General features: G+C 42.3%; 1 protein-coding gene across 2 annotated transcripts; it reads left to right on the top strand.

Moving 5' to 3' along the window:
- The first annotated feature begins 17,092 nt into the window (after nt 1–17,092).
- pkdcc (protein kinase domain containing, cytoplasmic) lies at nt 17,093–70,704 on the top strand. 2 transcript variants are annotated; one of them, XM_033025570.1, is made up of 7 exons: nt 17,097–18,034; nt 39,861–39,983; nt 41,698–41,969; nt 43,290–43,369; nt 45,948–46,055; nt 68,091–68,264; nt 70,134–70,704. In XM_033025570.1, the coding sequence occupies exons 1-7, from the start codon at nt 17,162–17,164 to the stop codon at nt 70,217–70,219; spliced, it is 1,716 nt and encodes a 571-aa protein (XP_032881461.1). In that variant the 5' UTR covers nt 17,097–17,161; the 3' UTR covers nt 70,220–70,704. The 2 variants fall into 2 exon arrangements, with proteins under 2 accessions (XP_032881462.1, XP_032881461.1); XM_033025571.1 differs by lacking the exons at nt 68,091–68,264; nt 70,134–70,704 and adding an exon at nt 59,168–59,210 and having other exon boundaries at nt 17,093–18,034.
- Nucleotides 70,705–72,089: the final 1,385 nt, after the last annotated feature.

Below are 72,089 nucleotides of genomic sequence, written 5' to 3'. Positions count from 1 at the left end.
ACATTTTATATGCTCACTGACTGCATACCTCAATCTATGATGTTTTTGTTTATTTATTCATTTTTTAGGATCTGGGTGCTGGTGGCACGACCAACGTTTATTGTCTATCACTAATTGCCCTTGAGAAGGTAACACTGAGTCATCTTCTTCAACTGCTGGTGAAGATAATCCCACAATACCTTTGGGAAGGTAGCCCTGGGATTTGCAGCCAGTGATATTAAGGGACCAGCAATATATTCCCAAATCAGGATGCCATATGAACTGATGGGGCCTCTGCAGATGGTGTTGTTCCCATGCAGCTCAGACATTATCCTTCTAGGATGTGCAGATTATGAATTTGAGAGGTGCAGTGGAGATCGTCAGAGTGAGTAGCTGGTTGAAGGGCCTGTTTCTATGCTGTATCTCTCTAAAGTGATATTCCAAGAGAAACAAAGTGAACTAGATGGGAATTTTTGCAAACATCCAGCAGTTCTTTGTGTTCTTCACCAAATATATTTTTTTATGTTTTTGAATTCCAAATTATTAACTGAACCTATGTTCCAGTGCTGCCAAAGTGGGATTTGGTTTGAGTCTCTGGAGTATTTGTCCAATAATTGACCTGCACTGGCCATTGATTTCTATAGTAACTTATGTTTATGTTGCTTTCATGATTAACAGCTTTGGCAATCAGTAAATAGAGCAATCTCCATGATGTTGGGATATTATAGATTCTTACTAAGTTTAACTATGGATATTTGGGATGTAAGATGGGAATCATGGTTGCTAACAGGAAAGTTATTATACTGAGCAGACATTTATGTCCTCTTATCTAATATTTAATTTCCAAATTACAATAAAATGATGAATTATATTTTTATGATAGATGACTTTTACTGCTGTAGGGAATGTTGGAATCAATTAAAGTCAAATCTTTATTTGTCTTTCTGAAAAGAAAAATATAAGATGAAGGAATTATGAAAACTATAAAAGTACTATTACTGAGCAGACTTGCCCCACAGCACAAGTCTGGGCATGTTCTCTTGATGCATTTACGTTTCACCTACAAAACACACCAGGTCCAGGATATGGGGCCACATTGAAGGCCATTGAGGCCTGATCTTCCGTTCCTTTCCAGCCGGCATCCTAGTTGCAACCCCATCCAATTCTTCTGAACAAGGCTGCACATTCCACAGGCAACATGTTCCTTGCAAGAGAACACTGTGGTGGTATATTTTTCTTCATCAAACCTCTCACTAAGGTTGCAATTAATGCATGTTAGAAAAAGGGCAGTACAGATCAGATCACCATAGGGGCATTGATACTTACTTTTGGGATAGGGCTTAAGACTCCACTAGTTGTCCTGTGGCATCTCAGCCATGTAGCATTGGCATCTGAGTATTAATGGCCAAAGAATATTGCAAGCTATATCTGTAATAGAGATAGGCCAAGGAAATGAAATCTGTAATAGACACATCTTTGCCTGACTCAACAAACAAGAATTGTTTACTGGTAAACAGGAGCCAAAAGTGTGGCCTTTCTTTATTTCTAAACTGTGTGGGCACCAACGTGAAATAATGCAAATCTTTTAATGCAGTCATGAATATTTCCATTGTTGGGTTACTTGGCGAATGGGGAGTCACTGACACTGTGCCAATGAAATCAACAAGGCACACACAAACAATGGATCTAACTTACGATACAACTCGGCTTAATGCCAAGGCAACTCTTCCAAAGAAATAAAACAGCTGAGCTATCGAAATAGTAATGTTATATCTTCGGATTATTTCTGTTCAGGATTTTGTTTCTTGAAATATAAAACTGTTCGTGCTGTGCTCTGCTGTAGCTGTGACTGGAGCAAGTACGAGTGTGTGAGAGATACCGTCTCAGAATTGGACCATGACTTCGGCCTGCATGGACTTGACCTTCACATGAAATTATAAAATGAAAACAGCTGCAAATAGTCATAATTTCTTTTTTTTCATTCAGCCACCTAGTGAATCTATTAAAGTAATGGAATTTAAAAAAAAAACAGGCATGTATATAACTGGAATTCCAATGAAGATGGCTTGATAAATAAGCCACTCTTGATAATAAGCTGCACCGTTACGTCTTCCAAGTGCTAAAAAACATTTAATTTGTTGCATTTACAATTGTATTCTAGTTTTCTATACTTCCTTCTCCCATCTCTGTGCCAAGGACAGATTTGCAGGTACTTCTGTGAAGGGAAATGAAATTGTGATTAGAATTTGGGGAGAATTTTGTAAATACAAATTATGTTTAGTATAAAGCATTTGCTTAGAGTTGCATTCTTCGTGTTTGTCACAAATAACTTGATCTTTCTCAAGGTTAAAGGGTGGCATGGTAGCGGAATTTGTACATTCTCCACATGGGCTTTCCTGGGTGCACCAGTTTCCTCCCACACTCCAAAGACGTACAGGTTTGTAGGTTAATTTGGATTGGTAAAATCTGTAAATTGTCCCTAGTGTATAGTATAGTACTAGTTTATGGGGATCGCTGGTCGGCAGGGACTCGATGGGCTGAAGTTCCCGTTTCCATGCTATTTGTCTAAACTAAACTAAAATAAACAGAATGACATAAAATATAGGAGCAGAATTAGGCCATTCAGTTCATCGAGTCTGCTCCTCCATTCAATCATGGCTATTCTATTTTTCCCTCTCAATCCCATTCTTCCTCCTTTTCCCAGTAATCTTTGATGTCCATATAAATCAAGAACCTATTAATTTCTGTTATAAAAATACCCAATGAATTGCCCACCACAGTCATCTGTGGCAAGGAATTCTGAGATTTTATTCTGAGATTACATCACTGATGATGTGTACAGGAGCATCTATCGATGTATTTGTATCAATCACTGTGCTGGCGAAACCAGTGGCGACCAGGAATAGACTGGTTGACAACCAAGAAAAGAGTGGTGACGACTGGAGAGACAGTGGACAGCTTGGAAAGACGGCAACCGGTGGGGGGCGGGTTGGCAGCCCAAGCCGCATCCTCTGAGAGGAGGAGACCCAAATCAACCTACAGAAAAACACATGGAAAAATACCCCCTGGGTTGCCCGTGAGGGGGGGAGGATGAACACCAATTTGACGGATCAAAGGCTAATGGCAATGGACAACTGACTATGAGTATCAAATGCAGATGTGGAAAGGTCTGCAAGAATGGTCGAGGCCTGAAGATTCACCAGACCTGGATGAAGTGTTTGGAGGGGGAGGGTGTGTCACATGGCACAGGTAATTTACCTGGTGAGAAGCAGGAGGAGCCGGGCCCGGAAGCACCCCGTAGAGCCCGAAGCATCCAAGTGGCTCAACTAGTCCCTCGGAACATCTGGAGAAAGTTTGAGTCAAAAGGCCACAGGCCTGCAAGACGGTTCTGGCATCAGTTAGACGAGGATGTCGACAAGATGCTAGAAGCAACGCGAAGGGAGGCGTAGATCGTAGCCTGCGGACGATGACGACAATCATCATCAGCCTAGCAGTGGAAAGGTTTGGAGAAGTGGAGAAGAAGCCGGCCAGAACATCTTTCACCATGAACCAACGAGCAACAAAGATCCACAAGATCCAGCAGGAGCTGAAGTCTCTCAAGGAGCAGTATAAAGAGGCCAACAAAGAGAAACGCCCCTCCTTGGCTGAGCTACGAACCATCCTGAGGAAGAAGCTGATGACCCTCCATAGAGCTGAGTGGCACCGAAGACGCCGGAAGGAAAGAGCCAGGAAGCGAGCATCCTTCATAGCCAACCCCTTCGGCTTCACCAAACAACTGCTAGGGCAGAAGCGCAGTGGGAGTTTGGCTTGCTCTAAGGAGGAGATCGACCGGCACATCCAGACGACCTACAGTGACCTCGTCAGGCAGCAGGAGCTGGGCCAGTGCAACATCCTGATAAAACCACCTCCACCATTCAAGGAGTTTGATAGTAGAGAGCACCTCCTGAAAGAGGTCCAGGACGTTGTGAAGAGAACAAGATCTGGCTCAGCCCCTGTCCCGAGCAGAGTCCCCTACAGGGTCTACAAGAACTGCCCCTTGTTACTGAAACGGCTGTGGAAGATCCTGAAAGTCATCTGGAGGAGAGGAAAAGTGACGCAGCAGTGGCGATTCACTGAAGGAGTCTGGATCACTAAGGAAGAAGATTAATCAGTTCAGGATCATCTCATGTTAAGCGTTGAAGGCAAATCTTCTTCAGCATAGTGACGAGGCGGCTGACGAACTTCCTCACCAGCAATGGCTACATCGACAGCTCAGTGCAAAAGGGAGGCTTATCTGGAGTGCCCGGTGGTCTAGAGCACACAGATATGCCACAGTTCCTGGTGACAGTGAATCAAGGAAGAGCTGGTCTGGGAATCTTCCCAACTCCCCAGTTTGACAAGGCCAAGGGGAAGGAGAGGCGCAGGCTGGTCCAGGAGGAAGTGATGGCAGCAGTGGAGGAGGAGAGGTGTACCAGAGTGGTTGGCTTGAGGCAGCGGGGAGCCTGGACAAGGTGGGAGCAGGCCATGGATCGAAAAGTCATATGGACTGAGCTCTGGTAGGCTGAACCACAGGTGCAGGATTTCTTCCTTTGCTTTTCTGGAACTCTCATTCCTGCCAAAAATAAAGACTGCAGATCTTGTCTATAACTATATACCGTAACCATTTTAACAATAAATTCTGACTTAATTCATAGCCATCTCATAATTCAAGGCCCATGTCCAAATAGCATCAAGAAATTAATTGAGATTTCATCTACCTTTTTTTAAGGTGAGCGGGGAAATGGTTAATAGGAAGCTGAGGGATAACTTTTTTACACAAAGGGTGATGGGTGTATGGAACGAGCTGCTGGAGGAGATAGTTGAGGCAGGTATCATAGCACCATTTAAGAAACATTTAGACAGGTACATGGATAAGATAGGTTCAGAGGAATATGGGGCAAATGCAGGCAGATGGGAATAGAGTAGATGAGACATGTTGGTCAGTTGATACAAGTTTGGCCGAAGGGCCTGTTTGCATGCTGTATGACTCTATGACTATGACTGCAGTATGACTCTATGACTCTCTATGACATCCTGTTGCCAAATATACTCAGAGATTTCCATTACCAACTGCGGCACCAGAAAGGGAGTACCACCAAGTGGATGTATTTGTTTTCCCCTTGCAGGAATTAATGACAAGATTCATGATAAGATTCTGCTGGATTATTTTGATGACGGGAGTGAAGGGATACCAACTTCTAATATCAGAATGAATTTGCTAATTTTTAGACTTGTAACTCAATAACCATTTATAGTAGAAGACAATCTGGGTGTGTGGTGTGCATGTGCACGTTCACTTGAAGTAATGGGGTGATTTCACATTCCATTGCCCCTCAACCTCTTGATGCAAACCTTTTAAGAACACAATATCAGCAAGTCATCAGTCAGCACTAAAATGAATTTCCTTTATTTAATTGATTTTTCTTCCAACATCACAGTTTATAAACATCAATACTTGTTAACCAGGATTGCTATTTCAAACCTTTTAGAGGTTCAACTAGGGGGGTCTGCATGGTGGCAGCCTTGCCAACAGTCTGTTTGTCTTTTCGACTTTTTTATTTTTATTTTTAGTGTGTTTTAAAAGTATGTGTCAATGTTCTCTGGTTTGTTTTATGTGGGGGGTGGGGGAGAGGGTCAGGGGAGACTTTTTAAAAATCTCTTACCTTGCCGGAGATGCGATTGTTTTCCGGATCGTATCTCCGGTCGCTCTGCGGCCTAACAGCATGGAGCTGGCTGCCTTGCTCGGACTGACTTTAAGCCCCACCACGGGAACATGGACTTGCCATCGGAGCCTGGGATCGACACTCCAACCGCGGCCTGTGCGGATTTCACCATCAAGGAGCTCACAGTCTCGGGTAGAGACCGATGTTGGGAAACTCCAAATAACACAGAAGGTTTTGACCAGCCCCGACCTGGGGTCAGATCGTCCGGTGCGGGGGAGCTGAGATTCCCCCCGATGCAGGAGCTTGATCGCCCCGACGCGGGAGGCCCGATTACCGGCTACGGGAGCCAAGATCGCCCCATCGATGATAGGCTCGAGGCCCCCGACCGATGGAGAACAAAGAAGGGAAGAGATTGAACTTTTTTTCGCCTTCCATCACAGTGAGGAATGTGGAGGTGACACTGTGGTGGATGTTTATGTTAAAATGTATTTTGTGTGTTTTGTTGCTTTTTATTGGTATGACTGTATGGCAAATCAAATTCCTCATATGTTGCAAAACATACTTGACTAATAAAGTATGATTATGATTATGATTATGACTAGAACAAAGTCAAATACATTATGATACAATAAAATTACCTCAACAAATGCCTGCAAGTATGCTTTTAGGGTGTTTAAAAAGGAGGAGCATGTTGTCTTGAGGTCCTTGCTAGGAATCAAAATATGTCATAATTTACCAGTACAATGTTCCCATACTTGAAATGGTCACAATTGAAGTTTATGGGGCATCTGCAAGACCACCGACTGTAGCATTTGCTAACTATGTAACTTTTGTTAAAGAGGTGGTGCCTTCACTTCATCAACTGTAAGAATTTGGCATTAACACTAGACTTCCTAATGTGCTGTTTACTTATAACCTTAAAGCACTTTCCTCTGCATTTGTTTTATCTTTAAATATGGCTCAATTTTCATGCTGCACATGCTCCACTTTGCTGACATTAACTTTTTCTCGAAATGCTAACTCCGTCTAGAATTTAAGCCAACAGCCGGTGGTGTTTTATTTTCCACATTTGCACAAAGACTGGGTTTTGTTTTTTAATTGTTTTTATAAAGTGTGAATGTATGTATAAATGACCCTCCCTGCATTGTGAAATCTGAGAGTGCACCACCATTCTTTCATTCACTCTGGGTGAGTTTTCTGAAAGATCTCACATAACACCACGCTGCATCTACTGTCGAGTCACAACTGTAGTTTAAAGAAAGTGACCTCCAACACCATTCCATAGTGTTTGTGAGGTCCAATAAATGTGGTCTGGTTAGTGGTATTCACTTTTCAGAAATAAGTAAAACCACACCATCAAGGATTACAGTTCCCATTGAGACACATGGACCCTACTCATTTACTGTAATGACACTAATAATGATAATGGCAAACTTTAATCTTTTAAAAGGCTACAAATTTTACCTGTAATTCTCCATGGTCTAATTGTATTTATTGTCCTGTATTTTATCCCTGTTTCATTTCCTATGGACACTCAGCCAAACCACATTGAATTCTTAGCTTCTTTAGCCAGAACAAATTTTTGTGGGTTATTTTGTTATCCCATCTGGCACATTCACAGCAAGCTTTACTCTGAGCATAAAGCTGTCTTCATACTACTTTCCTGAAGTTTTCTACGTGTTATTCAACTTCATACATTGGTCCCAGTTTCTCCTGCATCCTTTACTGGGTTACACCGAAGGTGGTGAGTGCCTGGAACCCACTGACAGGAGGTGGTGGTGGAGGCAGATACTACAGTGGCATTTTAGAGGCTTTTAGTTGAGCACATGCATATGCAGAGAATAGAGGAAAATGAATCATGTGCAAGCAAATGGGATTAGTTTATCTTGGTATCATGTTCAGCCAGAAATCGTGGGCCAAAGGGTATATTCCTGTGCTGTTTCTATTTCTCTGTTCTATTTACTGTCTAAACCTTTGAAGAGGTTGTAAATACCTCTGATTGCCTGCTGGAGATCCTGGATGCTAACTGTTTTAACTCATCCTCCCATTCCCTTATCAACAGGTGGTGGGGTCCCTTCAAGGTGGTGGAAATGTTGAAGAATGATGGATGCGGAAGCTGGGTGAAAGATAAGGACCAAGTTATTGCTGAACAGCATGACGTGAGTAAACAATTGGCACCACAGCAGAAATCCACTACATTGTGAATACCCCTACCTTTGAGCAGGGTATCTCCGATGTGCCCATGCAGACAGCTACGTGATATTTAACTATCAGTTTTCATGCCTTCAACCATAGGTGATGGAGAGAAGCAAATACAACAACAAGAAATCTGTAAATCGGGTTTAAATTCCTTTATTCTCTCTGCTGCTTTATTGTTCGATCACTATAGGTAGGATTTTCTCGCAAAGGGAAAGATTATATAAATCACAAGCTTCTTACCAGTTTCATGAAACATCCTTCTGTATTTGCATGACAGATAAAGCTCCTAAAGGTCTGACGTTTTGCAATGATCTCTTTAAAGAAGTGAGTGAAGACTGATTTGCTTGTGTACAATGGGATAAACCACTTTGTGACTACCCCAGTTCATTGGTAAACTATTACCTTAGGATTTGTTTCATGCCAGTCTAAACCTGAGCCTCAGTTTGACATAGTCCCTCCACTGCATGATCAATCTACATGGATAAAACCTTTAAGTCTCTCAAAAGATTTGGGAAAGACTTATCCCTTTGCTGTCGTCCTATCCTTATCATTCCCCTTGGCATGAGCTTCACCTTTGTCATTACATAAACGCTTGTTGTTGTGAAAAGAGCATGAAATGTAAGAGTCCCGAAACATTACCTATTTCCTTCGCTCCATAGATGCTGCTGCACCCGCTGAGTTTCTCCAGCATTTTTGTGTACCTTCGATTTTCCAGCATCTGCAGTTCCTTCTTGAACAACATGAAATGTAAGAGGATGGATGAGCCAACTAGCCAGCTGCCTAAGGTTGAATATGTAAACTATCCTATGGAAAGATCCCTTGCAAGCTTGTCCATACTGCCAGATCTACTTAATAGCCGATCTTTTCATTGAAATGGCCTTCTGTTTCCGGTTCTCTGCCCAAATATCTGCATATAACATATGCCTGCTCAGATTTACAACACTTGTGTTTAACAGTTGAGGCCTGTATAGAGTGGATGTGGAGAGGATGTTTCCGCTAGTGGGCGAGTCTAAGATCAGTCGTCATTGCCTCAGAATTAAAGGACGTTCTTTGGGAAGATGAGGAGAAATGTCTTTAGTTAGAGGGTGGTGAATGTGCGGAATTCATTGCCACAGCAGGCTGTGGAAGCCAAGTCACTGTGCCACCCCTGGACAATTTTAAACATAAATAATTTGGAAAATAAATGGTTCCAGGGCACTGTACTGTAGAAGGCTCCACATGTGAATGCTTTATTCTTGGGCAGGGTCCAAAGAGAAAGATTGGATGAGAGTAAGTCCTAAGCTTGGTGAAAGACAACTGTCTGTTCATTTCATATTAAACACATAAGGAAAATGATGTGAAAATAAATGTTGATGGAAAAATAATATTGGCAATAAAACCATGAACCATGCTGGAATCACTTTAAGTGCCTTGAGACTGTGGATGGCTTGCTTCCATTCTACACTGTGGGCTGTGATGTGACTGATGAGGCTAATAAAGGACTGATAGACTGCCTGCGGCAGGAGATGCTTTATTAGGGTCCCAGGAACCCACGGCTCTTGCGTGGTCGAACTCAAGACCCGGACCGGTGGGTTGCGGCTTCATTTGGAGCCCGCCGAACTAACCCTTGCTTGACGGGACACCGGCCTGGAAAGGGAGATCCCACCACACCGATCCCCAACTTGTTGGACCTGGTAGAACTGGGGATCGGGGCCTGGAACGGGGGATCCCTGCTTGTCCCACGAAGACCAGAAACCGGGAAGAGGGAACTGGTGATGACAGCGGCAGGTGAGGAGCGAGGCCGGTAGAAGAGGAGAGGGAACTGGCATCTGGTCAACCTACACTAATGGTCGGTTGCATGAGACACACCTGGGGAACAAAGGACGGATGAGGAGAGGGACATGGCATCCAAGAAAGCAAATGGCAGGAGGCCCACAACAGCCTGGGACTTGCCTGGACCAGGCACTGTTCTTACAAACTGGAGAGTGGACATTGAAAATGGTGCCAAATCATGGCGCCTCTTGCAAGCAGGCTCTATTTCTGTACACTTGCTACTTGAGGATCGGGGGTAGGGAAATACTCTACTTGACTGTTTGTAAGCAAAAGTATTTCACTGTGTTAGCACTTTGCACAAGTGACAATAAAAGCACCATTGAACCATTGAGATGGATAGTTTGGGAGGTGACGTGTCCCCTCCTTTCACCATGAATGTAGAACAGATGATGAGCATTTGAATACTCTGGGCCTGTACTCGCTCGAGTAAAGAAGGATGAGGGATGGCCTCACTGAAACACACGCACGCACGCACGCACGCACACACGCACACACGCACACACGCACACACACACACGCACACACTCACACACACACACACACACACACACACACACACACACACACACACACACACACACACATGCACACACACACATACATACACATGCACTCACACACACACACACACTCACACAGACACACACACTCACTCACACACACAGGCACTCACACACACACACTCACACACACATACACTCACAAACACATACACACACACTCTTTCTTGAATACTCACACGGTTGAGTGCGGTGTCTCCATTTTGGGGCTTCCGCAGTCAGCGGTACTTCCGCAATCAGCGTGACCTCTGCACTTACTGGAAATTACGCAATTAGCATGACCTCTGCACTCAGCGGAAATTAAGCAATCAGCGCGACCTGTCCACTAAGCGGAAGTCACGAAATGAGCGGGACTTTGAACCAAACACAGTCGGACCTAATAAAGCATTTATTCCTTCCAAACAAAGTCGGACCTAATAAAGCATTGTAGTTTCAAGCACAGGCAGGGCAGCAGGCAGGGCAGCAGGTCAAACAACTCATGGCATTGTCATTAAGGGCTAACAAATCATTTATTGCAAGTACATTGTTGACTCACAGTTCAGTTGATTCACAGCTTAGAATGAGAGTCGTGGCCTCTCCCTCGCGATCTTGCAGAGTGACTGAGTCACGTCCAGGCATCTGGGGTTTTATAGTACTGCCCCCCCCCCCCTTGGAAGGGGTGTTACCTTCATCGCAGTGATTGGCAGGCGAGAGGATCTCAAGGTTTTTTAAACACTCAGAACTTTTTTATTTTTCATCAATGGGAAAAATCATCAGGGTATGCACAGCTCGAGGAGGACTGTGAGTAAGATGGCCAAAAATCATAGCGATATATGGAAGCACTTTTTCTAAAATCAATATACAGCGCAGCCAGGAAGTGGTCAAGATGAGACTTTTAATTATATAGATAATAAGGGAATAACGTTTAGTACAAGGAAAAGCCCACAAGGTTCGATCAAGGAAAATCCAAGGGTCACCAGAGAGGTAGACAGTAGTTCAGCACTGCTCTCTGGTTGTGGTAGGATGATTCAGTTGCCCAATAATAGCTGGGAAGAAACTGTCCCTGAATCTGGTGGCGTGCGTTTCCACACTTGTATACCTTTTTGCCTGCTGGGAGAGGGGAGAAGAGGGATTAGCCAGGTTGCAACTCAGCTGTGATTATGCTGCTGGCCTTGCCGAGGCAGCATGTGGTGTAAATGGAGTCAATAGAAGGAAGGTTGGTTTATGTGATGATCTGTGATGATCTGTGCTACATCCACAATTCACTGCAATTTCTTGCGGTCTTGGATAGTGCTGTTCCCAAACCAAGCTGTGATGCATCCTGATAAAATGCTTTCTATGGTGCATCTGTAGAAGTTAGTGAGAGTTGTATGGGGCATGCCAAACTTCTTAAGTCTTTTAAGGAAGTAAAGGCGTTGATATGCTTTCTAGATCATTGCTTCAATATGGGTGGTCCTATGGGTGGTCCAGGAGAAGTTGTTGGTGATATTGACTCCTAGGAATTTGAAGTGTTCAACCATCTCTAGTTCGGCACCTTCAATGCAAACTGGAGTGTGTGTATCACTTTGCTTCCTGAAGTCGATCACTATCTCCTTTGTCTTGCTGACATTGAGAGAAAGGTTGTTCTCGACACCAGGAGACAAGGCTCTCGATCTCCTTCCTATACTCCATCTCATCATTATTTGATATCCGGCCCACAATAGTTGTGTCGTCTGCAAATTTTAAAATTGAATTAGATTTGTATGTGGCTGCACAGTCATGGGTGCACAAGGAGTAAAGAAGGGGGCTGAGAACACATTCTTGGAGAGCATCTGTGTTGAGGATTATGGTAGTGGATGATTTGTCCCCTATCCTCACTGATTGGGGTCTGGGAATAGGTAGGGCAATCAGGGTTGGAGAGGATGGGAGGAGGGGGGGGGGGGGGGGGGGGGGGGGGGGGGAGCGATGGTGGAGAGGGAATGAAGGAGTTACTCAATATTACAACCTCCCAGCTGAGGATTTTGGCCTGGGAGAGAATGCTAAAGGCTCACTTATTGTGGATTTGGAGGATGTTGGAAAGGCAGCATTGGTGGTACATCTCCAGTGCTCCAGAGGCACCTACTGTATGTGGTCTGCATCTGACAGACATAAACGAGGGAGGGGTTCACTGCTGCCATGTAGACCATGAGCTTCGTGCCGGGTTGAAGGCAAATCCTATTTGGCAGCTGGTTAATCAGACTGTCTAGGGATTACGACGCTGGGAGACAGTACAGTATTTGCATTTCAACTTGAAATAGCTGTTTAGACGAAGAATTGGAACTGAAATACTGAGACAGGAATTCTGAGTCCAGCTCTCGTGTTCAACGCCGCTGCTGCAACTTAACAAGTGCCACGTCGTTTATTACATTCATTTGACAAGCAGCGAACTTGTCTACGACTATTTTTATATAAAGATATATATATTTTAAAAATATTAACATCATCTCTTCCCTCGCACCAAGATTTTTACAGCTTCCTAGTAGATTCGGTACAATTGCGAAATTTGTTCTTAAAACAGAGAACTTTGTTCCGACTCAATGGTTTAACTGACTAAACAGTGAGCAGCACATCGTCAGGAGCTTTAACCTCCGTTTTATCCATGCTACGTAGCCTCGTTTCTTAATTTAATGGACGTTTTAATAAGAAATTGTGTGAAGGATAAACAGATGAACGGACACGAAAGTAAAGCGTTCTTGCAACCGATTCGCTGATATCCGATTGCAATATTATATCGAGCATAACCGCCTGATATGTAGAGTGGGACAAGCTACATACCATCCCAACACCGATTCATAGATGGATTTACTTCCAAAACCCAAATTATGAAATAAAGCCATTTTTGAAGTAATAAATCAAAATTTGAATGTGTCTGTAATCTCAAATGATCAGTGTTGACATGTTGAAACACGTAACATGTATTTGATAGTTTACGCTCAGTGTAAGATTGTACCGGCTCAATTACTCCAGCACTTTGCGACTTTCTTTTTAAAGTCACGAACCATTTATACAACTAACTTTACTTGCAGGAAGTCAAGGGCTGTGATGATTAGTAAATAGTACAATACGATAGGATGCAATCTGGATGCGTTTAGTGCGCAAGGTGATAGGTGTTGTAACGCGTGATGCTGCATTGTGAAAATGTTGTTCCCAATCTCATTCTTGTTTAGTTTAGTTTAACCCGCTCCGCTTCACTTTTGATTGCTATAAGTGTACGTTTCCCGTATATTTCATGTGGTGAGTTATAAATGCCTGGAATGGATCTACTCGGCGAAAATGCCAACCAAAAGCATTGATATTTAACACTAATTAACACCAACATCATCCGGTTTATTTGGTTTCGATATGATGACATTTGATGAGTTAAGATTCTGTAACCGCTTCTAGTTGCAAACCGACTCTCGGTACAAGTGGTTTGTACAGATTGTACAAAATGGTTAATGTACGAAAATTACCCACCTGAAAGCACTCACGGTATCCATTGGATGATCATTTTTTAATCGACTATGTCTAACCAGATTGTCCTTACAAATAATACATCAGAATGAAAAACTAAAACACTGGAGGACTGCCTATTGTATAACACACCATGTGATGACATATAGCTGTTAATATGCTGCTACTTTTATGAATTTGATGCACATCACTGTTTTGATCTAATAATATATATTTAAGAGTAGCAGCAAATTAAATATTAAATTTAGTGCACAAGTTCACATCTTTTCTAACGCCTTTGTTATAACGGGCAATATACGGGAGCAACTTCAGCTACGTGCAAGAAGCAACTGGAAAGGATCAATATGTTGAACGGTCATTATTGCTAAATGCTTCTTGAGTCTGTTAATTAAGGTCCGCACTGATGGCCGGAATTCACAATCTCCGTCCATCGTCCAGAGGCCAATGTCTGCAAAACGACATTTTTTAACGGAATCGCTAGGAACATGACATTGATGAAACACAAGCACATCGACCGACGACATTTAAGGATACTATATAAACTGTCTGCCTTCGCTCACTGAATGATTGTTATAGCCCTCCAGTTGAATGGTCTCCGTTGTGAACGTGTGCCGAGCTCAGTAAATGTCCCTGGAAATAGCATCCAGAATGACAATTCTCTTGCTTGTAAACTAACAAGATAAAACCTGAATATGCTGATTCGAGGCTTCAAGGCACATTAGGTTTGATTGATTACAAAGTAAAGACGCGGCCGTTCATTTAGCACCATGATGTCACCTCATCCAATACGAGTTTAAAAAAAAACGAATATAACATTAAAATCCGGTTATTCATTTTTCAACAAATTCCGGTTGGGTAAACAATGTCCCTTTCGTTTTAAAGCAATTTACAACGTTTTTAACGTGACTAACTCAACACATTTCCAAAACACAAAGTGCTGGAGTAACCTTTCGCGTGAAGAAGAATTCCGACCCGAAACGTCACTTATACTTTATCTCCAGAGATGCTGCCTGTCCTGCTGAGTTGCTCCAGCGTTTTGTGTCTTTCTTCGGTAGAAACCGGCATTTACAGTTCCTTCCTACACATTTACTCATTTGTAAAACGTTTGTACAAACAGATCGCCGAATATTTATGTTTACGAAAGAACTAGAGGTGCTGGAAATATCGGTAGACAAAAAAAGCTGCTTTTTTGTGCTTCACCCGTTGAATATTTCCGATTCGTTAATTTTGCATTTTTGAAAATAAGTTAATGATCCACCTGATGGTTAAATAAACCCTTAAACGTTAGATTCGCCTATAACAAATTTGTCTTAACGTGTTCAAGAAGGAACTGCAGATGCTGGAAGATCGAAGGTACACAAAAATGCTGGAGAAACTCAGCGGGTGCAGCAGCATCTAACGTGTTTACGTGATATGGTTTGACATCATTTTATGTGTGCGGAAAAAAACCCCTTAAATCATGTTGCCCTGAGAGGAGCTCTTGATGACATTTTTTTAAATCCAGTTGGCATGGTCGTTTATATCACGGGGAAATACGTGTGGTGGATATATTTATTGAGATGTTCTCTGTTAGTGAGCAGTGGGAACGGTGTCTCTAAAACGAGTTGGATTTATTACTAGGAGCTCGTTTGGTCACCTAGTACCGGAATGCTGGCCTCTCGGGTTTCAGCAACGTGAAACAGTAGATGGCGTATTTCTTAATTGCGAGAACATTTCTCGACTTTTAGTCTCCGAAAACGTATTGCTTGTGCTGACAGCGCACTCCGCCCCGCACCACCAAACCTAGACCACGGTGATGATACATTTCCATCAAGCTAAGCCTAAACTTGGTCAAATGTAGCAGCGTTCTTTTTATGTATCACAACGAAGTAGGGTTCCTCATAAAGATGTATATTAAAAAGTAAAGAGCACATTAAATGTATGAACAGGACGGGGTTCAAACCATCCCACAGAATAAGCCACTGCAGTAAATATGTTGCGCCAGGAGTTTATAAATAAATCGCCGATTGTATGAATTTTCTGAGACAAGACTCGTAGCGCAATTAACAGGCATAACATCGACAGACCGACCGACACACACACTTCCATCAAACACAGACAGTACTAGCAACTCTCGGTTAGCAGCCAGGTTCTGTCAAAATGGGGGGGGGGGGGGGGGGGGGGGGGGGGGTATGGGGGGGGGGGGGGGGGGGGGCGGGTTAGAACAGCAACAACTAGTTTGTGTGTGTGTTTCTGTAGTTTCAGCCTCAAAAGAAGGACTGGGTGGGAATGGGGGTGGGGTTGGGAGATGAGTAACTAATTCAAACAATTTACACTTTGTACTTTAACCTCTGCAATTTTCATTGTTTAAACAACGTTCGTGAGATCAATGTGACAGGCAAGGGGGATAAGGAAAGAGCATGTTTACAATCATTCTGTCTGATATTTTGAGAATGCAAAACTTGCTTCTTGAAGAATTCTTGATGATCTACAAGTAATTTACATTATGTGTATAAATGTCAAAAATAGTACACAGTTTAATCGTCTGTGAAGTTTTACTCTAGTTATAATTTATATTATGTTCTTAGCAGCCTTAATAAAAAATGAAAGAACATGATCACAGACGATCTTAATTTAAAAATATCCGGGTGATGTGTGCGGTCAACCAAAAGTCCCACTCACGGTGTTTTATGTCAAAGCACGAATAGACCTGATATCAGTCAACGCTTTCTTATGAGAATATGAGCAGGCAGAATTTAACAGAGGTTACAGGTCAAACTACTGTTTAATCTTATTAATAAAAACACTCCATCACCGTAAGGTACGTTTCAAATGTTGACCTGTTGGTGATTGGATAAGGCTTGTAAGAATTGCCCAAATTGACCCATTGACTTTAAGTACATATTTCAGCAAGTCTACTGTAACATTTGTTGACAACTTTAATGAATAAGCTGCGTAAAAAGCTGCCCTAAAGATGCTCGGGTTACGCGCCCTTCATTTATTACCATTCATCAATTATCGCACTAATCAAAACATTTTTTCGTTGCCTCTTTCCTGCTCCTCCAGAATTTGAGGCATGATTGCATCTGTTAATTAGTCGCTAATAGCAAGGTAATACGCGCTTGATGGATAAGCGTGTCGTTGTCAATCACACCACTCATTCATATCTACGGCGGTGGCGCGCTGCGGTCTTTGAGCCTCCACTGGTCACGTGCACAGGATCTGGGCGGGGCAGGAATGAATCCGTCCGGGCAACGTTCTCAATGATTGACATCTGGTCTGGTCAATAGATTTGCCGAGCACCACCCATCGCCGCTCCGATTGCCGCGGTGCCCACCGGGATGTGTAGTTGTTTTGCTTGAGACACCGCCAACTACGGGCAGGAGAGACTACAACCCCCACGCTGCTCTGCGGCGCCCACCGCTCGGCTGCTGCACAGGCTGTCAGTCACCTCGCGTCACGGTGCTTTGCTTATCAAGGTCTGGGAGGAGGGCGCAGTCAATGTGTAGAATACATAAAGAGGGGGGAAATAGCCAGCGTTATCTTCCCTGCAGGGTAAAGATTTTTACTGTACCATGTAAAAACTTCAGTTGCAATCAGCCACCCTCTCTCCTGTTTCACTGCACCCCTCGTATATCGCAGGTTAACAACGAAATGAAACGCAGAAAGATTGCCATCGCAGCTGGGTTTTGCTTCTCATTCTTCCTGGGCACTTTACTGAATTTGTTATTTATCCCCGGTTTTGATCATCACCATCAGCAGCAGCAGCAGCGACAGCGTTTGGAGCACACTGCCCAGGACCAGCACAGCGTCGAGCCGCCTGTGTTTTATAACCGGCTGACTGACCAAGACCTGTTGAAGCAAATTAAAGAGAGGTACGAGGAGGTTGTCCGCTATCGGCAGCAGTCAGCCCCTGCAGCGGCTGCGGTGAGACTGGCCAGACCGCTGGAAAGGCGCTTGATGGACCTCAGGCAGAACAGCTCTCCGGATCAGCCCCAACCCCAGCAGCAGCATCCGCAGAGTCGCCAGGGTTTACACGGGAGCCAACCATTAACTGTTCAAGGAGAAAGCACCTTCGCTTCCAGTAGCCCGCAGACTGACTTTCAATTCCGTTCGCTTTCTTTAAGCTGTCCAGATATTAATAACGCGAGCAGTGTCCATTACTTGGGTTCTGGATACACAAAAGCAGTATACAAAGCGGTTCTTAATCAGACCCTGGCGGTTGCCTTAAAATCGGTGGACTTCGCAGGCCACGACATGGAGAACTGCGTTAAACAATTTGGAACATTGAAAGATTGCTACCGATTGGCGTCGTACAAACTTGTCAAAGAGATGACACTTTTACAGCGGCTACAGCATTCAAATATTCTTAAGGTAGGGACCTGCCAAGCTCATCGGCAACTTATTATTAAACTGTTGCAAACGGGAAGGGAGAAGTATTCGGTTTGTTGGGCTCTTTAATTATTAGTGCAGGGACTCCTGTTCAAAACCCACCCGTCTGATTGATCTACGTGTCAAATAGACGAATGGAAAACAAGTCCTTTACCGGGTGTTTAATGAATACTTTGCTAAAATCTGTTTCTTAATCAGTCACGGCTTCCCCCAAGTGCTCTGGGTAAAAAGCTGAAGGAGCTATGCATAAAACAAACGTTTTCAATTTATGGAAGATATCAATTTTCATTTAGTTTCACAATAAATTAATTGGCCGTGAAGTTGCGCCACTAAATATATATTAAAAATAAATGATTCAGCAACAAGTCTGGCCAATTATTCAGCAATATTTCGGCTCATAATTAACAGCAGAGTTGGATCATGATATTAACGCGCAACAGTCAAAATCCTCACTGACAACTCACTGTAAAAAGTCAGGTAAACAGAATGCTGCGCTGTGGTTTCTAAGATATTTTTTCTAGACGAATCAGCACTTTGATTAAAAGGGTATCCCCCTTTCTCCGCCACTTGTTTGTTGTTTTGTGCAGTTATGTTGATTGCAATAACTGAAGTCCCACATTATCTGTGGCTCCCTTCGGATTTTCTAGTCGCTGAAAGGGGTAGATTTCTGGGATACTGGAGCAAATAAATTGGAGAGGTGCCCAGTTCAGTTCCAAACCTCAGCTGCCTGCTTTACTTTTGATGCAACGATTCTCGACTAGGTACAGTGCTCTCTATAATGTTTGGGACAAAGACCCATCATTTATGTATTTGCCTCTACTCCACAATTTGAGATTTGTAATATAAAAAAATCACATGTGGTTAAAGTGCACAACATGTACATCACCAGTTGCTGGGTGTCTTCTCTAGTGATGCCCTGCCAGGCCCTGCCAGGCCTGTATTGCAGCCACCTTTAGCTTATGCATATTTTGGGGGCTAGTACCCTTCACTTTTCTCTTCTGCATATAAAAGGCATGCTCAATTGGATTTAGATCGGGTGATTGACTTGGCCATTCAAGAAGTGACCATTTTTAGCTTTGAAAAACTCCTTTGTTGCTTTAGCAGTATGTTTGGGATCATTGGTTTGCTGTAGAATGAACCGCCGGCCAATGAGTTTTGAGGCATTTGTTTGAACTTGAGCAGATAGGATGTGTCTATACACTTCAGAATTCATTATGCTACTACCATCAGCAGTTGCATCTTCAATGAAGATAAGTGAGCTAGTACCTTCAGCAGCCATACATGCACAGGCCATAACCCCCCCCCCCCCCCCCCTCCCCCCTCCCTCCACTGTGTTTCACAGATGAGGTGGTATGCTTTAGATCTTGGGCAGTTCCTTCTCTCCTCCATACTTTGCTCTTGCCATCACTCTGATATAAGTTAATTTTCATCTCATATGTCCAAAAGACCTTTTTCCCCCAGAACTGTGGTTGCTCTTTTAAGTACTTGGCAAACTGTAACCTGGCCATCCTATTTCCGTAGCTAACCAGTGGTTTGCATCTTGGTGTGTCACCTCTGTATTTTTGTTCATGAAGACTTCTGCGCACAGTGGTCATTGATAAATCCACACCTGGCTCCTGAAGAGTGTTTCTGATCTGTCGGACAGGTGTTTAGGGATTTTACTTTATTATAGAGAGAATTCTTCTGTCATCAGCTGTGGAGGTCTTCCTTGGCCTGCCATTCCCTTTGTGATTTGTAAGCTCACCAGTGCTGTCTTTCTTCTTAATGATGTTCCAAACAGTTGATTTTGGTAAGCCTCTCGATTGGTTGATGTCTCTAACAGTTTTATTCTTGTTTCTCATTCTCATAATGGCTTATTTGTCTTTCATTGGTACAACTTTGGTCCTCATGTTGATAAACAGCAATAAAGGTTTCCAAAGGTGATGGAAAGACTGGAGGAAAGACTAGGTGCTGAGAGCTCTCTTACACCTGCATTAAGGAGGCAATTAAACACACCTGAACAATTACAAACGCCTGTGAAGCCATGTGTCCCAAACATTACGGTGCCCTGAAATGGGGGGACTATGTATAAACACAGCTGTAATTTCTACATGGTGAAACCAAAATGTATAAAAATGGCCTTTGATAAAATCTGACAATGTGCACTTTAACCACATGTGATGTTTTCTATTACAAATCTCAAATTGTGGAGTACAGAGGCAAATAAATAAATGATGGGTCTGTCCCAAACATTATGGAGGGCACTGTAGTTGGAAGATGCAATCGCACCTTATAGAAGACACGGGCTGAGAAGCTAACACCGCGGCTGACTTTCTGAAGGGTTTTGAAACGACTGTTTCACGGTAGATTTCATCGCCACGGCATGGGGCATCGACTTTTTCCACGAATATTGTTACCGTTTAAAATGGAAATCAGTAAATCTCAGCCCGGATTGGGACACCGGCGAGCAACACACTGGTTGAGGCTAAAAGGCTGTGTTTCCCCAGTGTTTTAAAGCGAAGGTCCTTGCTCGTGTGCAACAACAGTCTGGTACATTATATACGGAATATGTTACAAAGCCAATCACTCAACTTATCACCTTGTGGCTCTTGGCATTTTTAAAAGATTTAGATGTAGTTGTACGTGTTCTATTTTTGCTTGTTTAGTGAATCCACCACGGTTCAATCCTTGTAGAAACAAGACTTGTCATTTTGGTTGTCAGGTCGCCTGTTAATGTGCTAATTCCCCCCGGTCAACCATAATGAGCCCGTTACCAACCCGGGGGGATCCTTCCTGCTGTGACTACCTCGGGCTTTGTTCACGATTAATGATTTGGTTTTAATTTAGAAGAAAAAAAAACTATTGAGGAATCGGCCCTTCAATTAGTCGATTGTGAGGAGCTGCTTTGGACAGCCAGAACGTGTTTGTTCGGTATGATTTTCTTTCAGAATCCAATTGAATAGATCCCTTTCTCCAGAGCTTTTGTGCTTAAATCAACCCCAGAATAAACGAGAACAGATTAACTGTATAATAACATGACAAAGGGAAAAGAAAAACACCAATGTACTTTTGGAGAATTCTGTCGCTTGTACAGTCAGGAATGTCGCAGTTCGTGGAAAAGTGAATGAATTTGTGTTGCTTTCGGCTCGTCAATTTTCTTTGGTTGTCTCCTTTCGAGGTTTATAGATTTAATAATAATAAAAAAAGATTCCAGGGCAGATGGCAGGTTTACGCATAATCTGCATAGGCAATTTGCAAGGTGAAGACTCATTGAGTGTTACAAAGATCAGATCAAACCGATCTCTCCCTTATAACTTGTTCAATCTGAGCTACCTTTTGCCGATTGTACATCTAAATAGTTCCGAGGGCGAAAAATGTAATCCATGAGATAGAGCAGTGCGTTTTTAAGCAAACGGCAGCTTTTTTTTATCATACTGAGACTTGGGTTAATAATTTCCACTATATATAAAAGGACTATATTTTCGGAGAGAGGCATCATATTCTAAGATGTCAAAGAAACAGAACTCGGTAATTTTGTTTTCAGTTTTCATTACTCGGTGGTCCCGCCACTGATGACAAGTCATCGACCTGAAACATCACTTCATATTCACTCTCAGCAGATTCTCTACATATCCTGCTTGACCTGCAGAGCATCTCCAGTATTTGTTTTATTGTTGTTAGTTCCAATATTGTACTTTTGTATAATATGTAAAGGCATTGTATATAACGGTCAGATGTTGGGCTCCATAATATATTGTCATCCAATCGCTCAGCTGTGCAAACCTTTCTCAGCCCATTTGGGTGAAATAGATACTGTCAGATAGGAGTAAATTTCTTTTAGTATGTTTAAGGAACATGAATTTTTAAAATATTAATGTTAATTTGTATATTCCTTCGCGTATAATCAAACCCCTGTTTGGGCTAACATTTGTTCTTAAACGGCTCAATATCAAAATGTATTACGTGTAGCGTAACAGATTTACTCGAGGAAAGTTTGCGTGTCTTACCGGGCAATACTGAGCGCAAAAAGGTCCAAGAATAATGAGGAGGATGTTTTGGAACAGCGGTAAATGAAGGACCCTATAACATTCATTACGTGATGAGTGAATTTTTTTTGCGTGATTTAAAATAAACTGCAAATTTTAAGCTCTATAACTAATGTTCACGTGTACTGATGGCGTGAAACTATTTAAATTTGTATTTTAGACAGTGTTGTTTAAGGAATACATAAACCTCCGGCCTTACTGTTGATAATTGGAAATATCATACGGAGGTTTTGATGGTTGGCGCGGGTGGATGTGCCGAAGAGCTTGTTAGTGTTGTGTACCACTCGACATTCGACCGATAATCAGGGCCGTTTAAATTGTTCGATGCCGAGTTTAAAAGGTACAAAGTGGTTGAATTGGAAAATCCACCTCTAAAAGGCTCGAATAGGCCTGTAAAAGTGTATTGCCTATCTTGGGACAGATAACCAGTAACACAACCTAAACTATATTAATTCTTTGCTTGGGGAAACTGTTCATAGGTCACTTTTCAGTTTCCCCACTCGCTCATTAAACTCAATTAAGTTCTTTGAGACGAATTTTGCATATGCAGATACGGTTATCTTGCTACGAAATCCCATTTTCTCGTCTCTCCGGGAGCAGGTGTCTTGGGGCAGGGAGCAACGATGTGTCTTTCAGCAAGCGTGGTTTAATTAGTTAGGATTGGGTTGGAGGGTCGCCAGGGCAAAATCGATACGGATCACTGATTTACTGTATGACCAGACATTTAGTTAGTACAAATTGCACTCGCTTTGTCACGGAAGCGGGAAAGTCCCCTTTCCTTCATTGCCCCACCCACCGCACTCGGAACTTTCCATTTCTATGCTAATATTTTAACAATTCCGTCAACCATTTAAAAAGACCCAAGAAGAAGTGCAGAAGTCTCACGGCTAAAAACAATGCTTATAAATATAACCAACAATGTACACTGTCACTAAATAACCCTGAGCCGTCATTTATTGAAGGATATTTGCAGGGATGTCAGAGATTTTCTCCACGCACGTTGCAAGCTAGGAGGGCATTGAATTGTAAAAATGCATTTTAAAAACACACTATAATCAGCTCCGCGGTCGATCACCGGTGGGTCGCAGTAGTAGAGACGCCCTTCTTCCTGAAATCAATGGATTTTCGTCCTGGTGGCATTCTTTCTAATTAAAGGAGCTGCTAATCCGCTCCTGATATACTAATCTTATTGGGGCTTTTTTTTAAATCTATCACCCACTGGGAAAACAGTATTTGCATCTGTGCGCATTGAGTTAACAAAGTACAGCCAAGCCTCGAGTTAACAAAATACAACAGACTAACTGCCTCATTCTATGAGTTCACGAACATATTTAGTGTGAAAGGTGCACATTGCTTTCACAATCTACACTGTCGTGTGTTGCTGAAATGTGTAGATATTAAGTGGATGATTTAAAGAGAGCTTTCTGAAAAACTACCTGCCGCCAGATTGGAAGTGTTACTGGCTCACTTGTGTCCAGTGTAGCCGTTTCAAACAGGGAGTTCATACACCTATTCCTTTTCTCCAGAGATGCTGCCTGACGCGCTGAGTTACTCCGACACTTTAGATCCAGCCTTTTCTTTTATTGGACGTGGCAGCATTGTGCATTTGAATGAATGTAGAAATAAGGAACTGCAAATGTTGGTTCGCAACAAAAAAAAAGACACAAAGTGTTGAAGTAACTACAGACAGCATGAACAGGGAGAGGTGACGTTTTGGCTGAATGTTGTTTTGAAGAGTACTATGTGCCCTCCCATTCTAGAGATTCCTTTGCGAAGTTTAGGATTAGCATTTGCTCTACAGTAAGCACATTATTAGATGCAGAAATACTGGACACTGAAGCTGTCAGGTTCGCTGTGGCGGGAGAAGGGAACGATGACAGATGCCCTTTAACCTGGTTGCTTTCCGCTTGGTATATTACCATTGATCGATTGCCTGTCATTTTCCACTCCGCATTTCACCAGCAGCTGAGGGCGTTCTTTGTTCCCCCGACTCTAGGAGAGGGAGGATGGGAGCGCGGTAGAGGTGCGCTCGCCACTCTACCCAGAGCCTCGGGTGTCCCGGCCCCACGGCGGGAGCCGGCGGCAGACTGAAGCGTGTCCCGTGTCACCGCTCAGCCCGCCCATCCACCCAGCGAACCTCCTACTGTCAACTCTTCCTTTGCAAAGATATGCCGTGCCAGTTGCTTCCATTCACCGCGACACAAACGCGATCCCTTGAGTCCCGCCTGTTGACTGTTACTAAGACCATTGCCACCCCTCGACATGTAAACCCCGGCCCACGGCGGCAGGACTCGCCGATCACCGCCATGCGATGGGGAGGAGGGGGGAATGCTGAATGCAAGCGCTGTGCAATGCATCGGGTCCGTCCCGCTGCAATCACCCGTAATCGTTAACCCCTGATCGTCCACCAACTCCCGCGAATGAAAACGCGAACTGGAGTTTAAAGCGCCCCGAGTTAACATTTCCCGTATATTCTCTACGTATATATTTTTTTTTAAACAGAAGAGTGATTCATTCATAGTTGCTGACCTACGGAATGTAATCATCTAATATATAAATATCAATAAAAGAAGCCGCAAAGTGCTGGAGTAACCCAGCAGGTCAGGCAGCATCTCTGGAGAACATGGGTGGGTGGGTGACATTTCGGGCTTGTGGCGCTTCTTCACTCAAATATTAATTCCCATCAAATACCCGAAGAGCCATTTCAATCAATTCCGTTTAGTTGTATAATGTAGGAACAAGGGATTAAAATTAGTAATCTGAGATGAAAGCGGCACCACGGTGTTATAAATTGAACTGTTTTCATTTATTGTGAGATAACCACAGAAAAAATGGAAATGAAAGTTACTACTTAAGACGCAATATTAAATAATTAAGTATTAAGTATGTGAAATATTAAATATTAAATATTAAATATTAAATATTAAGTATGTGAAAGCAAAATTTGCACCATCAGGTACAGTTAAATCCCGAGGTGTTAGATTCTCTCAAGCAATTATCACTTTGACTTCCCACAAGCAAAGCTCTCACTATAGGATCTTTGACCACAAGTGTCATTTATACGAGGGTTGTTTCGAATATTGGAGTTCTGCATCCTTAAACTAGGTCACAATATTTACATTACTGCATCCTGCTGTACTTTCTCACTGCACTTTCTAAGCAGCATTAAAAAGGTCCACCCAGATTTAGCGACATAATTGCAAATTGATGGCTCGTAAACCTCGTCTCCTGGAACCAAACTGTAATTTTTAATGAAATTGTAATTCTAACCTTGGGTTTGTTTCAATTCACTTCACTTTTCTAAGGACTTTCTCAAGGTTTGTCATGCCTTTCATAATTTTAATGAAAAAATATTCAAGTATAGAAAATGTTGTTGCGAAAAAAAGGGGGAGAGTATTCGGCCCATCAGTATTAAATTTGCATTTGGGGAATCAGTCTGAAGAAACGGCCCTGACTCCCTTCTTGGGAGTGGCAACGGCTGCCTTTCCCTCCACAGAGTTTGCCTGATTCTCTGAGTTACTCCAGCATTTTGTGTTAAGCATAATTGTCGCACCATTTGGTATTCTAAAGCAATGTGAAAAGGATTAATGAAGTATTGTTTTTGCTTACTTAGGACCTGATAAATAAATCATCAATGAATGCAGTATTCTAAAGCTAGAAGATCAAATCAATTATCAAGAATATAATTCAAGGGTGGATCTAGATTTTACTCACATTTACATAGATGAATGATAAGGAATAGGGTATTTCACCTGGAGCAGGAATGAAGTAGATAACGATAGATATGACATCGTGACAAGGAGCATGAATGGAAAGGCACATTTCTTTAAATCTAACTATGGTACAATTAGAATTCTGTTAAAAAAAACCCCATTGGAAATGAATAGGCTGATGCCTGTAAAATAACCTACAATTTGTGAGAGTGCTTATAAAATTACAAGTACTTTGCCAGTGCTTTTTCTTGGCCTGACCTATGTGTAAATCCTGTCTCTCTGGGTGAAAATATCACACCTCTCCTCTAATCCTTTCAGCAATTATTTTAAATCAGAGCCCTCTGTTTTTTTATCTTTCACTCTTTTGAAGTCACATGTTATTTTGTACATTTCAATTAATTAAAGAGGCAATGGCAAGGGGGCCATTACCATTTCCACCAGGGAGCGCCGCACGGTGGCAGCCTCGCCAACAGTCTGTCTGTCTTTTCATCTTTTTTTTGTTATTTTTAGTGTGTTTTAAAAGTTTGTGTTAATGTTCTCTGGTTTGTTTTATTTGAAAGTCTCACATCACTAAGATCACCCCTTATCCTCCTGCGCTCCAAGCAATAAATTCCCAGCCTGCGCAACCTCTCCCTTTAGGTCAGATCCTCGAGTGCCAGCAACATCCTGTAGATCTTCTCTGTACCTTTTCCAGCTTGATAACATCTTTCCTGCAGTAGGATGAACAAGACTGAACACGATACTCTGAATGTGCCCTCGCCAATGTCATAACCTCCCAATTTCTAAATACAATACTCTGACTGATGAAGGCCAATGTACAGTCCGGTTTTCCCCCGAGTTATGGATGCCTGACCGATGGAAACCCACAACACATGATCGAGCCTTTGGAAAACTGATGGGATAGATCGGGATGGATTTGCTGGATACTGCAGCACTCCACTTATTCTTTGCAGGGTGAGAAGGGGTCATTTCTGCATGCCTCACTCTGTTATCTGGTGAGCAGAACATAATAATAATAATAATGGATGGGATTTATATAGCGCCTTTCTAATACTCAAGGCGCTTTACATCGCATTATTCATTCACTCCTCAGTCACACTCGGTGGTGGTAAGCTACTTCTGTAGCCACAGCTGCCCTGGGGCAGACTGACGGAAACGTGGCTGCCAATCTGCGCCTACGGCCCCTCCGACCACCACCAATCACTCACACACATTCACACACATTCACACACAGGCAAAGGTGGGTGAAGTGTCTTGCCCAAGGACACAACGACAGTATGCACTCCAAGCGGGTACAGCACAACGGTACAGCACAAGAACAGTCCCTTTGGCCCACAGTTTTGTTCCAAACACAATGCCAAGACCAACTTTCATCTGCCTGCAAATGATCCATATCCCTTCATTCCCTGCATATTCATATACCTATCCAAAATGTTCTTAAATGTCACTATCATATCTGCCCCAAACATCATCCGTGACAATGTGCTCTTGGCACTAACCAGCCTTTGTTAAATAAACATGCCTTAAAGCTATGCCCTATATATATTTGATTTTCCATCCTTGGAAAAAAGTTCTGACTGTTGACCCTATCTTAGCCTCACATCATTTAATGTACTTCTATTAGGTCTCCCTGCAACCACTGGCATTCTAAATAAAACAATCCAAGTCTGTCCAACCTCTCCCTGTAGCCAATGTCCCCTAATCCAGGCATCGTAAACCTCCTCTGCACCCTATCCAAAGCTCTGCTTCCTTCCTCTAATGGGGCGACCAGAGCTGTTTGCAATATTCTAAATACAGCTTAACCAAAGTCCTGTAAAGCTGTACCATGACTTTCTGTTGCAATCAATGCCCCGAGCAATGAAGGTATGCATACCACATGCTAAGGTAGACACAAAATGCTGGAGTAACTCAGCGGGACAGGCAGCAACTCTGGAGAGAAGGAATGGGTGACGTTTCGGATCGAGACCCTTCTTCAGACCATATTCTATGATAGACACGAAATGCTGGTGTCTATCTTCGGTGTAAACCAGCATCTGCATTTTCATCCAAAGCATAACATATGCCCTCTTTATCATGCTATCTATCTGTGTTGCCACTTTCAGGGAGTTATGGAATTGGACTCCAAGATCCCTCTGAACATCAGAACAAGAACCGTCTGAACATGAATGCATCTTGTGGCTGATCTTCCTGAGCCTCCTCGCTCTCCCATTACAGCGGTTTCTATGATCCTCTCCCACCCACGGCTTTTGCTCATTCCTGACGTGAACAGTTCGGTATACGAACAGTTTTTAGGAATGGAACCCTGCAGTGATCCAAAAATGACAACTCCCCACGATCCTCTTGCGTATTAATAATATATCTGTTTTTATAAATAACGAAAAAAACGCTAGATCTCCCTGGTTATCCACCATGTTTCTAAGTGCAATTGCCCCAACCTTAATATGCCTAAATGTTCTTCACCACGGAGAATTCTATGTTTACATGAGTAACCTTTTTCTTGGACATTTAACCTTACTAAAACTATATATTACCACCTGTTTGATATATTTTCTGGATATATTTTGCATGGCCTCATCTCATTCAGATTTATTTTTAATATAGTATCTGAGTTATCCACATCTTTTTCTTTGATGACTTACAATTTAGACTCATTTTTTCTCCCAACTTACTTAGACAGAGTCAAATGTGTCCCTTTATTCCTCCTCCATAGAACGATACACATCACTCAGTGTGTAAATTAAAATAACATGTTTGGTTATACCAGAGTCTTGTGTAATCTCACCTTTGGAGTTTAGGTGAACGTTCCACTATTTTACTGCATATATGCATTTACAAAGTACAATAGTTTGCAATAGTTTGCTGAGCCTGATTTAAGGTCTCAACACAAAACGTCATCTATTCCCTTTCTCCAGAGATGCTGCCTGACCCGCTGAGTTACTCCAGCTCTTTGTGTCTATCTACAATAGTTTGCAAGATGTTTCACTTACATGAGGCAACCTCTTTTTTTAGTAAGGGCTTTCAAATAAACTTCTTATCCTCTTGCTGAATGAAAAATGTCCGCCCAAAGAAATTCAGAAAAATGCCACAGTGCTGTGCTTTTAAAATACAAAGCAGTGCTGGATTCTGGCAGAAGAACCCTTCTGAATCACACTAAGATTCTCCCTCCAGTGATTCTACTTGCTATTCACCTCACACAACAAAACAGAGCCCATTTTTCTTGCATATTCATTCATGAGGGGCTGCTGGTTGCATGCCGTTAACTTGCTGATGACAGCTTAATAAGGTCCTCACTTTGTGTTTCATCCCAATGAGCTTGTCGAGCTTTGTGTGGCAGGCTAACCTTTCCTCTTTTTTCTGAGCATGGGGCAGCTGTGTCACTATTATTTAGAAGAATGAAGGATCTTTGAGAGGCCGTGGTGTGACAGATTACACTAAGATTGTCTTACTCATGAAAACGTACAAGATTCTCTGTTAGAATTAATAGAGATAACAGAGGATAATCTAATCTTATAAATGTAAGCCATGTTATAGTAGGGAACTGTAGAATTTGGAAAAAGATCCAAATTCAATAGTAATGTAAATTCAGTCACTTTGATTCCATGGCCTGTTCTCTTGTCCAAACATAATTAATTACCTTTTTACTAAAACAACCATGAGTTGTCGTGAGGTGCAAATTGATATGAAAAAAATGTGTCCTGCAAAGTAAAACTTTGTTATTTTAAAGAGACATAGAGTAATACAGCATGGAAACAGGATTTTCGACCCAACCTGTCCATGCTGACCAAGGTGCCCCATCTAAATTAGTCCCATTTGCTCGCATTAGAACACAGTACAATATAGCACAGGAACGGGCCCTTCAGCCCTCAATGTTTGTGCCAAACATGATAACTAGTTAAACTGATCTCATCAGCCTGTACATGATCCATATCTGTCAATTTCATGCACTACCATGTGCCTACCCAAAAGCCTCTTAAATGCCACTATCGTATCTGCCTCCACCACCATCCCTGGCATTGCTTTCCAGGCCCCCACCACTCTCTGTGCAAAAAATTGCTCTGCACACCTCCATTAAACTTTCTGCCTCTCACCTTATAGTATGCCCTCTTGTGTTGGACATTTCAACCCTGGGACTGTGTTTCTATCTATGTTTCTCATAATGTTTTATACTTCTATCAAGTCTCCCCTCAACCTCTGGCCTTCCAGAGAAAACAATCCAAGTCTTTTCTCACCAGCACTGTCTGAAGCCACCTTCTAGACACACAACCCTCTACACCTTTCCTATCCATGCACCTGTCTGAAGAAAGGTCTCGACCCGATATGTCACCTATTCCTTTTCTCCAAAGATGCTGCCTGACCAGCTGAGTTACTCCAGCTTTTCGTGTTTATCTTTGGTTTAAACTAGCATCTGCTGTTCCTTCCCACACACCTGTCCAAATCCCTCTTAAATATTGTTATTGTACTTGTCTTAACCACTTGGTGTGGCAGCTCATTTCATATATGCGCAAAGTTCTCCTTGGGTCCCTTTTAAATCTTCCACCTCAGGCCCTCGTGTTCTTGCAACATTCTTGTAAAACTTCTATGCAATCTTCCTAGCTTTCTGACATATTTTCTCAGCAGGGTAACCAAAGCTGTATATAGTACTCCAAGAGAGGCCTCACCACCATCTTATTCTAAGGCTACATCATGTCCCAATTCCTTTATTCAATGCCCTGACTGATGAAGGTGCAATGGCTGTGGAATTCTCTGACACAAAATCTCTGCCACAGCATTCTCTGCCACAGAAGACAGTTCACTGGATGTTTTCAAGAGAGAGTTAGATATAGCTCTTAGGGCTAATGGAATCAAGGCATATGGGGAGAAAGCAGGAACTGATATTGGATGATCAGCCATGATCATATTGAATGTCAGTGCAGGCTCGAAGGACCGAATGGCCTACTCCTGCACCTATTTTCTATGTTTCGAAGCATGCCAGATGCCTTGTTCTCCACCCTGTTTATTTGTGAGTAATCCAGAAATGACTACTCACAAGGACCTGCTTTTTACCTTATTTCCAAACTACCTTTTTCCCTCCCACAGGACCCCACCCTTTTCCTACCAATGTTCTACATATGACTTTTGTCTGCTCACCATCCTCCTTGAGAATGTTCAGTAAGTGCTCAGAGATACCCTGGACCCTGACATTCCATCCCGGTATTGAGTCTCATATTACTATTGGCGACTCTACCATTTCCTGCTGGACCACAGAGCCGGTCAAGATGCCACTGACCAGGGCACTGCAAGGTCATCCTCTGCAAGGTCAACATCCCACCCAAGGGTAACCAATGAGGTTTACCTGTTACCGAGGGGAATGGCTGCAGGGAAACCTTATCTATATTACTAAAAGTAAGATCTTGACCGCTTTTGACTCACTGCTATGTGATTTCCGAGAGAAGGCCGCCACTTACTGCCGTCATTTTTGGCCACCTCGTTCAGAGCCCCCATCCGCCGGACTGGACTGGAGGATTTTTCCCATTGATGAAAAATCGGAGAGATATTAATGTTTTTAAAAAATTCACCGTTCTCTCTGCTGCCCCTGCTGGTGGGAGCGGGGAGGGACTATAAAACCCGGAAGACACTCAGTCTCTGCAAGATGGAGGAAGCTGGAGGGTTATGTCTCTCTGAGCTCTGAATAATACTGAACACATATCTACTCAACTGTGAGTGCCCTTAATGTGGTTTGAAAATGAAAATATGGTTGCTTTGAAATGCTACACTGCAAAAAAAAATGGCTGTGTTGGTGGTGGTAACTGCTTTGAAAGGCTTCACTGCAAATCGTTTTTGTCTGATGGTGGTGTCTGTGCAGTGGTTTTTATCCATGTTTGTTTTAAAAATAAATCTGTATTTAACAAGGCGAATATTTAAAAAAAATAAAATCTGTATTTAACAACGCAAATTCGTATTTCCGTACAAAATCCGGAAAATTAGGGCGGGGCCCCATTAGGCGCTGGGCCCAATTGGGAGAAATCGGTCCAATCAGCTTAAGGCCGGCCCTGCCTGGGAGTTTCCCTGATCTCTCATATCCTGCAGGAGGAACATTCCATTATCCTAACTGCCATCCTTACTGCACAGTCTGAAGAGCAAAGTTAAGACTTTTTTCTGTTCTTACTTATACCTCTGTTCAGCCTCTTCGCTGAAGCCTCACGAGCCAAGGCCTCACAAAGCAGAAGCATTAACCCTTGCAATTCAAAATGAACGCTTGTGACTCACACACAGACTCACAAAAGGCCACTCCAAAATGGCCCCTCTACTAAGGCCTAACTCTTTGATTCTGAAGCTCACACATCCCTGCCTAAATGCTGCTGTTTAAATCTCCCATGCTCCTCCCCTCCTCGGCTCCTCTATCTCTTGGGAAATGGGTACAATTCAACGCAGAATATAAAATATATTCTGAGGATAATTTATAATTAAGTGGTAAAGACTGAACAACCTGGAAACCCAGTGATTAGGCAGAAATTAAGTTTAACATTACATTTCAATTAACACCTGGTGTTCACAAGTACATTAACAAATGTGAGAGAAGTTGTTATTGTTGAACATTTATGGCATAAATTAACTTCTTTAAATTGTTTTTGTTCTTCAAGAGTTCAGTCATTGTATTTGATTTATTTCCACCACATGCATGCAGTGCTCAGTTTATGAATGCATTTACTCATTTATTTGATTCTGACAAATAGATGGCAATAGATTAGTCTTTAAGTATATTTGAACCATTTAATGGACGCAACTTTTCTCGCTAAACATATATGATGTTGTGTAGAATTTTCCACAGATGTGAAATTTGGAAGCTTTAATTAAATTGTGCATAAATTTGCAATAACTTACTCAGTTTGAGTTCCATTTTATAGACTGGTAAACTGCAAGAAACAACAATAGTTGGGAGTTGCACCAGCTTGTTGTGTAACCCCCCCCCCCCCCACAAAATGCCCACAATTTATCAATGTCAATAATCATAATCATACATTATTAGCCATATGTTTTGTAACATACGAGGAATTTGATTTGCCATACAGTCATACCAATAAAAAGCAACAAGACACACTAAATACATTTTAACATAAACATCCACCACAGTGACTCCCCCACATTCCTCATCATGATGGAAGGCGAGAAAAAAGTTCAATCTCTTCCCTTCTTTGTTCACCCGCGGTCGGGGGCCACGAGCCTTCCTTTGACGGGACGATCTTCGCTCCCGTAGCCGGCGGTCGGGCCCTCCGCGTCGGGGTGATCAAGCTCCCACATCGGGGGGATCTCAGCTTCCCGCGCCGGGCGATCGGACCCCGGGTCGAGGTTAGTCGAACCTCCTATGACTTTGGAGTTTCCCGACATCAGCCTCTACCTGAGACTGCAAGCTCCTCGATGGTGAAATCCGCAGGCTGTGGTTGGAGCGTCGATCCCAGACAAGGGATCGCAGGCTCCGATGGTAGGTCCACGGCCCCATTGTGGGGCTCAAAGTCAGTCTCGAGCAAGGCCACCAGCTCCATGATGTTAGGCCACAGAGCGACCAGAGATACGATCCGGAAAACAATCGCATCTCCGGCAAGGTAAGAGATTGAAAAAAGTTTCCCTCTACCCCCTCCCCAACCCCCTACATAAAACAAACCAGAGAACATTAACACACTTTTTAAAGCACACTAAAAATAACAAAAAATACACAAATACAGACAGACCGTTGGCGAGGCTGCCATCGCTGAGTGCACCACCCGGTGGACTAAGGCGATCAATAAGGCGATCAAGGTGCCCAATGCACTGGGGGAAAAGGCATAGATAGAGTGGATGTGGAAAGGGTGTTTCCATTGATGGGAGAGTCTAGGACCAGAAGTCATAGCCTCAGGATGAAAGGGTGCTCTTTTAGTCAGTGGGTAGTGAATCTGTGGAACTCATTGCCACAGAGGGCTGTGGAGGCCAAGTCAGTAGATATTTTTAAGGCAGAGATAGACAAATTCTTGTTTAGAACGGGTGTCAAGGGTTATGGGAAGAAGGCAGGAAAATTGGATTAGGAGATAGAGATTAGCCATGATTGAATGGCGGAGTGGACTCGATGGGCCAAATGGCCTAATTCTACTCCTATAACTTGTGAATGTGAAAAAGGCATTGATGATTGAAATGTCATGCATATGATGTCATTGGGATTTAACATAAGGCACCTTGTTGAGGTCAAGCAGAGAAAGCTTTACTCTGCAGGTAACCAATATTATAATTCGACTCCATACTTGGACACTGATGTTAGACATAAGCAGTGGGCAAACACTACCACACTACACAGAGAAATTTGAAACTAATCATCTCTCAAAAGAATTTGCTAATAGCCCCTGATTTTACTTCTTTATGGAACAACTGAATTCATAAAACAATTGTGGAGCAGCGTTGACATTACACAGGGATTGAGTTGAACTTTTCCCAACCATTCAAAACCCATCTGATTTCTCTATTTTAATGAATGCTGCTTTATTTTCCTCATCCAGTGGGAACGGTTAAATTCAATTCCCTTGTTTTTGAATTGAAATTTGCTTTGATCTGGTGAACATTATTTTTTACTGCTTTACAACTAATGTTCCCGGGTGTATTAAAAGGCCATAATATACTTAATTTAGAACCCATATTTTTAAAGAAATAATAGGATATCTTTTCAATTTAATTGACAATTAGATTCATTAAGATGCATTTTTATTTCCATGATAAATTCAAATTTTCCCATGATTCCCATGTTCCATTGGTTTGAATGGTGTATGGAATAGGTCATGTGACTGGGCCTGATGTGAGCTGGTAGTGTTAGCCTTAAACACATGCACCACCAAATAATCATTGTTCAATTCCAGGAGTTAAATACATAACATGTTTTTCAAGCATATTAATGTTTACCTTAATGCGTTTGAAGAGTTAAAGAAAGATTCACAATTCCTATAAAAAAGACAAAAAGTGCTAGAGTAAAGGGCCTGTCCCACTTATGCAATTTTTTTGGCTACATGTCGCGGGGTGATGCCTGTTTGGTTGTGAGTAGTCACCCAAAGAGTCGTACCTTTTTCTGGTCGCTGCTGGATTTTCAACATTTTGAACATTTTCGGCGACCTATTGCGACTATGACGGGTGCCGACAAGTCGCCGAAAAAAATCACATGTGGGACAGGCCCTTAACTCAGTGGGTCAAGTGGCATCTCTGGAGAACATGGATAGGCAGCGGATTGGGTTGGGACCAGAGATGATGCCTGACCCGCTGAGTTACTCCAGCACTTCTTTTGTAAACCAGCATCTGCAGTTCCTTGTTTAAGAAGGAACTGCAGATGCTGGAAAATCGAAGGTATACAAAAGTGCTGGAGAAAATGAGCGGGTGCGGCAGCATCTATGGAGCGAAGGAAATAGGCAACAGACTTAGTCTGAAGAAGGGTTTCAGCCCAAAACATTGCCTATTTCCTTCGCTCCATAGATGCTGCTGCACCCGCTGAGTTTCTCCAGCATTTTTGTCCACCTTCTGCAGTTCCTTGTTTCTTTGCAATACCTAGCTTAGATGGGGGATCTTGGTCAGCATGGAGGAGTTGGGCTGAAGGGCCTTTTTATGTGCTGTATGACTATGAAATGCCATTAATACAGGGCTGCCAACTCTCACGCTTTGAGCGTGAGAATCACGCCCTCAAGCAAACTCTCACGCCCTCACGCTGATCAGAAATTTCTCACGCTCTGTGGTGAGAAATTCTGTGATCAACAAAAATGTCAAAACTCGGATAAACTGCATGGTCCACAGGTGTTGGAGAGCCGGGGCTGAGGGAGGGATGGAAGCAGCGGGCGGATGCAGATGCGGGGAGCCAGGGCTGGAGAGTTTGCGGGGCTGACGAGTATTTGCGCAGCTAGCGAGTCGCTCGCTGCAGCTTCGGCCATGGAGCGAGTGTCCCGGGCCGTCGGAGGCGTCGGAAGCGCCGCTGCCGCGAGAGTCTCTGTGTTGAAGGGACAGACTCTCAAAGGGAGGTGGAGAGAGAGTGAGGGGAGGGAGACAAGGGTGAGAGAGAGAGGGGGGTGAGAGGAGAGAGAGGGGAGAGACAGAGGGGAGGGGGGGGGGTTGAATGGAGAGAGAGAAGAGGGAGAGGGGAAAGAGGTAGGGGAGAGAGAGGGGGGAGAGTGAGGTGGGAGAGGGGGGAAGAGAGAGAGGGGTGAGAGGAAAGAAAGAGGGAAGAGAGAGGGGGTGGAGGGTAGGAGAAAATGGGAGAGAGAGGGGGAAGAGAGAGGGGTGGTAAAAGAGAGAGGGGGAAGAGGGAGAGGGGGAAAGAGAGAAACGGGGAAAGAGAGAGAGATGGGGGCAAAGAGAAAGAGGAGATAGAGACAGAGGAGAAAGGGAGAGGGGAGAGAGAGCAAGGGGGAGTGAGGTGGGAGGGAGAATGGGGGAGAGAGAGGAGGAGAGGAGGAAAGAGAGATGAGAGAGAGAGAGAGGGAGGGAAGAGAGAGAGGAGAGACAGAGAGAGAGGGGAGAGTGTGGAGTGGGAGAGAGGGGGAAATAGAGAGGGAGAAAGAGAGAGAGAGGGGGGAGAGCGAGGGGGAGAGAGAGAGAGAGAGAGAGGGAGGGAGAGAAGAGGGGGAGAAAGAGAAGAAAGAGAGGGGGGAAGAGAGGGGAGAGAGTGTTAGGGGAAAGAGAGGGGAGAGAGAGGTGAGGGGGAGAGAGAGGAGAGAGGGGACGAGAGAGAGGGGGGGAGAGTGAGGTGGGACGGAGAGAGGGGGAAGAGAGAGAGGGGGGAGAGAGAGGGGAAGAGAGGAGAGAGAGAGGGGAGAGAGAGGGGAAGAGAGGAGAGAGAGAGGGGGAGAGAGAGGGGGGAGAGAGAAGAGAGAGGGAAGGGGAGAGAGTGAGAGGGGGAGACAGGGAAGAGAGAGGGGTGAGAGGAGGGAGAGAGAGAGAGGGGAAAGAGAGATGGAGGGGAGAGATAGAGGGGGGTTAAGAGGAGAGAGAGTGCATCCTGGAGGACAACCAGTGGCTGCTGGTAGAAACGGTGGAAGATAGTGGACTTCAAATGTGGGTGGTTGGAGAAAGCATCCTGCTTGCCTGCTAGATTTTCACTTACTGTAACTGCAGGAAAAATATTCCCGATGTTGGGGGCGTTCAGAACCATGGGTCACAGTTTAAGAATAAAGGGGGGCCAGTTAGGACTGAAATGAGGACAAACTTTCTTACGCAAAAAGTTGTGAATCTGTGGAATTCTCTGCCACAGAAGGCAGTGCAGGCCAATTCACTGGATGTTTTCAAGAGAGAGTTAGATTTAGTTCTTGGGGCTAACAACATCAAGGGATATGGGGAAAAAACAGAAAAGAGGTACCGATTTTAGATGAATAGTCATGATCATATTGAATGGCAGTGCTGGCTCGAAGGGCCGATGGCTTATTCCTGCATCTATTTTCTATGTTTCTATGCTTGAGTATATGGCAATAAAACTCGACCACTTGATTTTGAAGCATTCATGCATGGTGGAGGTATAATGTAGTCATAGAGTGATACAGTGTGAAAACAGGCCCTTCGGCGCAACTTGCCCACACCCGCCAACATGTCCCAGCTAAGCTACCTGCTTTTGGTCCATACCTCCAAACCTGTCCTATCCATGTATCAGTCTAACTTTTACTTAAATGTTGGGATGGTCCCTGCCTCAACTACCTCCTCTGGCAGCTTGTTCCATACACCCATCACCCTTTGTGTGGATAAAGTTATCCCTTAAAAAGTTACCTCTTAAAAATACTTCATACAAAAAACATTGAAATCATACTTCTACAGTGCACTAAAACATGATTTTAATACATCAAATTTCAAAAAGTTCCTACCCTTGGAGGGGGGACCCCCTTCTTCCACACCCTCTCCCCACTCGGTTGCTCCACTCCCTCACCGGGTACCCCCAAGGCCAGTGATCAGTGATCGCACAGCCTCCCCCCTTTCAAAAACGCTCCAATCCAATTTAAAGCATATATATTGTATTCAAGTGTAAGTTAAAAGACTCGCTGCAGTATGCACCGTATTGCACAATTCCAATGGGAGGGGGACAACCTCCTCTCACCCTTTATTCTCGTTATCCACCTTGAATTTATTTGGTTGATGATGATGATGATGATGGATGGGATTTATATAGCGCCTTTCTAATACTCAAGGCACTTTACATCGCATTATTCATTCACTCCTCAGTCACACTCGGTGGTGGTAACCTACTTCTGTAGCCACAGCTGCCCTGGGGCAGACTGACGGAAGCGTGGCTGCCAATCTGCGCCTACGGCCCCTCCGACCACCACCAATCACTCACACACATTCACACACAGGCAAAGGTGGGTGAAGTGTCTTGCCCAAGGACACAACGACAGTATGCACTCCAAGCGGGATTCGAACCGCTACCTTCCGGTCGCCAGCCAAACACTTAGCCCATTGTGCCATCTGTCGTCCCGATGTTTGTCTGAGACGTTAGGACATCTGGGGTTTGGGGAAATGGATGAGGATTCTTTAGGTTTCACTGGTCTCAAGTAATAATTGATCTGCAAATCAATTGATCAGCCTGAAGAAGGGTCTCGACCCGAAATGTCACCCATTTCTTCTCTCCAGAGATGCTGCCTGTCCCGCTGAGTTACTCCAACATTTTGTGTCTACCATTGATCTGCAACTGATCTGAAGAGACAAATAACTGTTTGCCTTGCCATACTACTGGCTGTAAGGAAGTGGCCGATTCGGATATCCAAGCCGTTGAGGTGGTTCTCCCGTTCCGACGTCGGAGTTGCATCATCCCGGTGAGATGGCCTGAACATCAGGCCGCCTGTGGCAGCAACTGCGAGGGGTTCGGGGAACCCCCCAACCACGGGTGAACAACGGAGGACAACGGAGGAGGATGACTGAATTTTAGAGCCTTCCCTCACAGTGGGAATTTTTGATTCCACTGTATGAGGATGTCTGTGTTGAAGTCTATCGTGTTCTGTGCTCTTTATTATTCATATGGCTGTATGGTGACAACACATTTCACTCTACCAATTGGTATATGTGACAAACAAATGTATCTTGCATCTTGATCTTTATCCTTGATGTTTATGCTACAGAGGTGTTCCAGACAATTTCTTGCTCATCTCTACGTGCTGTTTTCTTAATAATAGTAATTAAAGACCATACAATCAGGCACCCTGTTACATACACCTCTGTAAAAGTCAAACCATGCAAACTGCTGCAGGAAGGCAGTCAAGTGAATCACAATCTCACGGCATAACTCTTTAAGTCAGTCAAATAATTATAAACTATTGAATGCTTTTGGACATTTTTTCCATGTTTGTTATTTTTGTTGTGTTTTACAAATGCTTTATCTAAACAGCTAATGATATGCTTTCCGATATTATTACATTCAGGCGTCACTGAGATCATTTGATCAATTTTACTAATGGTAGCTTGTCCAGCTGATGTCTGCACATTGGCCTGCCCGCCCCTAATCTAAGAATGGCCCTGATCCTGCCATTGGTCTCACTCAACTGGCAATCACCTGCCACTCGGGGGACCAAGCACCAAGGTGCTAGACATTTTTGGCAACCTGCTGGTGCAAAGACTGGACAATTCCTGGCTCCAGCTGCACAGTCAGCGACTAGTTGGCCAGAAATTCGCCAACTCAATGGGTAATCTGCACATCCTCAATTCAAGCAATCTACTGAATTGAACTGTATCTGCTGGTTGGTGGGTCCTATGCTCTGGTCCAATGGGTTTGATAGGGTAGATGTTGGGAAAACAATAGAGAACTATGAAGGCAATCTTATTCAGGGAATGGTTGACATGCGCTCTCACTGCTTCAACGAGTGGTGAGGCAACTAGCATTTATGCACGTGGGGAAGCTGGACAAATATGCAGAGGAAAGAAACCAGGCATTATTTTCATGAAATGAGACGAAATAAGGTGCTTGTGTGGTGTTAATTTTATGAAAATAAAATTTAAATGTCATGTTTTGCCTATACATCAGGGCAACATCACCCGCAATTGTTTCTGTTATTTCAGAGCACAATTTTAATTAAACAATTTAAAATATTGCTTTTCTGTGCTTTTGTTTCCTTTTTACAGCTTTATGGTTTTTGCTACCAGGACAGTAATCACATTGCTGATACATTGACCACTATTACAGAGCTTGGATCCCCTTTGGAGATGATTCAGCTTTTACAGACCTCATGGGAGGAGAGATTTCGAGTAAGTAATGATTATCTTTGTAGCTTTGAGGGCAAAGGAAGTTGTGGGGGAGGGAGGGGATGAAAAATGCAGCAAAGCAGAGAAAGAACATTTCTCAGCTGCAAAAGAATCGTGTTTCTGAAACGTTTTCCTTTTAGAATTTTAAATCATTATTGGTAAACAAGCATGTCTTCTCGAATCTTCCAATTAGTTGAAAGATTGCTGGTCAAATCAAACTGATTTTCGTTTGGTTAAACATAATGAGATCATTTCTCTCCTCTTTAAAAAAAAGTCTGAAGCTTGCATTTAAAATGCCATAATATTTAAAGTAAGAGCAATGCGCTTCCTTATATTTCTTGGGGTACCCTGTCGTAAATGTTCACTTGATGTTACAAATGCAGAACCACAAATGTTGTGGGAAAATATTCATGAAAAGGACCAGACTGAGACACACCATTCAGTTTAGGAAGAGACAGAATATAATGTTACCCATTCCGTTTAATTTATCATTACTAACCCTTGTCTCAGCTCAATTACATCACTATGTCTAACCTGTTTCATTTTCTGCCTGGTTTTTAGGCTTTTCAGAAAAAAAGCAAGATAACTTTTAATTTGCTTTACATTTTGGAAAGTAAAGCTGTATTCTCTAGATCCCACATTGGCCTCCTGTACACTCAGTCAGGTGGTCATATCCACTAAGATTACCCACACCTATTGAAACTGAAAGTGGTGATATTCTGTCACCCATCTGGGAGGTAGACTTTAATGATATAGGAAACCCCAACCAAATAGTGAAAGTCCTGGATTGAGTGGATGTAGAGAGGATGTTTCCACTAGTGGGAGAGTCTAAGACTCGAGGCCATAACTTCAGAATAAAAGGACATACCTTTAGAAAGGAGATGAGGAGGAATTTCTTTAGTCAGAGAGTGGTGAATCTGTGGACTTCATTACTACAGATGACTGTGGCCAAGTCAATGGATATTTTGAAGGCAGAGAATGATAGATTCTTGATTAGTAAGGATGTCAGGAGTTATGGGGAGAAGGCAGGAGAATGGGGTTGAGACGGAAAGATAGATCAGGCTTGATTGAAAGGCGGAGTAGGCTTGATTGGCTCCATGGCCTAATTCTGCACTTAGAACTTATGAATTTATCTCTTTATCTGCCAGCTCCAGAAAACCTCATTTAGTGAGACCAGCATTATTTGACCATATGAAAGACTTCAAAAGGGGAAAAAATATAATTGTACTCAGTAAATCAGTGAAGAGCCCACAATTGCTAAGCAACAAGGGATTTTCTTCCAAGCTGCACAATCTGCTGTCTGAAAACTATCTCTGCTAGTTACACTATGGAAGACGAGTGCCCAGCAGAATATTGCTGCAGGAATCCCACGCATAAAATGTGCAACCTTTAGTTTAATGTGCTTTGGAGACAGAACTGTTGCTAGGCCCACACTTCTTACTGCTCTTGACTTCCCCTCTATAATGGTAGAGGGACTCCATTCTTGCAAAAGATGATGGGAAACTAACATTAAGTGTATAGGTGTCTGAAGACACAGCTGCAACAACATCGAAGGACTCGCTACATTAGTTGAAAATTCATAATATATGGCCAGTTTCAGGTGAATTTTTTTAATGGAGAACAGCTGAAGCCATATTTTATTGCACTCTATCATTTGCATTTTTACTTTAAAGTTGAAGAAAATGGTATGACATACTTTGTTCTATTTTTATCGCAGATATGTTTGAGTTTGATTCGCTTATTGCACTATTTGGCCCATTCACCCCTTGGCTCAGTGACATTGCTCGACTTCCGTCCTCGCCAATTTGTTATTGTCGACGGTGAACTAAAAGTGACAGACTTGGACGATGCCAGCATCGATGAGACGCCGTGTTTAAGCAACAGTGATTGTTTTATGCAGTTCCCTGCCCGAAATTTCACCCTAACCTGCTCATTGGAAGGTGTATGTCAAAGGATGAATGAGAAGCGGAATCTCTACAATGCTTATAGGTAATTGCTTCTTTCACTATTGAATGTGTCAGAGAAGGTCAGATTGCAACCAACACCATTGCCAGCATTGGAATAGTTGATCAGTTTCATCACTATGCAACATTATTTAAAACCTGCATTCCACTTTGTAGAGGACTTGTGTGTAATTGACATAATTTTTTGGTCCTCAGAAAGGATAATATGTCCAAATATGTTATACTTTATGTTTATTATGACCTGAGAAGTAAAGCAATGATGAATGAGACATTTGCAAAGATCCCAATGTATTTTTTACACAGTCCTGTCACAATCTGGACAAAAAATTGTTCAGATATGTGGACCAATAGGTCCAACTTAATCCATTCAGTTTCTTTCAGTATGATTCACTCGAGATAGAACATTCATGGAGCCAGAAACTTTCCAGAGGAATATTTGTATTGGATGTTGTATGATTCTTGAGGATCTCTGTGTAGAATTTCAGTTAAGATACCAAGAGTTAAACACCTATGTGATGTGGAGATCACAGTCGTATGTATTCATTTTGACTGTGCACAAAACTGTAAATGAATCTCCGTTCTACTTTTTAAGTTACTGACCACATGCCTTCATTTGATGTTCCTGAGCAGTTTGAGCGTAAAAGGAAGGCATATAGGCCCATTGAACACTAAATTATGCATTGATTAACCAAAGATACTGTTACTGTATAATACCACCCATTTTGTACCTCTGAAATTTTAGTTTAGAGATACAGCGCAGAAACAGGTCCTTCGGGCCAACGAGTCTGGTCCGACCAGCAATCCCAGTACACTAACACTATCCTACACACCAGGAACAATTTACACATACCAAGCCAATTGGCCTACAAGCCTGTACTTTTGTGTGGGAGGAAACCAGGGCCCCTGCAGAAAACCCACATAGGCCACGGGGAGAATGTACAAACTCCGTACAGACAGCACCCATGGTCTGGATTAAACCTGGGTCTCTGGCGCTGTAAGGCAGCAACTCCGCCACTGCGCCACCATGCCGTCCATTTGTCCCACTGTGATGCCCATTGACTTTGACTGAAATATTGACTTCTTTAATATCTTTAATTCCACATTGTAATCAAGCCTAAGTCTTAGCTACTGAATGAATGTATCATCATCTTAAAAATCATTGTTAAAAAATGCTAATCCTTGCAGCATATCATTGGTACATGCACGTATACAGATTAGTAAATTGAATTATAGATTTGAGATTGCTTCAAATAAGCAGAGATCATAAGTGAGAATGGAATAAAATAGTAAATCACCCACCATTTCAAAGATGCCTAATACAGCTCAATACTTTCTTCTGTTGCAGATTCTTCTTTACCTATCTCCTGCCACACAGTGCTCCTTCAAGTCTACGGCCGCTACTGGATAATGTGGTGAATGCTACAGGTATGGTATATTTTCGTTATAACTGGCTTCAGTCATTCCAAAGGTTTCTGTTTACATCTTGTGCTTTTAGAAATATTTGAGCAGAAACACATCGAACCCCTGTCCTTGCAAGCACCTTTCATCAGCTTGACCTTTTTAATCCTGACCTTGCAGTCAACTGTATCAGACATGTTTAATTGATTTATACTTAATCACATGAACCATTTAACAAAATGTATTTCGGTCACAAAAGCAAACCCCTTACTGTTATGAAAATTGTCTGGATTAGTTATCATTTGTTTCCTTTACATTTCATTTAATTTGATTTTCTAATTGACTGTCTGACAGAGAACATTAACAACAAATTTCATACATTTGTTATCATTCACGCAGAAAAAAAAAGTTTCAAATCTTTCACAGAAGCATGAGGAAAATATCAGTACCAAAGGAGGAAATAGGTTTGGACAGAAAAATGCATTTTAAGGAGAGTTTATTTTTAAAGGGGAAAAGCAGTGAAAGGTTAGAGAGAAAATTCAAGTGTAAGCCTTAGGTTTCTGGTAACATAACCATTGACAGTGGAGCAAAAGCCTGTCAGTTTACAGGAGTCTGGGTGCAGTGGAACTGAGAATATGGGGAATGTATAGATGTGTGAGACCAGAAGAGGTTCTCTATGAAGGCAGGGGTCATGCCAGGGAGGCAAATTAAGCACAACTCTGAGGTTCTGATGTCAATACAAACAAGGGAACACATTGTTTATGTTGAGATGAAGAGCAATGTCTGTCTGACTGAGAATACGAAAGATTGACACAAAATGCTGGAGTAACTGAACGGGTCAGGAAGCATGTCTGGAGATATAGGTGATGTTACAGATATACAGATATAGGAAGGATCTCGGCCTGAAATGTGCCAGAGGAAGGGTCGGGACCCGAAGCATCACCTATTCCTCTTCTCCAGAAATGCTGCATCACCCGCTGAGTTGCTGCAGCATTTGTGTCTGTTTTCGGTTTAAACCAGCATCTGCAGTTCCTTCCTACCCATTTTGACTGAGAATACTATTTGTGTTTGGTGGAACTGTTCTTGTGTGGACAGTGGAATTCACCACGTGGAGAAATATAATAAATTGGAAAATAAAATGCCTCATTGTATCGTCTAGCTTTACTAAATTTAATTTGCAGGAAGAACATGCAGGGAATTGTGATGAGAAGTCGAACTTCCTGCTCCAGATAAATTGGTTTATTTGATTAATTTCATCTCTCACATTTCAGAAACTACTACCTTTGTTATTGCCTTTAGCAAAAATATTATGCAATTAAGAAGAAAGTGTAGCCTACAAAATGAGAGATGGATTGGTATAAGGAAGATGCCTTCGCAGGAGACATTCTACAAAGTCTTGCTTCCATTGTATTTTACTTATTTTAAAGACAAAAGCAGAATTTGAGACTCGCATCCCTGAGTTTCCAAGTTGGGGATTTGGCAGTGGAACATAGTATTCACATTATGTTCCAAACAAACAAGTATTTCCATTTATAGCTGAACCGAATTTGCATGTACCACAGAATTACATAGGACCAAAATAACTGCAGGGTAATGATTAGGGGAAGGTAAGTATATATTATTGGAAATAAGTAGATTGTGGTATTGTTTAGAAACACATAGAAAATAGTTTTAACCCCAAAATATTAATGAGCCAAAGCTTTCACAACCTAATTGAATAAATTCACTTGTTTTGAAAAGTCTGGCTGAAATGAATCTATGGATTAGGATTGAACAGCACTTTGGTATTTCAAACAATACTAGTTACTGCAAAACAGGTACAAATTTGTATTGTTCGTTGTAATTTAACCACAAATGTATTTTGTCACGAATGTCTTGACCTCCTGCTGCTCGGGTATCAACCCGAAACGTCACCTATTCTTTTTCTCCACAGAATCTGCCTGATCCGCTGAGTTACTCCAGCATGTTGTGTCTATCTTAAGAAAAAAAAGTGATTCAGGCAGTCATTCCTCTGGCATAGACACTGACTCTTGGCTGTCTGGTGGAGAACATTTACTTGTTAAAGTAACCACACTGTCTTCAGCCAGGTGAACAACAGGAGGAAATGCAATGGTGGCGAGCAGGACAAATGCTCTCTTTGATCACTTATCCTACAGCAAAAGCACCATGGTTGGTTCATTCAGTGACAGTTCACAGTTGGGCTGGTTCAGGCCCCATGCCTTCTTCCATATCTCTGGCTGTGAGAGGGTTGTGTGTATTCAAAACTGCAACATGAGAAACTGTATGGGGCCAAGGCTTTTTCATAATTATGAATAAGCAGATAGTGTTGCATGATATATTGTCTCAGTAGTGTCCTCACATTCTGTTTAATGATGCAACAGCTGTAGAACGAACATTTGGTACAGTCTGATGGTGCAGTTCTGCAAAATACATTCCATTTTATTACTATTTCGAGTCAGAGAGTTATACAACACAGAAACGCCCTTTGGCCCAACATATCCACACCAACCGCATTGTCTAGCAGACCTACACCCATTTTCCGCTGTTTGGCCAGGTGATTGAAAGGTGCAAGAAAGCTCTTAAACGAAGGATGCTTGTTTTACAGGGGAGTTACGTTGGGGCATAGAAGAGACATTGGCTCAGCTCGAGGAAGTTCTGTACCTGTTCAAGAGTGGTTCATATCTGCAGAATGTCACCAGAAGCCAAAATTCAGGTAAAACCGCTGCAAATATTTTAACTGTTGTACTTACATTGTTTGAACACCAGGTTTAACCAAGGGGGCAAAGGAACATATATTCATTGCAGATTGTCTCATTGATTCAAATGTTCAAAGCACAGTGATGAAAGAGACTGTGGTTTGAGATAAATGAGGGTAGAGTATAAAGAAGAATAATTATAAAGTAATGGTCACATATTTTAACCCTGGTATGTGTTTAGGTGGGGTTACCTTGCATTTATGTTCAGTTCTCTGCTGGTGATATCTAAGAAAATAATAACTTTTATCCTATAGTGCTTCATTTTAAATAGTTGTAATAGTTGCTTGAAGCTTTTGAGGTTTAATTTATTTCTTATTGTCAAAATCCATGTGGTACCTTAACACTTTGTGGGAGAATGTTTATATGATTGCCATTGAGGAGGGGCGGGATGCTGGACTGGTAACATTGTACAGTTTTCTGCTTGAAATGGCCTGGCATTTGCAACTAATTAAACGTCAAGATTGGCAGGGAAGGAATCTTGCCTCAACATTCACCCTGCTTGGTAACAATAAATGCATTATATCGTAGCAGTAGTGCATTGCACCCCACTTCTCATCAAGCTGAATTTCTAGACATTGCGTCTTCGCAATGAGAGATAAAGAAACTGAATGTGAGTTGCTTTCCTGTAATTTACCAAATCTAATTTTATAAGATACTAGACCAAGTGCAGACCCGTTGGGTCTGTTCCCCCATCGTGTGGTTGCTGGGGGGGGGGCGGCATGCGGCGTCACACACACTAACTACTCCCCCGCACACGCGCTAACTACCCCCCTTGATATTATATCAATATTATTAATTTGCTCCTTTTACCCTATAACTGCCCTATCCACTGACGCATAGCCCCCAACTCACAGGCGCTAGAGAGCGAGGGGGGGGGGGGGGGTATAGAGAGTGAGGGCAGAGAGAGAGAATGGGGACAGAGAGAAAGGGGCAGAGACAGAAGGGCAAGAGAGAGAGGGAGAGGGGGTGGAGGGGAGGAGGAGGGTGGGTGAGGGGGCGAGGGTGGGGTAGGAGGGGAGGGGGAGGGAGTGTGGGGAGGGGATGGGGTGGAGGGGAAGGGGAAGGAGGTTTAGGGGAGGGAGGGAGGGTCGGGGAGGGCAGGGGGGTGTGGAGGAGAGGAAGGGGGAAGAGAGAGAGGGAGGGGGGAGAGAGAGAGAGAGCAAGAGAAGGGGGAGAGAGGGGAGAGAGATCTAGAGAGAGAGATGGGGAGAGACAGAGAGAGCGAAATGCTACCGTGTGTCACACGTTCAGAATGTTCTGGAAATGAACATTCTTGCACGAAAGCTGTCGGCAGCTCTATGGAATTCAGGGGAGGAGCCTGCCGCGTCACACGCACACTAACCACCCCACACACACACGCGCACACACACACACACACACACACATACATACACACACACACACACACACACACACACACACAGTGGGTCTGATCTACGCTGTCAATGAAGATATCAATTTTTTTTTTTTAAATTTGTCTTTGAAATTAAAAGTTAATGTTAAGAATTAGTGATGTTAAGTGAGAAATAATTCAATTCAATTCAATGGAATCAACAACCTGGCAGGCTGGGGGGGCGGGGCCAGGAGGCAGGTGGGTAGGGCAGGGCAGGGCAGCGCCAGGAGGCAATTGGGCCAGGTGCAAAGGTATTGTGAGGTCAGCAGCTGGGCAAACTTAATATTTTAAAAAAAATGTCAGTTTGGTTATAACTGTTAGTAAATATCTCGGAAATAATTGACCCCAGGTATAGAGGATTGGATTTTTGAAATCATATGGAAAATATCTACCAGAAGATGTAAAAATGTCACTGTTATTGTAACATCAGCAGCTGGGCATTGGTCAGATTAAAAAAAAGGTCAGATTGGTCAACAATTTTAATAAAAAAGTCAGGAAAATAATGTACCAAATGTACAGAGCAGTGGATTTCTAAAATCACAAGGAAAATCTCTGCTGAAATAGGTAAACATTTTCCCGTTTTGGCATCTGGTTTTCGAAGAGATACGTTTCACATGCAAAATCTCACACACACACACACACACACACACACACACACACACACACACACACACACACACACACACACACACACACACACACACACACACACACAGTTTTAATAGAGATATGATATGAAAACACACCAATATATATGCCACAGTCCAGACATGTTGCTTCTCCTATTCAGTCCCTTACAACAAAGAGTCATAGATTAATTCAGCACGGAAACAAGCCCTTCGGCCCAAGTCGTCCATGCCGACCAGCTTTTACAGCTGAACCAGTCCAGCTGGCGCTTGGTCCTTATTCCTTTACATCTTTCCAATCCATGAACCTGTCAAGATGTATTTCACACGTCCTCATTGTACCCAGTTCTACAGCTTCATTTGGCCACTTTACATGTGGCAAATTTTTCCTAAATTTCTCTACAGATTTTGATGTTCAAACCCTGTTGTAACATGAAGCATAGGCACCAGTTTATACACGGAGAAGTCTCATGATAATCAAGGCAATAAAAACAGACATTTTTCAAATAGTGCCATGCAATCTTTTACATCCAGTGGAGAGAACAGGTAAAACATTGCTTTAATAATTACTAGACCAAGTGCAGACTCCCCCAACACCCATTCCCTACCTGTAGTCCCCACGGGAGGCGTGGTCCTCCAACTCCCGAACGTAAAATTCCTGCGCTCCCCTGCCTCCCTCAACAGTGGGGTTAAAAAAAATATTTGAATTGCACTTGCTCCGCATGTTGCAATAGCAATTCATCCTCCTCCTCCTGTGAGGTGAAAGTTCAGAGTGTTCCTGTGTCACAGCATTGTATCGAAGTGTGTTGGAAGCTGGCAGGAATGATTTCAACAGTAAAAATCTTGTGAAGGTTGGCATTTTTAAAGCTTTAATCATGATTAACGTGAAATATAGGATGAAATCATCAGAGAAGCTGATCACTGCTAGCCGAACCATTGTGACGTCATCAGTTGAAGCTGGTCGTTTTAAATTCAAAGTCTTTTGATTTTAAAAAAACTTTTAATCAGTAATAAGTCGAGAATAAGTCGAGAAATAAAGCAAAAAATGTTCAGTGAAGAGGATCTCTGCCTAGAGGGAAAAAAAGTCAAAATGTAATCGTTACCACTTAGTGTTTTTGCGAAGATGTAAAGACAACCACATATACACACACATATACACACGTACCAGATCAGAGTTTTAATAACTATATACGATGATATATGTTGATGATATGAGAAATGACACCCCCTTTAGTGCATGCAATATTGTAGTACATTGGAAAGTTTACATTGACTCTCTGCAACTTGTCTTGAACACACAACATCTGACAGAGGAGACTGATCCCTATTGTAGCACCATGAAGCTAGCCATTGTTATATTGCCAATCCATATGTTACGAAAAAAAATAAGTGGAGCTTGCATTCTTGCAGGTGGCCTTTAAGTGACCACTGCAAACAGCTCAGAAAATATGGATGGAAAGGCATGTTTCTAGTTTGGTTTAGAGGTGCAGTGTGGAAACAGGCCCTTTGGTCCAGCGTCCACTCTGACCAGTGATTACCTGGACACGTTCTATTTCCTAACCATTAGGGGTAAACTTTACAGAAGCCAATTAACCTACAAAACTGCACACACTTTGGAATGTGGAAGGATAATGGAGCACCCAGCAAAACCTGCGCAGTTAGAGGAAGAACGTACAAGCTCAGCACAGACAGCACGATAGGCAGGATTAAACCCGGATCTCTGGCACTCTACCATTGTGCCAAAGTGCTGTTCAATAATGAATCTAGTAAAAGAAGGAGTCCTGCTTCAGGCCTCACTGGTGACTGCCAATCCATATGTTAAGATTTTAAGGGTTTGTTCAGTTTGTTTCTCACTCCCCACAGATACAGCATTGCCACACTGATTTCTTGTCTACGTGAGCAGTCAAAGCCAAAGATCTTATAGCGGAGCTATAGGATCTTTGGTCAAAGCAGGGGCGACACGATGATGCGGGGTAGAGTTGCTGACTTACAGTGCCAAAGGCCCAGGTTCGATCTTGACTACGGGTGCTGTCTGTACGGAGTTTGTACATTCTCCCAGTAACCTGCGTGGGTTTTCTCCTGTATCTCCGGGTTCCTCCCACACTCCGGGTTCCTCCCACGTACAGGTTTGGAAGCTAATTGGCTTTGGTAACATTGTAAATTTTCCTTAGTGCGTGCAGTATAGTGTTTGCATCAGAAATGTTCAGATGGCGTTTCCTGTATGTGCCATTTTAATGTTGCAAAGGTTAAATTGATCACGTTCATGCAAATAAAAATGCTTGGTGGGTGTAAGGAAAAATTCTGAACAGGTTTGGGTTGTGGGCGAATCTCGAGTCTACTGCTGTCGAGTTGTCCCATGGCTGGCCGTGTGGCAGCGGTTTGATTTGAATTGGGCATCTATCGCTTAGTGCTTCACTACAGCTGTATGGCAGAGGGAGCTGAGTGATGACTGATTGTGGATTCAGAGTCAGGGATGGAAAGGACAGAAGGGCTATTCATTGTCAGACAGAACTGAAATAAACCCAGACTCTGTGTAGTTACCTTGCTTCATAATTAGTTACCTTGAAAAGCTGTGCAGGTGTCTCAATGACTTTCGAGTTGTCTGAAATCCACCGTGCTCTCGTTGACTGACGGCTGTCATCACACTAAATTTATTTTCAGCGCTACAATACATATAACAAACATTTTCTTTGTGAGAAAGTGCCAAGAAGGTTGTGTTTTCTCTGGTAGCAGTTAATCCTACTTTGTGCCAAAGCAGAACTCGCCATTGAACTAACGTGGATATCGGGTGCTGTTTTGATTAGAAAAATAAAGTTGTTGAGAGATGTGCTAAATGTAGCAAAGCCCTGTCTGGAAAAGTAAGAAAGTTATGCTCACTTTTTCTCTGACCTTTGTCTGTATTTTGTCCATTGCACTCCAACTCTTTCCCTTTCTCTTACCTATCACCATGTCTTTCTCCCCTTCCCCATCTTTTTCACTCACCCATTATTTATTCCTTTCCTCTCAATCATTTTGCCTTTGTCCTTGTAGATCGTACCCCACCTGATATTATGTATTTTCTATTTCTGTCCTGATCGCTCGATTTTTGCCTTGTTTGATAACATCAGCTGTTCCAGTAGTTACGTTTAATAGACAATTTTAGGATCATATGAAGTTCTCTAATGCACACATTTTAACACAAGCGGCAAACATTTGAGGTTCCAGGGAAAACATAGACCTCTCCTGTCCAAAGTTTTCCCTCATTGTCTGAGGCCAACCCTGATGGGTTGGCCTCAGATGATGAGTCCAATCCTAACCCACCATCAATCCTAACCCACCATCTGCCTCCAGTGCCTAACCCACCATTTTCAAAAAGTGGCTGTTTTTTCCTGTTTTCTGTCAGAAAGCTAAATGATTGTTCTGTTTTATTTTGCTGAAGCCATACTTCTAGAATCCCAGTGAATTTGCAGGTGATAACTGGGGAAAAGGCTGGCAATTTTCAAGCCAGGGTCTGCAGTAAACCACAACCTGACTGCTGTGGGTAGAGTCAATGGTCATTAGCACTGATTAAGCTCAGCTTCAGGAGTTCCTCAAAACAATTTGAATAAAGAGACCAGAATCGATTGCACCTATTATAGTGCATTAAAAGTGTAAAGTGAGTTTGTTTGACCCCACAGGCTTTTGGGACGTGAGCTTCTTGAGAATGTGCGCAAGACTGAATTATTGCTGTTGAATTGTGCCTGTTGTAATCGTCCTTATGGTTTTTAGCTATACACATTCACAATGATTTGCCTGGAGGCAAACTGTAACAGATCATTGTGTACTCACCAAGACTGTTTATACGTGATGTATGGTATTTGTTCTTTGAAAGAACTAGGACTGTCAAGTTAATTCAATTCAGGTAGACGTTTAATCAAAAGTAGAAATTACTGTCAAACTTTTAGAATTTTTTTTTTACGAGTTTTTTTTTTAAAGTATTGACCAATTAGGAAAGTGATTTGCTTTGTGGTTTGAACTAAGAATTGATCCACCAGATGTTCATTCGCCTCTGCAGGGCACTTCTACTTGCTTTTAAAGTGGTAGGATTGAAAGATTAAATTTGTCACGGAGGATCTGAAGGCCAGTGCTATAAACTTTGCTCAAGCATTTATTTCCTTTGAAGGTATCTTGCTGGGGTACAGTTCCCAAAGAGTCTGCAGATCTTGGGTACCTGACCCAAGTTTAAGGGACTGGATTATGAATAGAATTACGACTAAATCCAAACCTAACTTTGTGAAATGTCCACATTGATAGTTTGGACATTATTAGAAATGATTTGTTGCTACATTGCTATTTGGTTATCTTCATCCTCTTCAGCACGAAGCCTCTGAATGCAACGATATTACTCTTCGCAACAACCTAACTAAAACAGTAACTCGGCACAGATACGGATCTCAATGCTAGACCTGCCTGGTCTGGCAGCTCAATACTATATTAGGCATTCATTTCATCAATTTTACATCTGGGTTGGACTGGTATTGTTTCCAAAGCAGAAGATTTTGTAAGTTCTAAGATTGCGGCAGTCATATGAAAACTTGGTGCAGGGTGGGGAGGGAAATCAACAAAAGCATTGCCAAGTCTTACTCAACTCGTAGGTGATCAGATTGGCATTGACATTGGCAGAAGTCTCCTTGTTATCCTTCCGGCTAATGTTACAAGTGGTTTCATGAGCCAAGTATCTATATGTCAAGAAATAAAGCTTGCTTGAGCCTGGAATTAAAATGTTGTCATTTCTGATGTGAATTGTCTTGGTGATCTGAGCACTTCCTTTCACTCAGTTCTTTTGAATCTTGCAATTTAGAGGCTTTATTTAAAGTGACGCACTTAAAATTAAAATGTTACTGTTATGATTAATTGTTACTACAGAATTAAGAAGAAATGTAAGCAGGAGTAGACTATTTAGTCCCTTCAAGCCTGCTCCAAATTCATGGCTGATCAGCATAATGCTTAACCTCATTTTCATGCCCTGTCCCCATGTCCCTTGAATCATCAAATCTCCAGAAATCTATCAGATTCCCGTCCTCCTCAAATAATATGTTTGAAAATGAACATAAAATAAAAAACAAATCTTTGTAGCCGGAGCCGAACATCTCAGTTGAATAGAATCTCAAAGAACAGCCTTTGCGAGTGAACATATTGAGACTTGTGGAGGCCCCCTACCAGTGAGCGCATCATGTAAATTTCAGTGCGTCACTTTAAATAAAGCCTCGAAATTGCAAGATTCAAAAGAACTGAGCGAAAGGAAGTGCTCAGATCACCAAGACAATTCACATCAGAAATGACAAAATCAATCGGGAGTAGCTGCCAGAGAATATTACCGTAGGCTACAACTTGAAACTGCCCTGGCCTTGTCTGGGGAACGGGCTGATTGGAAGGAGAGAAACAACATTAAATGGTCTGATTAGAAGCCATTTTATCCGCAAGCTCAAAGAAATGTGCTGGCATCAACGCTCAAATTAGATATATTTTTAAATGACTGATTTTAATTTATTTTACCAACGTCAATCCTATTTTTTTAAATTCAGTTTAACTGGAGCACAATGTAGACGTTTATTTGAATACAGTGCAAAAAGATGAAAATGTGTGAATTTATTGCCATGCCTATCTGGAGATGGATGTGTATTTATTACTTTGGAAGGCAATTAGTGTGTAAATCAAATGCAACCTTGCCTTTTGCACTGTGATTTACTGTCGTGTGCCTTCAAATTTTAGTGAATTTTTTTGGGTGAGGATTTCTCAAGGCAGAATGCAGGGCTGAATACCTCAATAAAATCTAACCGTTTGATGAAATGCAATGTCTCCGATGGGGGTGGGTAAAGGATGAGAAAAGCTGGATGAAAGTGTGCTTGGATTTTTGATACATTGACATTCTTCATTCACTGCTTTGAACGAGGCTGGTCATTGCTCACAGGAAATCTTTAGTCTCATTTTCGTAGATCGCCCTGTCAAACTAACTGCTCTGAATGACTGAGAAAGGGAGGGAGTTGCTGCTGTTTTGTGGGGGCTGTGGGGCAAGTAGATAATGGATTTGCCACGGAGATAAAGGATTTGCCATGGAGATGTACAGAAACGCAGAACACAAGCATATCTTTTGCGTTACCTGCACATTATGCTGTAGGATGCCCCTCCTCCCTCAGCACTTCAGCAGGTGTGTCTGATCAACACCAGAAATGCCTTGGCCGGTGTCCAGAATCATTGCATATTGACGGGGTAAAGATGTGTGCAGTGTGGGAGGTTGTCTTCTAGGATCAGACTGGACCTGCTCGGAGAAAATTACTCTTTATCAGGTAACATTGGGACATGTAGGTAAATTAGGCGAAGTCTGACTCACACGGAAAAGTAAATTAAGATTAATAGTTAATTTCTGGGGGAAAAAATTCATGCTCGGTATGTAAGTGCCGTTGGGTGGAGTGAGGAATGCTTTGCAGTGCCTTGTGACTAGCAAGTGCTATATTACAGAGTCTTACTCATACAGTATGGAAGCATGCCTTTCGGCCCAGCTTGCCCTGTCCTGATTTAACAGGTCCATTTGATTTGACGTTTGTTAATTTTGCTAGCAATTTGATATCAGCGGTAGAGTTGCTGCCTTTAAGCGCCAGAAACCCAAGTTCGATCCTGATGGCAGGATTGAAGCCAATTAATGACAAACCTGTATGTCTTTGGAGTATGGGAGGAGATCGGGGCCACTGGAGAAAACCCAGGCAGTCAGAGGAGAAAACATACAAACTCCATACAGGCAGCACCTGTAGCAACTCTACCGCTGCTCTACTGTGCCACCCATAACAGCTGAATGGGTGTTTGGCACCTTACCTCTGCGCCCATCTAGTGCAACCATTATTGCACGTTGCAATCACTCAGCTAAATATGAATATAGATTGTCATAGAAAGCGGTTTAAGAGTTGAGAAATGTGCTCTGTGTAGACTACTGCCTTCACTGCAGGAACAGTAGGCATCACTCTCAGCATGGATTGCCAAATTGTGAGAAAGTGCAATAACCCAAGGTTATTCCGCTTGGGTAGCTTACAACTCAACAGCATGAATGTTGAATCCTCCAATTATACGTAACCTCTCACTACCCCCCTCTTTTGTCTCCCCCACACCCCTTCTTTCCTCCCCCCCCCCCCCCCCCCCCACACACACACATTTCCCTCCCCTGTGCCCCGTCTGGACCCCCACCACCTCCTCCCTTCCTCTCTCTGGTTTCACCATCCGCAACTCTTCAAAACTGTCTCACACCTTCTGTTCTTATCTCTGGGCTTTCTCCCAGCCATCTGCCTCTCAACTTCCCCCACCTCTCACCTGTATTTACCTATTGACTGCTATGCCCTGTCCTGCCTGTCCTGCCTCTCCCCTTTTCCAACTATGTTCTCCTCCCCAGAATCAGTCTGAAGAAGGGTCTCGACCCGAAACATTGTCTCCATGTTCTCTGGTCGTGCTGCCTGAACCAGCTGAGCTGCTCCACCACATTGCACCCTTTTGCGCAATACCTCTATCACTGTGGTATACCTCTTCCAAAGGGAGAATTCCCATGCTGCCTTGCACCTTAGTTGACGTGTTGAAAATTGTCCTGTCTATGGAAGACTGCACCCTGTGCCATGCTGGAACAAACAATGTGGGCTGGGACATATAATTTGTGAACTTGGAATAGCAGAAGATCTGCTCCAAAGAAATTAATGACTATGTAAGTATATATATCGCAACACTATAACATAGAGCAAAAAACGGACTTGCTGGAGGGTCCGGCAGCATGTGTGGAAGGAAATGAACAGGTGATGTTAGTGGTTAGGATCCTACAGATTGTAAAATCATAATGTACATACTGTGTTTTACATCCAGGGAATAGTGAAGTAGCATCCAAAATATTTGTTATATTTAACACATGAAAATATTGGATCTTTGCCCTTTCCTTTACTACTTACTTCACCAGTCATGAATACTCCAGCACTGTGTAACACATGTTACCACTTTACAATGGTTTGGAAGGCTCGTCTCATAGCAACCTTAAGTAGCTCCATGCAAACACATTCAGTACAGAGGAAAGCCATGCCGATGGGAGCTGGGAAGCGCAGCGAATGACGATGAGAAGTGTTGGGATATTGCATTACCATGTGGTGCAGGAGAGCTTTTACACATGGGAAAGGTCGTGACTGGCATCTTCAGCTATCACTCACTACGGTCAAACAACATCTTGAAGGAAAGTCCTGACCCAAAATGGCATCTGGCTATTTCCCTCCACAGATGCTGCCTGGCCTGCTGAGTTCCTCCAGCAGTTCTGATTTTGCTCAAGATTCCAGCGTCTGCAATCTCTTGTGCCTCTCTTTGTCAAACATCAATGATGGTCTTTGTGGATTCATAGTTTAATGGACAAGCAAATGAACTTTTCAAAAAGAGCTTTAATTCATTAGAATTTCCATGTCATACATTGTTCACATTCAGAAGAATGACTAGCTGTTCGATTTTCCAATGCTGGTCTGAAAGAATGATTATACTACAGTTTGTCCACTTTCTCATGAGGGAAATCATCTTTTAGCTTTTAGTTTTAGTTTTAGAGATACAGTGCGGAAACAGGAACTTCGGCCCACCGAGTCCCCACCGACCGACAATCCCCGCTATCCTATTCTACACATTATGGACAAATTCACCTACAAAACCTCTACATCTTTGGAGTGTGGGAGGAAACTGGAGCATCCGGTGAAAACAGAAGAACATACATCCTCCGTACAGACAGCGCTCATAGTCAGGATCGAACCTGGGTTTCTGGTGCTGTAAGGCAGCGACTCTACTGCTGTGCCACAGTGCCGCCACGTTTCATCCTAGTGTTCCTTGAAATATTTGCATCACAGCTTTGAGTCAGGTTCTGAAATATATTGCAGGGATCAGATTATGACATGATGAAGAAAACTGTTTATGAAATTAACTCACGAATGATGTCATATTTTAATATCTCTTTCAGTAATATTCTCGTTTAAGGGTCGTTTTAATAGGGATTTGTGAAAATCCAACATTCCTCCACCTCACTCCAATGATCCCTCCAATCAAAATGTGTAGGAAGGAATAGCAGATGCTGGTTTACACCGAAGATAGGCATGGCGGCATAGTAGTAGAGTTGCTCCCTTACAACGTTTGCAGCGCTGGTGACCCGGGTTCGATCCCGCCTACGGGTGCTGTCTGCACAGAATTTGTACGTTCTCCCCGTGATAGCGTGGGTTTTCTCCTAGATCTTCGGTTTCCTCCTAAACTCCAAAGACGTACAGGTTTGTAGGTTAATTGGCTTGGTATAAGTGTAAAATTGTCCCTAGTGTGTGTAGGATGGTGTTAATGTGTGGGGATCGCTCACCGGCGCGGACTTGGTGGGCTGAAGGGCCTGTTTCCGTGCTGTATCTCTAAACTAAACTAAACTAAACAAAGTGCTGGAGTAACTCAGTGGGACAGACAGCATCTCTAGAGAAAAGGAACAGGTGATGTTTCGGATCAAGACTCTTCTTCAGACTAGACAATTTGGCAATTCCCGCTGAGTTACTTCAGCATTTTGTGTCTACTTCCAATCAAAGTTGTTTATTCCATTTGGAATACCAAACATATTTTAAACAAATACTTCAGGAGCTCTTTCTTACTATGTTGCTTACTTTTTCTTGGGGTACTTTATCAATTTTTGTTACAATGTGCTCTATTGGATATCTTGTTTAAGAAGGAACTGCAGATGCTTGAAAAATCGAAGGTAGATAAAGATGCTGGAGAAACTCAGCAGCATCTATGGAGCGAAAGAATAGGGTGACGTTTCGGGTCGAGACCCTTCTGATAAAAATGCTGGAGAAACTCTGCGGGATAAAAATGCTGGAGAAACCTCTACTGGATATCTCAGTCGTTTTTCTGTCCTGCGTGGTACATTAAATCATCCAGGGAATTTAACATTTAACTATTTAGGGAGTTTAAGATTTCAGAGACTCACTGGAGAAGGTGCCAAGTACAAAATGGACCATCTACCTTCCTTTTAAGCTTTGATGTAAGAAACATAAATCTGAAGAGAAAATCTAAACCAGGGGTTATAAATGGACATCCAACAAATCATGATTCTGAGCCAAAACAAAAAAAAACCTGACCTCATGAGAATCTAATGACCCAGATTCAAATGCACTATTTATCTACTTAGTGGATTTTGTTGATGCCAAAACGTTTGACCAAAGACGAATTTTGGCATGAAGGTACAAGAAAATTGCCAAGTGACTGTGTGGGTCAATAGATTAGATTACCGCACCAGCCAACACCTTGTGTTATGCCCAAAACAAAGGGATACACATTTCTCATTGGTTAAATTAATTTCAAACGTCTTTCAATTCAATTTCAATTAGATTAATGCACCATCATGACTCTGAGAAGCAGGAACCAGGAGGACTCTGTTTCAGTCACTGCTTTGTGTTGAAGGTTCTAATGAAGTTGATGATGTGATTAGCTTGTGAGATGAAGGGGGAAAGATCAGCTGAGTTTCCCCTTCAATGATTACTGTGCAATTATCAGCGGCAAAACTCATATTTTGCTGGATGATGCTCTTCACGATTCACTAACCTGCCGATACCTAGTATCAATGCTGACAAATGAGGAATGATCACTTAGGATCAGATAGGAGAGGCAGCAGGGGGCTGCTGAACCATTTTCTCAGCAAGTCATAGCCCTCTCAGAAAATAGGAACTGGAAGTAAATATACTTGAGAAGTGTCAGCCCATTTCCTGTTCTCCAAAGATACATTGGAATCTCACAGTCAAAATGAGTACCTGAATATACGACCACCATTTTGTTTTGGTCAATAGATGGTTCAACTTTAGCGTCAGACACAAAAAGCTGAAGTAACTCAGCAGGTCAGACAGCATCTCTGGGGAAAAGAAATAGGTGACATTTCAGGTCGAGACCCTTCTTTAGTAGTTTAGTTTAGAGATAAAGAATGGAAACAGGCCCTTCAGCCCATTGGGTCCACGGCGACCATCGATTGCACATTCACACTCATTACTACTTTCTCATCCATTCCTTACATACACAGGGGCAATTTACAGAGGCCAAGTAACCTAGAAAATCCACACATCTTTGGGATGTGGGAGAACACCGAGCACCCACTGGGAGAATGTGCAAACTCCGCACAGACAGCATCCAAAGTCAGGATTGAACCCAGGTCTCTGGTGCTGAGAGGCAGCTGCTCTACCAGCTGCGCCACTGTGCCACTCTAACTGTTCAGTGGTTTTGGAAGCACTGGCTGGTACGGAGTTCCAGTGGTCATTAAGGAATTATTCACAGCACGTAACAAAAGCTGTGATGATGGTTTCCCCCTAACTTTATTGTTTAATCAGCCATGACATAAATGGGGCATATTATATATTGCAGACAAAGTTATTATCAAAACTTCTTCAAGTGGAAGTTATTCTGTAATGTGGAAATTATGTTAGAGGAATACGTGTTGCTAAGAACTCAGTTCAACAGAAGGCGTCAATCCAATTAGAAAGGTTAAAGGTATAGTCCATTTACAGCCTACAAATATAAATATCTTCATCAGTGATTATTTTAATTTGCTGCTGCATGACTTGGCTTAAAAGTTCAGAGGGAGCTGGGCAGTTGAGAAAGCGAAGTTGACTCTTTTTCCATGAAACACTATGAACAGAGGGAGTTTGGGAGGGAAACGAGACTGAATGGCAGCCAAGCATGCAAAGCAGGGCAGGCCAGATGAACTGGGCAAGACGCAAGCCGACATGCTTCACATACTCCATTATTAGAACTCCCATCCAGAAACCTTCTTTGTCAAACAGAGCAAGAAAAGTTTGGTTAATTAAAAGCCTCTGCACTATTCATGTCCAGAGAGAAGAAAAGCAAAATAGTTTTGTGTTTCTGATTTTGGGGGAGGGGCAGAAGATGCAAGTCCAGCTCGAACACCAACAATCAACCTCAGTGTTTAGGATTTGATGAAGAAATAGTTCAGCTGAATGGATGCTACTTATTAAAAGCTGCATTCTTTGTACGAGAGCTGAATTCAATAGAGACATGCACTCCATCAGGTAATGGATATTGAATTTGCTGAACCAAATTTATCTATGACATCCTTTTCAGAAGTAATGTAGACTTTTTTTTATAACTTCAATAGATACATCTTTGTGTTGTTAATTAGATACAACATTTTGGAAGTTGCAGTTAATGGTTTTTATGGGTTATTTTGAGATTATGAAGGGCCTAAATAAACCTCTTCTTGTACGCAAATAACTAAAGGGTTAAAGCTTAGTAATGTCACCACCTGAATGGTGAAATGTGCAAAGCATGCTCCTTTAGTTAAAGAAACAATTAATTGCGTGCTCTTGGGAAACAAGTGATCGGCCTATTGCTTGTTTGACCAAGGCCAGCTGGTTGTAGAGCAATTGGAAAGAAATAATGTTTAAAAATGCTGAATAGTTACCACAGGTCAAACAGAAAATCCTGTTTGTCTTTTGGAGTATTTTCAGATTTTCTGCTTTCATTTCAGCAGATTTCCATTTTCAAAGTGCTTAATTTTGTCTCTAAACAGCATTGCGCCGATTCCTGTCACTCAGCCAAGAGCACAGATTCATTGAATTGATCTTGTATTGTGGGGAAGTAAGGCTGAAATGCAGGTTGCAGGCTTTATTATCCAGCTCCACCTGGACCCTCTACACCATATCAATGGACAGATTTTTACTCAATGCCAGAACTATATCTTTGAGATGTACATCTAAGGAATTCACTATTCAACTTCTAATTGAATGTTATTATGTTGGACCATGAATTCTTAAGTAATTTAGTAGAACTATCAGTAGTACCTTACTCTAAGTCTCAACACGATTGAGCAATATTAAGCAATGTACATTGGTAGAAATTGTTCTTAAATGCTTTGTGATGCTTTTATGCCCCAGTTACAATGATGCCTACTATATATATGCAGTATGTGCATATATGTATATGTATACGCGCACACACACACGCATATATTTACACGTGCACACTCACACGCATATACACACACACGCATGCACACGCGTGTATATATATATAATGTCAATCATTTAATGCCCTCACCTAAAGGTTTACAATAAAAGTACCCCAATGCTTGATCCTTCGCCACAAAAATTAAGAAGATCCTAAATCTATAGCCTGGTGTATGAAGATATTGTAGTTGCTCTTATCCATTTTTTTAATAGGAGGGGCTAAACCGATCTGATTTATTTCTCAGGTTGCAACGCCTCTCCTAATATCAGTAAGTGCACATTTGTGGATACTGGGTGCAAACAGGATAATGGGAATGTGTGAAGAAGTTTAGACTACTCATATTTATTGTCCAGGATTATACGAGACAATGGTCATATGACAAGGTAGTGGTGAAGACTGTGATGATAACCCTGAAAGATTCATTGCCTTTTGAGGAGCAAACAGCAAATTGGGAAAGTGTATGGAGAAACCATACCACAATAACTGAACTGTGCCAAATTAGGTTTGTATATCAATTTACATTGCCATCACAAAGTGTTTCAGGGGGTTACTGACTTTTCCAGATACTAACCCTTTGCAAGAAGTGAAATATTTTTTCAATAATATAAAGATTATCAGCGTTTTATTTACGAAAGGAAATACCTTTATGAAGTGTGATGGTTAAGTGGTTGACTCTTTTCCTTTTTTTTTAAACCAAGCTGAAAAAGCCCATCTTTTAATACTCCAGTCCCACTTAACTGCATGATGCTGACAGTAAAATAACATCTGCTTGCAACTGAGTAATGTGACTGACCTAGTCCCACGGCTGTAAATCTGTTAGTTGTACATTTAAGTTGCACGTGGCAAGTCGGCACTACTTTGCCAAAGATCGTGCTTCACGAAAAAATGAAAGGAAGAATTCGAGGAGCTGGACAGACTGCAGCCAGATTTTGTTTTTAAAACACATGCTTCAGAATCATCATAGAATATCAATTCATCTGTTTACAATTAGCCCACTATGCTGTATGTCTCTGTGCATTGCAACTCATTTGGATGAAAAGTCCATCTATAATCAGACCGAACTAACTTGCTCTCATTTAGTGGAGTCTCCTGAGTGAAATTGGCCCCTCTGGCTCACCTGCTTTGGGATTTTGATCTTGTCTCCTGTGCCAATATATCCCTTGGCTTTCCTTGCTCTCCAGCGAGCAAAATGAACAGAAAGCATTAGCAAATTCCACTGCCAGGTGGGCTGAAGAAAGAAAGAGAGAAAGAGAGGGAGAGAGCGAGAGAAAACGGAAATACTAGGAAGTAAAGAGAATGGGATGAAAGGGAAAGCTAATGCCATCTGGCAGTCTCCATCAGCATTTGTGATAGATGAGGTTAGCTGCATTTAGCCACGTGTATGCTTCTAGGGCAATTCAAAACCTCAGATGTACAACATGTATCTGAAAATCTCCAATTTATCATTTATCTATCTGGTAGGTTTGTTTTGCTTGGAAATACAATTAATGCAGGCATTAAAATAATGTTAATGAGTAAAATGGCGGCCTGGATGTAAGTTTCTCTAGTTTCCAGGATCAACAGAAATTCAGTCAAACATGTGATCTTGGTCAATGTTAACGTCTATTCAGAAGAAGAGAAAATTTGGAAGAAAATGTGTGATCTAAATTAAAGCATCAGCTTAGATTTTGATAAGGTTTAGTATGGATTTAACTCTAGTTTCCACAAGAATATGTAGTGCAGAGTGGAGTGTCCATGGAATGTGAATTTCTACTGAGGGAACAAAGTGAAAATTGGTGATAGGAAATTCAGTGAAGCAGAGAGGGAGAGAGAGATGCTGTAATACAGAGCTAAATTTAAAAAAAAAGTATTTAAAAGTATTAAGTGAAAGCAATAAAAATAGGAGCATTCTACCCCTAAAACCAGGGTAACAAAATAATAATGTCTATATTTGGAGGAAATATGAAAGGGAGGTTTCTTAGATCATTAAAAGCAGCTGAGCCTTGTTGCTTGTAGTTTTTGTGCATTTGGATGCTCAGAATGTTTCATGTGGCCTGGGAACTGTGGCTGTACGAAGAGCCTCTAAATTAAATAACAGGTGTTCATGAAAGCAAAAGGATGTCTACATGAAACAGCACAAATCTTCAAGGCATTCTATAATTTCAAAAGTACACCTCATTCATAAAAGTACCTTCAGGAAATCTCAGAACAATTCTGTGAAGGTCAAATGTCGATTAATGTCAAATCCATACATTCTCCTGCAATGCACCAATGACACGAAGGCATTCCATTCTCAAGCGAGTTTTCAACGTTAGATTAGTGGTAGTGATGACTCCTACCATCCACAGAATGGCACCTCTAAACAAATGCCTACACAGAAGGAGCTTGATATGTAGATATGCAGAGCTCGTTGTAAGGTTGGCATTTTATAACTGCCACTGTGAGACCCGCATGGTGTGTTGCCTCCCAAGTGCAGGGTGAAGAACTCAGAGTGCAGAGTATTCTATGGAGGAAGTGAGTGAGACAGATGTTGTGCTGTATATTGATGCTAACGACATGGGTAGAAAAGGGGATAAGATCCTGCAGCCTGTTTATATGAAGTGTTTAAGAAGCAGGATCTTAAAGAAGCTCTGTGAGTTCCTCTCAGTCCAACATGCTGCTGAGTAGAAATAGGACCCAACCTTAATCTTAACACAACCCAATGCGTCTGTCCTTAACTGCTCCAAGATACGCTCTCTCTTAAAAATTCAAGAGTGTTCTTTTACCTGCTTTGTATCTGGGAATATTTAGTACCCAACCTGTATGTTTTTGGCCAGGTCTCTATCATGATAATTCCAAATGATCAGAATAATTCCAGGAATTAGGAAAATAAGTGTTGGAGTCACTCAGTGGTTCAGGCAGCATCTCTGGAGAACATGAATAACTGACCCGCTGAATTACTCCAGCACTTTGTGTCTTTTTTTGTAAACTGGCATCTACTGTTCCATGTGTCCCCAGGAATTAGGAATTTCAGATACGTGTTTTAACTGGAATAATTGGAGGTCTTTGGTTTGTTAACTCGTGTCATTGCTAAAATGGCAGAGGAAATAAGATGGGTTCTGGATTATTGATGGGATAGGTAGAGGTTTGAAGGGGAAAGAAAGTGGAGTGGGAAATATATAGGGTTCAGTAGGATTAAAGAAGAAAGGGGTGCAGTTTGCCTGGAGTCAGGATCAGGGTCCACCTGGGAAAGAATGGAGCTAGGATGTGCGGAGAGAGGATTATGTCTGGGTTGGGCAGGTAGGTAACCAAGTGTTGGTGGTTGGGATCAGGCTGGACGGTTGGGGGAGAGTCAATCCAAGATTTTAGGCGTGATGGAGAGATGATCGGGGCCATCATGGTTGGACAGATAAGCAAACGAGTCTTGGGATTGTGGATTGAGCAGAGATGATTAGGAATCAGGCAAAAAGTCATCAGCAACCTGTTGAGGTGATTAGAGGATGGGGATGGAGCTTGTGGAACACAAAGTATGCGACTTATAGGAGGAACTAACTGGCAGATGATAGTTGCCCAGACTCCCAGGAGCAGAGCAGTTACAGTTTAACTAATGCTTAAGCAAGCCTAAGCTGTTTCATGTGCAAGGTCCACAACATTTGCAATGCCTATGTGCACAGAATAGTTTTGTGCCAGTGATGTTGGAATATGCTGTTTGACAAGACCATATGTGACTTGCAACTTCTTGAGAGTGAGTATCATTCACAGAGAAGACCAAGTCTGATTTAAGGAACTACTTCTTCTTCTTATCGAGTCCACACACAAGATTAGAAGTTGTTCAGCCAGAGCTGAACACACTTCTCGGCATCTGCACAATGGTGTCTGTCTTGCGCTTCTTGTGCGTCTTGTGCGTGGTGGTGGAAAGATTGGTTGAAACAGGGTCGCGACGTGAACGCTCTTTCCTTGACCCCAAGGAACTACTACGTGTAAGTAAGTGTACTAGCTACTCTATCACATTTAACGTTCATTTTTAAAAATATAATCAAACAAGAAGGTTGCACTACTCAAGAGAGCTTTCATGTAATCAGACTGAAAACCGTTTTCCTTTTTAGCATTTTTCGTGTCTTTTTCCTTGTCAGGTAACTTGAATCAAGATTTATGAAGTTAAGTTGGATAAATGGAGTTAAGACATAGATCATATTTAAAGGCCAAGTAGCTTATTCCAGTTCTAAACTCCCTCAGTTCAAAGATGCACCTCACTTCTTTACCAAGCAAGAAATAGAGGCACCTCGATAATATTTGGTAGGTATAAAGTCATGATAATTTACCTTTAAAAAAAATCAAAATTAATCTACTTGCCTGAACAAGGCATCTGAGTTTCCAGACTCATAGGTTGCAGTAAGTAATTATAGATGTTTAATCTTTCCAGGTCCTGGTCGGTGAAGTTGTTGGCAATGTTTGATAGTAGATCAGAATCACATGGAGAAAGGAATATACGTCTGGCTGTTATAATTGCAAATAAGTAAGGCGAGGTTAAAAAAAAGCATCCATATTGTAATTATTTGCACTGTTTATCTTAGCCTTCTGACATCGTATCAGATAAAAGTGTAATTTGAAGATGAAAGCTGCATACCAAAGACGTATGTTTTAGCAGAATCCCTTTTGTATGTAAGGTTATGAATGCTCCATCACACTTGAGTACTCGAGCCTGGAAGCTCTGCCAGCCCTGGCTGCATCACATCATGACCACATGACTTTGGCAGGCCACTGTTTCAGTGCTGAAAGGGCTAAATGCTCATATACTTAATCTGGGATTCATTTTAAATGAAGGCAGATGGGAAAGCTGCCATTGCTCCCCGCTCAGCAGACAAAATAGCACTTGGAGCATTGAAATACATATGATTTTTGGCAGTCTAACACAAATAGATTGTAACCCCGAGACACAATGCCAATATGACACATGCCAAAAGCCATGAGTACATTGTTCCCACTTGGAATTCATTGGGATGCTGGCATTAAAATAGTGTTAGACACAAAATGCTGGATTAACTCAGCAGGACAGGCAGATAGGAAATCCTATTTCCTTTTATAATCTTTATTTAGCAAAATGCACACAGATTCTGAGTACCATACATCCAGAGACTTATTTGACGTGAATTTTTCCCGTTATTCTTCCAATTAGCTGCGATAATCACAGCATCAATGTAATCCCTAATAGACAAGGACAATTAGGATTGAATGTTAAACCATTTCTGGGCAGTGATATGGTTAACTTTCACCCAGAGAATCGCCTATTGGCATTTCACGCTAATCTCATGACTGCTGGTATTTCTGTTCAAGCAGGAAGTTGCCCACCCGAAAAACCAAGTTGGTTCTTCAAATGGAAGATCCACAACCTGATGTGGCCTCACCAACATCTTGTACAACTGCAACATAACCTCCAAACTCCTGCACTCAGTGCCCAAATGCCTTCTGCACCGGTCTACCTGTGACGCCACTTTTAGGGAAGAATGTACTTGTACTCTCATGGGCTAAAGATGCATTCCTGATTATCTGGCTGTTCCAATCTTAAATGAAGTTGCCTGCATATTTACAATACACATGCATTGTACTCTGGAAAATACATCAGGAATTCCAATGGCAATTTATCTGCTCAATTCTCAATATCAACTACCTGATATATTTATAAAAATGAAAGCTTCCAGCAAGGAGAAATCCATACACTGGTGCCAATACAGCACCATGACTCGATTGCTGATTGGGACATTGCCTGAATTCTACAATATAAAATATGTTTTCAATGCATTTTTACAAGTTATCTGTTGAAATAGGATTAATTATGAGATCATTGTATCCTTAAAGAGGACACTAGGAACTGTGGATGCTGGAATCTTGAGCAAAGCACAAAGTGCTGGAGTAGCTCAGCAGCTGAGGGGGGAGTGGGTAGGCGAGGTTTCAGCTCTGAGGAAGGGTCCTGACCTGAAACGTTGTCTACCCATTCCCTCCATTGATGCTGCCTGACCTGCTGAGTTTCTCCGACATGTTGTGTTTGATATTGTATCTTTTATCTGGTTGCTGCAGCAAGTACCACTTTTCTGTAGTATACAATCATGCCTCTGCAGCCACTTCCCCAGTTTACTTCTGAAACATCAAGTAGGAGATGATAATAACTTGGAGATTGACAGGTACCTGGTGTGTGTACAGTGTTGCTAATTTGTATTGTATTGTAATTAATTTATTAGCCAAATATGTAAAAATATATAAGGAATTTGATTTGCCACACAGTCATACCAAAAAAGCAACAAAACACACAACGTAAAAATGAACATAAACATCTACCACAGTGCACTGTGATGAAAGGCAATAACATATTGTCTTCTTCCCTCCTTTTTTCCCGTGGTCAGGGCAGTCGAACTATCGCAGTCGGGGCGATCGAAGCTCCTGCAGTTGGAGCTCCCAAAGTCGATCCCTAACCAAGGGACCGCGAGCTCCACGATGTTAAGTCCGCAGGCTCCTGCGGTTGGAGCTCCCGAAGTTGATCCCCAGCAAAGGGACCGCCAGTTCCACGATGTTAGGCCGCAGTGCGGACGGGGATACGATATGGGAAAAAGTCGCATCTCCGTCGAGGAAAGGGATTAAAAAAACGTTTCCCCCACCCCCCACATAATACAAACTAAAAATACACTAAACATACCTTTAACAATAGACTAAAAACGAAAGAAGAAATGAACAAGACAGACTGTTGGCGAGACTGCCATTGTATGGTGCCACCTGACATTTCTCTTGCTGGAGAAGCCAAGAGGTCATTGTAAAGGCAAAAGCAACAGCGAGAGATCAAGAAATTAGAGTGAAAAGGTTGGGAGAATAAATTAATTGATCTTCACAAAGTTAATAAATCCAATGTGTGTTTGAGATGTGTGGATATCCAACACAAGCTACATAGAGTTTAAAATTAGGATTGTTATACATTGTTTATCCATCTGCTTCATGTACCATTTACATTAATATGATATATTGCGTTTGGTTTGCAGAATACAAGCAACTGACTAATGTTGCTATACCTGAAGAGAATTATAAATGTTGGCCATCTTACCACCACGAGGGCTGTCTGTTATCAGTTTATGACGTCAATGAAGCAATGGAGATCTGTGATAATCATTCCCAGTGCCATGCCTTTGTTTTAACCAATCAGACAACGTGGACAGGTGAGTCTTATTGCTGTCCAGTCCAATATACTGACAATGTTTAGATTAGTTTAGAGATACAGCATGGAAACAGGCCCTTCGGCCCACCGAGCCAGTGCCGACCAACGATCACCCGTACACTAGTTCTATGCCATCCCAGTTTCACATCCTACACACTAATGGTAATTTTCTGAAGCCAATTAACCTGCACATCTTTGGAATGTGGAAGGAAGCTGGAGCACCCGGAGAAAACCCACGCGGTCACAGGGAGAATGTACAAATTCTGTTCACATTGCACCGGTAGATAGGATCAAACCCTGTAAGGCTCTGGTGCTGTAAGGCAGCAATTCTACTGCTGCGCCACTGTGCCACCACCATGGTTGAGTAAAAAGATGTAACAGGCAAATTTCATGAGTACATTGACCTGGTCAGACCATAAGTACTGTACCTCACTAACAACATTCAGTTGTGCCGATTTCTATTACCTGTAATTTCTATTCAGTTGTTTGTCTGTAAAGAACAAAAAAGTTAGAAGGAGGGCCACCATTTTTGGACATGCCATATTTAGACGTACTAAATATGTAAGATAAGTACATATTGATCGAGTCTTTTAGAGAGCTCAATATGTCCATTTGTCAGACCAATTTGCCTTTAAAATGTTAACATATGACATCAGGAGAATTTTAATCGCAAGAAAGATTCCATCAATGTACCAATTACATCAAAACAATGCACTGGAAATCTGAACCAAAAAATGTTTCCACTAGTGGGAGAGTCTAGGACCAGAGGTCACAGCCTCAAAATTAACGGACATTCCTTTAGGAAGGAAATGAGGAGGAATTTCATTAGTCAGAGGGTGGTGAATCTGTGGAATTCAATGCCAAAGAAGTCTGTGGAGGTCAAGTCAATAGATATTTTTAAGGCAGAGATAGATAGATTCTTGATTGGTACAGGTGTCAGGGGTTATGGGGAGAAGGCAGCAGAATGGGGTTGAGAGGGGGAGATAGATCAGCCATGATTGAATGGTGGAGTAGACATGATGGACTGAATGGCCTAATTCTGCTCATATCATTTATGAATTATGAACATGAACTTTACCATGACCTCTTTAATATGTGTACCCTGCAGTTTGGAAAGCTCAAACCCTGGAGTTAGCCCAAACATTCAGTCTGTAGAGCACCCAAATTCAAAACGGCTGAGGGAATTAAAATATGATGTACATGGTATAAGGAAAGTTTAATATTAAGGGACTGTTTTTTAAAAATGATGAAAAACATTATGCTGAAGAAAATATATACCTGGAGAAGATGTAATGTGGAATCTGATTGGATTAAAGACAGGGGGAGGGAGTTTGGTTTAAAAAAATAGTCACAGAAAGTTACAAGGTGCATACCAGTGGTGAACTAGATGAACCAGTGATCAATTTCCCCTGTCATGTTGTGGTGCACAATCCAGTGATCACTGGTGCTGCTAACTAGGATCCAGCCCAGCTGTTGGGGAATGTGAGTGGGAGATCAGTTCAGCTTGTACAAGGTCAGAGCGTGAAAATACCAGGCACTGATGAAATCTGCAAATGACACTTCACTGAAAGATGGCTTTAATTAGTTCTACAAGCTGCTGAAGGATGTGCAATGTAGCAGCAACGGTCATAGGTGTATGTCTGTCAGCATAATATTCTTTCTGTACTTTAACAGGAAGCTTTAAAAAATGTGTGCCATTTAATTACAGTATGTAGTCTAAGTAAACTCATACACTTGGCCATGCGTAGTAAACTCATGATTACCTTGGCTGTCCTTGTTGCAATGAGCTGCGGAGGGACACTAGTAGTTCAAGATGTTTCACTTTAATGAAATTATGACCGCATTATTGTTTGTTTATTTTTGCTCACAGGCCGACATCTTGTCTCCTTCAAAACCACTTCGAATCACATCATGCCGGATGTAGAGAAGATAACATTTGTGAAAGTGGCAGACTGAACACCGCATGAGATTTTGACATTGAGTTCAAACTGTCCTGGCAGGGATTAAAAGGCAAGGGCCGCCATGGGCCAGGATGCTCCTGCCACCATCTGCGTGTTCCGAGGTGCAGGGTGATGGGGTAATAGGTAGATGATCACCAACACCTGGAATTCTCATGGCAAAACGTGCAATACTGCAGGGTGGAACTGTGAACAGCCAAATAATGCTAATCTGTACATGGCTTGTCAATGTAAGGTTACCCTTGTTTTTAATTTTTGTCGACCTGACAATCTCCTCCACTTGTTAAAACCAATCCAGGGTGCCGAGATATGTAAGCTAAACCATAGGTTGAAGTTTGCACAGTGTCAGGACACAGAAATGAAGTGTCACTGTGCTCCTGGCATCTTCAATATTATATCATAACCTTGGGGTCTTAATTGGTCTCATTTCCTGATGTTGTGCTCTCTTCCCTACTTTACACGCAGTCAGTTACTTTCTGTAAACATTTCTTATTTCCCTGGTAATGCTTTTCCTCATTACTGGCAGGGATTATACATGGCAAAGAGAAACAGAACATCCATGATAAGTTTAGTTTAGTTTGGTTTAGTTTAGAGATGCAGCGTGGAAACAGGCCATTCGACCCATTGAGTCCAGGCCAACCAGTGATTACCCATACACTAGATCTATCCTAGATACTACGGACAATTTACAGAAGCCAATGAACCTACAAACCATGCATGTTTTAGAATGTGGGAGGAAACTGGAGCACGTGGAGAAAACGCACACGGTCACAGGGAGAACGTACAAACTTCATACAGAGAGCACACATAGTCAGGATCGAACCTGAGTTTCTGGCACTGTAAGGCAGCAACTCTATTACTGTGCCACTGTGCAGTATTTCCTCCTTCTCCTGGAATCTAAGGGTATCTCACGATTGAAATTCACGAGGCATATTCAGATGGAATTCCCCTGCGTGTCATTTTGACTGAAGCATTATCTATTTTTTTTTAAATGCACCCCGTGCCTAATTCCAAGCATTCACTTAATAATCTTCTATTTAGACATTGGTGCAAACAAATAATATGAGTCATCATTTCATTGCTCTTCAGTACTATCATCTGGAAGGAGAACTTTAGGAAATCAAACAGAACGATACCCAACAGCATGAGCACGTGCCAATAGAATCAGGTGTATTTAAAAAAAAATAACGTGTGGTGATTGACAAAGTTTGTCTTGCTTATTCGCTTTCTGTGAAAGTATTTTTGATGCAGTGACATCAATTATGATTCTTTCGGCCATCCAGAGGTATTATCCAGCTTTGGACTTCAGTGCGGAGGCTTTAAGAATTGCAGCTCATAAGGGATGCGGTTTGTGCACGATTTACTAGCCCAGCAATGGCATCATGAAAATCAGGCCATCTTTCCATTATGTGCTTTTGGTGCATGAGGCTTTCCACTGAGGGCAATGTCAGAAGGTCGTCTTAATATTTTAAAAATGTGATATAAATACTTTTAGTAAAGTTATTTATTATTTTTCTATTGAAAAAGCATTAAACTTGTTGAAGTGAACATGCAGGCATTGTGTATTTTTTTTTTAGTGACAGTATTGATGGGGTTACCATATTACACCCAATGACATTCTCCACTGTATTCTCCATTGTTGGAAGGAAAAGCTGCTGAGGTTTCAGAGCCAGCAAAATTATACACAAGTGCCACACAACCAGGTGTATTTTTTTAAACTAATCGGCATAAATGGATGGTTGTGGTGCATCAAGAACCAAATCTTGGGCGAAGTGGCTGGGAACGATCACACAATGGGGAAAATTGCTTGTAAAAGCAAGGAACTGCAGATGCTGGTTTACAAAAGGAGACAGAGTGCTGGAGTTACT

This window comes from Amblyraja radiata, chromosome 8 (genome assembly GCF_010909765.2).
Source record: "Amblyraja radiata isolate CabotCenter1 chromosome 8, sAmbRad1.1.pri, whole genome shotgun sequence".
Classification (NCBI taxonomy): Eukaryota; Metazoa; Chordata; class Chondrichthyes; order Rajiformes; family Rajidae; genus Amblyraja; species Amblyraja radiata.
The sequence above is the reverse complement of the archived record's forward strand: the minus strand, read 5'-3'. Positions and strand labels throughout refer to the sequence as shown.

Excerpts from the sequence above, each read along its gene's own strand:
- pkdcc (XM_033025570.1), top strand. The coding sequence starts at position 17,162 with ATGTGTAGAATACATAAAGAGGGGGGAAATAGCCAGCGTTATCTTCCC. Across the intron at positions 46,056-68,090 it reads CACCAGAAGCCAAAATTCAG|AATACAAGCAACTGACTAAT; the intron begins GTAAAACCGCTG and ends TTTGGTTTGCAG. Across the intron at positions 68,265-70,133 it reads CAATCAGACAACGTGGACAG|GCCGACATCTTGTCTCCTTC; the intron begins GTGAGTCTTATT and ends TTTTGCTCACAG.